This window comes from Gossypium hirsutum, chromosome A02 (genome assembly GCF_007990345.1).
Source record: "Gossypium hirsutum isolate 1008001.06 chromosome A02, Gossypium_hirsutum_v2.1, whole genome shotgun sequence".
Classification (NCBI taxonomy): domain Eukaryota; kingdom Viridiplantae; phylum Streptophyta; class Magnoliopsida; order Malvales; family Malvaceae; genus Gossypium; species Gossypium hirsutum.
In genome coordinates this window covers 89,898,243-89,970,331 of record NC_053425.1, presented here as the reverse complement: position 1 = coordinate 89,970,331, position 72,089 = coordinate 89,898,243, and the positions used below count along the sequence as shown (strand labels likewise).

The following is a 72,089-nucleotide window of genomic DNA, read 5'->3' as shown; positions in this document are numbered from 1 at the left end:
GTACAGACCGGTAATGCCCTATAATCCTGTTCCGGGGACGGATATGGGTTAGAGGGTGTTACATGGATAAACATAGGATATGATACAATTGACATGCTAATAGGTTATTTTGCGCACTGTATGAGATTGATATCTGATGAGGTGACAGTACTTGACTTGATATTATACGTTGAATATATCGGAATCCAACATTTGTTGTAGATTATCGAGTTATATTACAGTGATTTTGACATGTTTCTGGAGGCGGATGTAAGCTTGCATACTTGGCACTTGGTGTCAAGGTGTGTTTCGGGAGGGATGTTAGTCTACAGGCCATGCATCTAATGCCCAGACATGTTCTTGGTTGGATTAGCTTGGTTGAACGTTTTGGCATGTTTTGGCTAGATAGCCGCGTATCTGTATCAGTTTATTTAGTTCATCAAGCCAAAATCTAATAGTTAAATGACATGATGATGGTGATATGTACTTGGTAGTCGATTCTAATGACTTGATAATGATTAATATAAATGTTTACATGATTTCAGATATTATGTCGTGACTTGGTATTGAATGACCTTGTATAGTTGAATTGATTACGCAACTCGTGTATATAGAACTAATATGTGTACTTTTTTTATTCCACATATAATCTAAAAAAATTATCATGTACATATTTTTAAATATTTTTTATACTATTATATAATACTTATCAACCTTGTAATCTACTTTGTGTAACAAATATTTTTCCATCGCTAATAGATAGTGGATGACGTAATTTTATTGTGATCACGATTGGATGAACAGAGTAAGAAATTTATACAAAAATTTCATTGCTTAATTTCGTAATTTGGGTTATGATATGGTGGGTAAGTTTGAATGGAGGTGGGAGGATATATAAAAATTACACAAACACGGCAGCCCTTCTTTGCAAATACTAACAAAATGCCAAAACCTCACACTATTATATAAACCCCTCTTTCCCATGTTCTTCCTTGCTCTCAAAGCCCTTATATATTATATATTTTTCTTTTCTTTTTTTTTTTGAAAAATATTCTTATCAATAAAAAATTGTGTTGATTTTCATATCCAAACACTTCTTATTATCTACCAATTTATAAATTTCCAGCGTAATAAAGAAATCAAACCCTACACTTAGGGTTTCCTCTCTATACCCTTCTCTTAGAAAAAAAGAAAAGGAAAAGCATTTCTTTTTAAGTATCATAATTTTTGACAATTTCAGTTATGTAATATTGACCCACTTTGTTAAGATTAAGAAAAAAAAATCATCTTTTTTGCTGTTAAACGAGATTGATCGAAAAGGATTAAGTATTTGTTTTATTGGTTTTTTTTTACTATTTTTGTTGTTAAATTGGAGAAATGGAGAAGAAAAAGGTGACTGTGCCATTAGTGTGCCATGGGCATTCAAGGCCGGTGGTTGATTTGTTCTATAGTCCTATAACTCCTGATGGATTTTTTCTTATTAGTGCCAGTAAAGGTATGGGTTTCAGTTTTCATTATTGATTCACGCCAATTTAAAATCTGGGCTTCTTTTGAATTTTATTTTAGTGATCATTTAGGTATAATCAGCTATGTATCTCTGTCCAGTTACTCTAATGTTGAATTGAATTTGGGTTTTTCTTTTGAGTTAGTCTGTTCTGCTCTTCCCGATCATATTGATTTTCTGTTTTGAATTTTATTTATATATTTACTGTTTTAAGCTGGCTTTTTAACTGCCAGTTTTTTTTTTCCTTTTATTAGTTATATAGTAATGATTTTAGTCTCATTAGATTGAATTGCAGACTCTTAAGTAGACTTGTAGTTATGTGAATTCGATTCCAATGTTGATGTAGATTGCGTTGAGCAGGACTTTAGCTATTGTTTTGTTGTAAAAAACTGTTAAATTATTGTTGTTCTGTAACTTGAAATGGAATAGTAGTTTTGGAGCAGGAAATCTGATTTGTGGTTGATCGGATTGTCAATGGGATTTGTTTTAATGTTAAATCAACTCTATTTCTAATGATGCGTTGGAAATTCAGACTCCAGTCCAATGTTAAGAAATGGGGAAACTGGAGATTGGATTGGTACATTTGAAGGGCATAAAGGTGCAATATGGAGCTCCTGCCTGGATACCAAAGCATTACGTGCAGCATCTGCCTCGGCTGACTTTTCTGCGTATGTAATTTTATTCAGCTATGAAATCAATTTTTGGGGGAATGATTTTTTCTGTGCGTTCTTGTACATACCCAATTATTCCTCTGCATCCGTTTTTGTTCTCCATTTGGATTTATTTTCTATCAAACACTCCCCTGGAAAAAATGGACCGCATCCTTGTGGGCTGCTGGCTCTTTGTTCCTCATTAGCTCGTTCTGAGAAGAAGTATTGTTGATGAGTCTGCAAAACTATGCTCTAGAGGGCAAGCTTTAGGATGGTTTATGATCATGAATCTTAGCTTGGGAAGTAGTCTTTTTCTCCACTATGTTGATTTTGTAAAGAGCACTGCACGATAACATGGGTTGGATGCTGTTTATTTTATTTTATTTGTTGTATTATTGATCTTTCCCAAGATGCAACAATAATATACATTCATGCAGCATGTGAAATACATGCTTTATGTGAATGGTTATTCTGGTGTTAGAATTTTTGTTACTTGATAAATTCAGCTGATACTTGTTCTAATCATATTAATGATTGAAAGATATCTTCTATGGGCTTTCTTTGAAGACCTTGCATAATTACCAATGTTCCACCTTTCTTTTTCTTTCGAGAGTCAAATGTGTCCACCTTTCTTAGTATTTAGGTTCGGGAATCACCTGTGTGTTAACTAATAGAAACTGCTTTTCTTCTTATTGTTTCTCTTGCCCCCCTGTCTCTCTGTATACATTTATATATATGATATATATATCATAGTGTTATTGACTCATTGTTAATGATGATGGTCAATTGATAAGTGGATTTATCATTTTCGTCTGATATTTACAGGAAACTGTGGGATGCATTGACCGGAGATGAATTGCACTCTTTTGAGCACAAGCATATTGTTCGAGCATGTGCGTTTTCAGATGTAGGGCTTAATTGCCTTTCTATTGGAATTCTTCTTTTGAATATATCTTATAATTTGAACCATAGACCTGCATCTAATGCTTGTGTAATGCACATTGAAAAGTTTTTCTTGATGGTGCTACCTGGATAACAAGTATTTTTTCTTCTTTTTTTTATTCTGAGCAAGTTATTCTGATAATAGCCAGGCACTACTGCTTTCTATGTAGATTTTATTGCAAGAACTTTATATCTTGAAATGCCAGTATAGTTCTTTTTTCAGAGTAGCATGTGTTTTGACCCAGTTAATAAAGTCCTGTGCAAATATCAGTGAAAAAAAACTGCGTTAAATTAATGGCTTGGATATTCTTTTTTGAACCTTGTGTTTACATTTTCTTATTACCGTTGAGAGGAGTTTTAGCATATCTTTTTCATTGATTAATCTTTCAGTTTCTCTATTTGTATTCTGCGTTCTTTTATTCAGCATTTGAATGGTTTGCTAGATAATAATCACATATCCTCTTTGATGGACTGAAGTTGGGTCAGTTTAAGTGGCCTCTGGTGCAATTTTTTTCTTTCTGAAACCTTCAGATATTAAAAATGTATTTTTATTTAATATATGGGAGTTTATCTATCTATGCGTTGCCCACTTGTTATCTGTTTGCAGCAGCATCTGAGTAAATTGTTTTATTTACAGGACACACACTTTCTACTCACTGGTGGAGTTGAGAAAATTCTCCGAATATTTGATTTGAATCGTCTAGATGCGCAGCCAAGACAAGTGGATAATTCTCCTGGTTCAATTAGAACTGTTGCATGGCTCCATAGTGACCAGATGATCTTAAGTTCTTGCACTGAGACTAATGGTGTTAGGTACAACTTTATTCAAATGATAGCACCTTTACTTTCCTTTTTCTCCCATTGTTTGCCACAAGATATTTTAGTTGTAACAAAGTATCATATATGACTTGAATTGATATTGTGTCACTCCAGGACTTTTGAGACAAGGGTGACTAATAGGTAGACTACTCTCTTCTTCTGTATTGGATGCATATTGTTTGTCAAGGTTAAAAGTTAAGCATGGAAGTTTTAGGGCATTTTGCAGGTTATGCAAAATGTTCCTTTGGGTTCACTTTACTTAACTGAATAAAATGCTGGTGCCAGTATTGCTGGTTGACTTCATAAATTGATTCTTAGTATCGGGCCAAATGGGAAGTTGTAAAATCTCAATCTCTTGGATGCCTGATGGAATTTATGAAAATAAAAACAAAGAGAGAGATTTCAGTTTAAATTATTGGTGAAGTATTATATATTGGAAATTGTCTTCCATTTCTTGGTGCATTCTCAAACCCTTTGTGTGTTCACATGATTATATGTTTGAGTATGTGACTTCCTAAACTGTTGTTATGTTGTCTACTTGTAGGTTGTGGGATCTGAGAAGTGGCAAAATTGTTCAAACACTTGAGACCAAATCACCCGTCACCAGCTCGGAAGTGAGTCAGGATGGTCGCTATATAACTACTGCTGATGGATCTACTGTTAAGTTTTGGGATGCAAATCAGTAAGTTCATGTCTTGATTATTTGTGCAAGATCTATTCTTTGCCACCATGGCTGCTGACATTTGTATTCGCTCTTTTTAGTTTTGGATTGGTGAAAAGCTATGTCATGCCATGCAATGTAGAATCAGCTTCATTGGAACCAAAGCATGGTAATAAGTTCATTGCTGGAGGGGAAGACATGTGGGTCCATGTCTTTGATTTTCATACTGGAGAAGAGCTTGGTATGTGCCTCGAGATTGTCAGATAAACACTGAATATTTATGAAGACTATTCTTTTGAATTTCATATTCCTTAATGCCTAAAGTGGATCCATTTTTGCATTGTCTTGGAATGGCCGCATAAACACCTCCATTATTACATGGCAATATTTTAAAAGAATATCTAGGTCTCATGTTCTTGTATTGTGCAAATGCTGCAAGTAATATAAAACAATCTGAGAAATATAATGCCGGATCCTCACTGCGTTGGATGAGCTGCGTTATCGTGTGAGACTGATTGGATGATGTCTATATGGGTTTTTGTCAATGTTTGAGAGTTCTAACTAATCTTGTGCTTAATCTTTGTAGGTTGCAACAAGGGTCACCATGGTCCTGTCCACTGTGTTCGTTTCTCACCAGGAGGGGGGTCCTTTGCATCAGGATCTGAAGATGGTACCATTAGAATATGGCAGACAAGTCCAGTGACTCACGATGAGAGTGATCTACTTGGAAGCGAACCAAGTGGGAAAGTGAAGGCTGTCGCTGATGAGGTTGCCCGTAAGATTGAGAGTGGCCTCCATATTGGCGGGGAAGGTAAAACTGGAGATACGGATAAGGCAACCGATGCCTGACATGGTATTAAAATTGTTTAGTGCATTCAACGAGTGTTTGTTTCAGCTTGCGTGCCAGGTTTGTAGGATTATGGTGTCTTTCCGCACCTTTCCTGTTCGTCTTTTCTATCGAAATAAAATGAACTGCCAAACTTCCTTTAATTTTCAAGTAAAGTTGGAAGTTTTGATCTTAAAATCAATGAACGTTTTGGCTTTGTTTAAGGTTGGTAGATGCTGTTAAAATTCTGGGAAAGTCGAGGCCATGTCTCATATCAATATCTAATAGATTTACGTCATTGATTCGGAATCCAAATGCGGTACGTAGCAATTAGTTATCGCAGCAGGCTTGGGAAGTGACTACTGAAACGGATGAAGATACGAGCTCCAAATAATACTCGTGTAAAAGCAATTTGGTAACAGAGAAATAAAAGAAACTTCGCAATAAGCTTCAAATATAATGCTTTTATCTTGTTACCAATTGAATCAAAAAGTAGATACGTAATTGCTGAACAGAAGCATGGCTTTCCACATAAATCACGGTCGAGAAAAGTTGCAGAGCACCTGTGATACGCAGGGTTTCCCCTGTTTCATTCCCCAGATTGAACCAAGCTGGCTGACAACCTCCGCATCATCAAGCAATATTCTATTCCAACAGCAGTGGTGTGTAATATACTGGTCAGCCATTGATCTCGAGACAGATAAAGTAACTCCGTCCATGACTCTTTCACTCCATATTGTTTCATCACCCATCGATTTATATGATCCTCCACTGGACAAGTTGAGTGGTCTCGAGAATCACAAACATTCCCCCAGTACAGCATTCATATACTCAAAATGTGAACGGTTGCTCCCACATTTTTTCACTTTGAAGCTCGTGTCACCTTCTGGGACTTCATAGTATTCCTCGGTGCCAAGGTCCAGAGCAAAAATTACTTGGTGATATCATACCCAAATCCAAGTATTGGATTGCTATCATGATCCATGGTTATATCATTATCCAACGGTTTCTTCACGGTGATAAACGGCAAGTAAACCATTGCAAGAACCAAATATTCTTGGTTTCAGCTGTTAAAGGGCGAGGAAATTGAACGAGGTTGTTGAGAGAGTCGAAATCCACGGAGTAGGCCTTATCATCGTGTTCAAGACAATTATCAAGGAAGAGTTTGAGATTGGTGTTGGTTGTCAAGGAATGGTCGAGATGGAGTTTGGCAAAATCTGGGTCATCTACGAGGCAATCCCATGACTTGGCTACGCTTTGGAGCGTACAACTGTCTTCATTGGAAGCCGACACAGGATGAGGGATGAAGGTAAAATTACAGTATGAAAAACTGATAATATAGGGACTAAAATTTACAAAAGGGAGAAGAAGGATTTCTTCTTTGTTTAAGAAAAACTGAGAAATATCTTGAATGCCTTCATTGGGGTCTTCCACCTCATTTTATAGGATCATAACTCAATTTAAAAAATTAGAATTCCGCACAATTTCTTGATAAAGATGACATATTTTCTTTGGATAAGGCTGACATCTTTTGTTTAGTTGTGGTTACTTCCACGTTGCTTCCTTTTTTGTCATTTCTTCTCGTGGTTGTGTTCACGTTGCTCTTTTTTTTCTTGTTTCTTAGTCGTGATTTTTTTGCACGTTGCTTCCTTTATCTTTTATGTCAACTTTCTTGGATATTGTTCAAATTCATTTCTTCAATTTCATCTAAATTTAATGAATCTATTCACAATTCTGGTGAGTTTCAATTTTCTCATGTGTTTTTGATGTCTTCAATTGTATGGGATGAAAAATCATCCATCTCTATTTTAGTTATCTTTTTTAGTAGTTGAATAGATTCTTCATTTATATCATCTTGGTGATTTCTAGTATTATATGCCAGTAATCTTCGATCATCAGTCCAAAATCTATATGTTTTTTTGTTGAAGTAGGTTCTAGGATTTGACGATCAGACCTATTCCTGCTTGGATTTGATAATAAACATGATTATTATAACACTTGTCAACATATTTTGTCAAGTGCTCTTTTTTTTCTAAAGCTGCAGATATGTTTCTTCCTGTAATCATTTTTGAGATAGTCTAAATTTGGTATGGCTGATAAAATTTTTCACGTTCAACTATATCAATAAGACTATAGATTTCAAGATGAAAATAGTAAAAGAAGTCATCTTCATTTACCATATGCAATAACGAAGTTTTAATAAATGTTGGAAAATATTTTAATAAATGAAAAGAAAAATTTTGAACTGTTATTTTTTTAACAAAATCCCATTCAATCTAACTAATATCAAAAGGTTCATGATCAAGTCTAAATTTTATAGTAGAAAATTTTTCATCTAAAATAATTAATAAAAACATAAACTTGTAAAAAATGTTTAGAAAAAACTTTTTGAAATTAAGCTTGCTGATTGCAAATAGCTTCATTTATTTTAAAAAATATTTCTATAGGTAAAATAATTCTAGCCTTATTATATAAACATAATCTAAATTTTTTATTTATAACTAGATTAATTGTTCCCTTGTTAATAAAATACTGGGATATATCAAGAAGATTGTTTATCTCCTTAATATCTAAAAAACTAATTTTTAGTTCTTCCCAATCACGATATAAAATAAATTTTAACAATAAATCATGAGCTTATTGTTCTTTAGTTATTTTTTCAACTAAGAATTGTGAAAGCTTAGTAAGAGCACTTCTAAAGCTTGCTCTTTGTCCAATAATATAGGTTTTCCATATTTCATTTATAAAACTACATAATTTTAAGGGTAAACCTAAATTATAAAAATATTTTATTTCTTGTACTTGTTGTGGTTTCAACAAATTTTCTGCCTCACAAAATTTTTCCGCCCCTCGAATGATTTCAGCATAACTAGCTTGGTATATTGAATTTGGATCTTGAGACCATGATAATTGACTTACTAGCTATGATGTAATTTAGCATTGAGTTGAAATTCCAACTGGTGTTCTTATCATTGGATATGAAACATGTTATCCTTGATTAGGATAAAATGATACCTGGGAAAGTATTAACACAAATCCTTGATTAGGATATTTTGATTTGAATGTGTTCCATCTGTTGGGCCTTTTATTAATGATAGTCCATTCACCAACTTTTTCTAGAGGTTGTTTACCTCTATCCATAAGGCCTGCTAAGATAATCAGCAATAATAGTGTTAGTGCCTTTGATATATAAAACTTCAAAATTAAAAGTACATAATTCATTATACCATCTAATTCTTCTTCGTACAATTTTTAAACTTTAATTAGTAAGAAAATGTTTAACCGATTGATTATCAATTTTTATCATAAATTATACATCCCAAAAACCGGGTTAGAAGAAATTGGGTTAGTGAAACCAAGAATGGTCACGTCTTGATTTTGAGTTAAGATTGTGAAAATTTTGTCGAGTGAGTTAATCTGGTTCAGTGGATAGGTGTTGGGGTGATGTGTGTGAGATGCTGGGTTCGAATTCTTCCATTAGAATTTTGTTAATTTTGGCTTAAATATAATTTTTGTTCAATTTGTGTCAGAATGAGCTTACTGGTTTAGTGGTAAGGTGTTAGTTTATCTTTTAATCTTGCGCTCAAGTCATTACGTGAGCAAAATGGTAATATTTGCTTCTCCATGTGTGTACCGTTTATGTAGTAGTGGTTGGACGGATTAGGGTACCTAATTTAGTGGGCAATAATTGGTTGTTTTTAAAATATATATTTTTTATTTAGAAAATCTCAAAATTTTCTCTTCTTTTTCCCTTACCCCTTTCTTCATCTTTTGTTTCATTTATGTATTTATTTTTCATTCTTTGGCTACTTTAATTCTTTTTTCTTTTTTTGTGTTCCTTCCTTTTTGCTTTTGTTTCCTTTCTGTTTGATTCCCTTTCTTTACATAGTCGACGTGTGCTCCTATCAGGAGAGGAACAATTAACATTCGACGATCTTCCAACGATTTGAATTCGTGCATTGCTATTTATGTACAAGGGTTCTGGAAGTCTCATGGATGTTTTGCATAAAAAACAGTCAATGTGTGTAATGAAAAACCTGAAAAATAGTGATTGATGCAAAGTAAAAAAGTAGACTGTCGATGCTACACGGCCGTGTGCCAGGCTATATGCGCCATATAGTTGTGTGACAAGCCGTGTGCCAGACTATGTAAACCACACGGCCTAGGTCAATTGGGCCATGTGGGCCACATGGGCGTGTGTGAGGCCATGTGGGTCACACGGGTTGGTTAATTGGGCTATGTGGGCCCAGTTTTTGAAAATTTTCACTTAGGCCTGATTTGATCCATTAATCGTAATTAGACTCTCCGTAGGGTCCATACTGCTTAAATAAGACTTGAAAACAATGTATTTGTTAATATTCTTTCGTATGGGATGTGTTTAAGGTGTGTGATTTATACATATATTATCCATGTTCTGTTAATTTTGACAGTATGTTTCTGTGTTACTATGTTTGGATGTGAGCATGTGATGTCAGAATATGTTAATTTGTATATCTCTAAATCAGTTATATAACCATGCATGTGACTTCATGGCAAAACTGATGTGTTTCAATAAGGTTTGGTAAATCTGTTCTACAAAGTGTGAACTCCCGTGCCTTTTTTTTGTTATTGTACGTTAGCATGTCTTACATGCTTGTCATTCTAGTTCTATATATACATGCCATGATACGTTGCATGAGGTTTGGGATGATGTTGAAAGGAGGAAGATTCTGGTAGTTTAATGATCTGCGTATTCTGGAAGTTTATCCACATTTCTGTTTGGTAGCTTGTTTGCTATTATGGTGGCTCGATCACATATGTTTGTTTTGGCAATTGGGCTGCAATATAGTGGCTTGACTATATATATCCGTATATATATATATAGAACCAGAACTATTCAGTTGGTGTGATTTGGTTGGATGAGTTCTGAGAAACTCTATTTCAGTGTGTAGCGGAGTTGGGTAGGATATTTTCTGAAAAATTCACATTATGATTTTCTAAATTATACCGTATTTGCATAATCATGCATTCTCAATTATGTTTAATTAATTGTTATGAAATTTTCTGTGGTTCTCTTATTTGCATATTGTATTGTGTGTCATCTCAGTTTGAGTTTTAGTTATACACTGATCTTTATAGTTCACCCCTTTCTTTTATCTTTGACTTTTCATGTAAACTGTGAGTTTAGGATCGAACAGTGTACAGGAGCTCGGATTGTTTCTCGGTTAATAAAATAAGATATTTACCTTTTTTTAGTTATTTTGGACTGTAAATTTGTTTGGACTTCGTTTTTTGTTTTTGTTTTGTTTGTTTGTTTTTGAGTAATCTAACATGAAATTGCAAATTACACGGGTTAATAATTTAAAATTCAGTTTTCAAAATTAAAACTCCAAAAATTTTCTACTGTAAAATTAAGTAACCTCTTAAGTGTTTTTCTGAAAATAAACAAATAGTTCTAACGTATGTTTGCCTTAAAGCTGGAAAAGATTTGCCAAAATTATGACTTTCAAAATATGGTTTTGGATACAAATTCTGGGTTTGAAATAAGTGACTCCAGACTTAAGTATTTCTAAACATTTGTGAGAGTTTTGTCAAATTTTATGTTTACGAAACACAATCTGAATTTGATTAAAACAAAAGTTTTTAAACAAATTGATGTAATTCCTCAAAATCCGGTCATAACGACTAGGCCGGGTTTGAGGTGTTCTATAAAATTTTCAGGTGCTAAATATATAAGAAAATTTTTTATTCCTTTTTTATAGCTAATAATTTTTTTTCAAATATGACATAATTAATTTCATTGGTTTAAATTTTTCTGCACTATATCCACATATTAATTCTTTGTTATTTTTGTTCTAGCTTTTAAAACACATCTCCAATAATTTTGTGAGGCATCTATTTCAAAAATTAATTTGTCGCCTTGTTTAGGTAAATAAACTTTTGGAATCTGAACTTTTTCAGATTTTAAATTTTTTAGTCTTTTTTAGACCAGCAAAAGGATTTATCATTTTTTAATTTTTCATATAACATACTTTTTTTTCTTGATAGGTTTGGAAAGAAATTTCTTCCATAATTTATAATTCTTAAAAATTGCTGAAGCTGCTTCTTATCTTCAATCTTTTCAGGAAATTCTTTTATTTTTATTATAATATGATATTGTAGTTTAAGACCATCTGTAGATAATTTTAATCTTAAAAATTTTATTTCTATTTTTTTCTAGCTCTATTTTCTCTGGGCTTAATATTATCCCATGTTTTATGAATTTTTAGGAAATAATATTTAAATGTTTTCTATGTAACTCTAGAGTATTTGAAAATATCAAATGTCATCTATATAAACTACACAAAATATCTTATATTTATTAAAAATAGAATCCACCCATCTTTGAAATATTTGTGATGCATTACATATTTCAAATGGCATCACTTTCTATTGGTAATGTTTGTTGGGTAAACAGAAGGTTGTTAAAGGTTTAGATTCTTTTGTTAGCATGATTTGCTAGAATCTTGATTTACAGTCAAATTTACTAAAGTATTTTGCTTGTTTAGCCTGATTAATTAATACATCTTTTCTTGGAATGGAATAAACATAAATAATAATATTTTGATTTAATCTTTTATAATTAATGAACATTCTAGCTTTACCTCTTTTTATTTTTGCATGATTTCTAACCGTAAAGGCTAGACTAGAATGTAGACTATTAATTTTTTTTTATCAATCATTTATCTAATAACTCCTTAATTTGTATATCAAATTCTTCTATATCTTGTTTATTATAAATCATTGGTTTAACTCTAATAATTTTACTGGGATTTTCTAATTTTATACTACAATATCTAGGGCTATTTTGCCATAACTTGAATGGTTCATCACTAAAATTATTATCTACTATATTAAACAACCGATGACATATTTTTAGTTATTTAATTTGTTCCTTTCTTGGTGGTCTAAATTTTTTGTCACATATAAATTTATGGTTTTCTACTAATGGTATTTCTATAGAAGTTTTTTTCTACAAATAACATAATTAAAATTTTATCAATAGAAAATGACAAATGTTGATATATAAAATTATTACCTAATAATAAGTCTCCATGCATTTCTGAGAAGCATAATAATTTGGGTATTACAAATATTACATTATTTATATAAATTGGTATGTTTCTAGCTCTATATTGAATAATGGTTTTATTACCACCTATTCTTATATCTCTTATTAGATGCTTCAAAGGTCCCACTTTTCTAGAGGAATAACATTTTTTCTTCAACTACTAGTCGTAGTTCCAGTATCTAGTAAAGCATGTAAATAATATGTTTTATATTTTCTCAATTGAAATGTTATTTTAATATATGTATAATATTTTCTGGATTAGAAATTTGAGAATGTAATTACATCTCTCGTTCCAAGTTTCATTTGTTGGAGTATAATTAAAGTTTGTATTTTCTTCATTCTAGCGCTTCTAGAAGTTATAGAACTTCTACTTAGTTCTATAAAAAAAATAGAAATATAAACCTTTTTCATTCCTATTGGTGTTGAAGAATTTGGAGTTTCCTCATCTTCATCTATTTGTGTATATGAGGGTAAAATCAAATTATTGTTAGTATTTGCCACTATTGTATTTTTAAAATATAATTTATCTCTAGACACTACATATTCTATTGTAGTAATTGGTTTAGACGTAGTTGGATTATTAATTCTTTCCATCGTCCAATCTCTTGAAATTGATAGATCACTTAGATATAATAATTTTGGTTGTATTTCAATAGTAATTTTATTAAGTTCAAAGAGTTCAATAATTTTGTTATTGATTTATTTGATTTCTACTTTTGCTGTATTAGTATATTCATTAATAGAAGTCCAATTGATTGCTAGATCTTCAGCTAATTAAATCATTAATTTCATAATTTTTTGTTTGAATTTTGAGACATAAACATTCTTCTATCAACGGATCTGTAATAAAGTGATTAGGTTTAACTTTAAATTCTATTAGTCCCGAATGTAAATTTGATTGAATTCTTCCAATAAGTACTTTTACTGGATTTTCAAATCTTTTATCTAATAATACTGCTATTATTGATATATCATGTCATCTTCTAAATAAAGCTCTTATACTTATCATTATAATGCCTAAATGTATGTATCTAACTTGGGGATATTTCTTTTTAATCCTCTTAATTTTCTCTTTAGTGAATAATGAAATTTCTTTTAATCCATTTTTAGTATCTTTGGCAACTGTATTACCACTTATTTTTTCTATATGTCTTTGACACCAAATTTTGTATTTAGATATTTTATAAATTTCCTCTTTAGAAATATGATTTTATTAATCTTTTCTATCATTTCATCAGAAAAATCTTTTTCTTCTCCGATTATATTTTTTAATTTTATATCTTATTGTTCATTATTAGGAATTTCTTCTAATTGATTATTTGAACTACTTCATATATTAAATATAAGGCTTAATGATAAATTTGGCCACTAACGTTTGCATGTTTTATCAAAATGACCCTAATTATATTTTAAGCCTTTTTTGGTGATCAACCTTTGTTTTTTTTTATATGTTTTTTCTAACAGATTTAATGAATAAATTTAGGGTTTCAAATTTTCTTTTCTTTCAAAAAGTTTCAATTTTTCTTATGTTTATTTACTAAGAAGTTTTTCTACTGAGTTAATTTTTTTAGATAATTACTTTTATTTTCTTTAAATTAAGCGTTGTTTTTTTAATTTAATGTATTATTTATTTATTTTATTATTTTCCACATGTAATTATCTTATTAGGTTATCTAAGTAATAAATTGCATCTCATTAAAAATATTTCACATATGAAATTTCACATCATCCCCGTTAATTTTTTTAACAGTATTTTCATTAAATCTATTAGAAAAAGCAGATTGAAAAAAAAAAGAACAAAGGTTGATGAAAAAAAAAGGCTCAAAAATACAATTAGGGCCATTTTGACAAAACATGCAAATGTTAGTGGCCAAATTTATTATTAAGACTAAATATAAATATATATTCTTCATTATCTGTATCATAATTTGTTTATGATATTCATTTGTATAATATTTCCTTAGGATTATTTCCTCTCCGGAGCAAATTTCTAATTTTTTTTCTTCAAGTGTTTTAATAATTTTTCTTGCACTTTTTCCTTTATTAGGACAATTTGATTCTATATAGTCTTCTTCATCACATATAAAACATTTATATTTTTGCTTTTTAAGATTTTTAAAAGCTTTTCTTCTAAGAAATCTTTTATTATTATTATTTGGATTTTTTATTTGTTTCCAAGGTTTCCTTCTAACTAGCTTATATCTTCTATTTTTCTTTTTATGTTTTTTTATAAATATTAGGACCTACTGATTTACATCCAAATTCCCATTCATTATCTAAAATTTTGTACAATGTTTGTTATGTTATTTATGCTTAACTTGTTTAGAAGCTTTACGAAATAATTGATTATTCTTTCTTTTGCAAAATTAATTCTATTTCCCATATAATCTATAGTATTTATATGTGCACAAGATATTTTGCTATGTTTTTCTAAATAAGAATCATATTTTTTTTATACAAATCTCATTCAATGGTGGTGATAATTTATGAAAATATTTTTTTTTCAAAATTCTATATTTTTATTTTTTTAATTTTTGATATTCATGAAGAATTCTTTTAGAAAAATCTTCTAAATATCTAATATCACATAATTTAATTTTTGGCAACATATAACTAGATAGACTATCTTGATCTTTTTTATCAGTATAACTACAAAATTCTATTTTTAGAATATAGGTTATTCCTTTTAATACATCTTTGGGAGTTTGAATATGATTGATTAACTATCTTTTTTGTTAACTTCCTTTTTCTACTTCTTCTCATCTTCTTAAAATTGTAAAACATTTCCTTGAAATGTTCCAATAAAATAATTAAAATTTTTTGTCCAATTATTGTTGTTTACAACTAGAGTCATAGACTATGCCCAATCATCTATGATTTTTTTATAATCTGCTATAGGAATATTTGTAAGAGTTAAATGTATTCTTCATTGAGCAATATTTCTTTTGTTTAGATAGTTTATCCTATGTGAGATAGGTTGGGTAGACAACTTTCCTAAATTTTCATATTTTATTTCATTAGTAGCAATATTTTTAGTTTGATTACCAAACATTCTAGTTATATTTTTCAACTTGTTCACAATTTCTATTAAAGGATCTTAAATAATCATATTTTAAAATATCCAAATCTAATTATTTTTTTCATTAGGACTTTGATCTGTTTGATCAGTTTCTATTAGTTCGGGTATATATATAATTTCATCATCTGTTGAAGAATTTTCTCCATCAGATTTATAACTTGTAACTTTTATATCTTCTAGGTTTATAAAATTATTAGAACTACTACTACTTTATGTAGAATCATAATTTAAGTTATAATAATAATTAAATAACATAAATAACTCTTTATGTTTTTCATAAAGTTGTTCAATAAGTTTTAAATATTCTATTTTTTTCATTTTTATCAAATGTTTGAGTAAATTTATTTTTTCAATGTTCTATAAGTTCTTTATAAGATTGAAAGTCATATTTTTGTTGATATGTAAAATTTCTTTTTTGTTTTTTAGAATTTTTATGCTTTTCATCTTTTGTAGATGATTCTTCAGAGGAAATGTCTTCTTTTTCTGACAAAGCTAATATTATATTGCTATTACCATAATACAAATGTCCTAAATCTATTTCTTGTTTTATATTTTTATTAATAAGAACTTGTTCTAATTTATCAACTTCAGATAAGATATTTTTAGACTCGTCATTCAAATCTAATTCAGTTACTTCTCCTAAATTATTTATTTGTTGTTCTATTTTATTAATTTTATTATATAACTTATAAAAATATATAGAAGTAATATCTATTAAACCATTAAAATCTTTACTAATTGATGAAATATTATTTTAGTCAATATACATAGTATGATTGCAACTTTTATCCCTATATAGACAATTTATTTTTTCCATGAAATTTATTTTAGGTACCTAAAACCGTCTATTATCTATTAAATTTCTCTTATTATAAAAAGCCAGTTGTCTCAACCAGGACAAAAACAGACAACAGTAAGACAAAATAATATATATATATAGGTTTTAAGATAAATAACAATGAAATAAATAGAAGTGAGAATAAATGATAGAACTTATAATAAATACTAAGATATTATTTTTTCTAGAAACCATTACACTAAGCTCTAATACCAATTTACAGGATGAATACTAAGATATTGTGGGATTCTTCAAGAGAAAAATAAAAAAGTTTGGTTGAATTTGAGAAATAATAAATTGTTCAAATCCAATAAACAAACAAGGTGAATGGAAAAAGTGGATTTAGCTTAATTGTAAACTACTATTGGTAAATTCATTATTAGAATGCTAAGTCAAACATGTGCCTTTTTCAAAAAAATCATTCAACTATGTTGTGTCTAAACTTTTAATAATTTTTAAAGCTATCTATAACTACAAACATCCAATTATATAAGGCCACTGAAGATGATAAAGATAAACATGCGAAGTTGAGAAGTTTGAAAAAAAAAAAGAAAAAAGAAGGGTAAATCACAAGAATAGTCTACCAATTATGCCTTTGATTCTATTTTGGTCACTTAATTAATAATTTTTTTTGATTTAGTCACTCTCCTCGTTAGTTGTTGTTAGGTGAGTGATGAAAAGTTGATGTGGGCTTTTTTATTAACCTGATAACAAATTTAGCCTTTCAATATTTACACATTCTATCAATTTAATTCTAAATCTAAAAATTTAACAAATTTAACCCTTAATATTTACAAAACTTGACATTTTGGTTTTAATCTAAAAAAAAAAATCAATAAGCTTAGACCTCAACATTTAAAAATTTTGTCAATTTAATTTTAATTCTAAAAGTTTCAAAAACAAAGAAAAAATATTAAACAAATCATTTTTTCGATAAAAAAATAAAAAAAAATTTAAAAATATAAAAACTCACAAAAATGAAAAATATATCAAATGATTCAAAAAGAAGTAAACAAGAAATGAATTGATGGTTAGAGAGAGATGAAGTTGGTCATTTGCATGTAATTGACAAAATTATCTCTCTTGATTCAATTTAGTTTGTATTTTCAATTATTGGACTAAATTATCTAGGACTTTGGATGTTTGATTGATGTACTTGGACTACCTAAATTTAAAAGTTACTCTTTAAAATATATTTATGTAATTAGTATATATTAATATATAAATCTTTGTATGTTAGCGTGAAATATGTAAATCAATTACTTTCTTTTAAAAATTACATATAATTTATTTAAATTAATTTTTAAAAATATTATATACTTACCAAAATTTATGATTTCACCTTAAATAAATATTTATATTTTTAAATTCCTTGAGATGCGTTTACCTAAAGAATATTAAAATTTTGAAAAATCTGATAATGCTAACGTTAGGGTAATATTTGTGATTATTTCATTTGGATAAATAATTTTTTTTAAGAAAAATCAATTCAGTGAAGTTTAGTAAATTAAAAAATAATTAAAAAAGAAAACTAATGATATTAAAATTAAATAATATAAAACTATGTAATATGAATATTATTACATAAATATTTTTAATAACATAAAATATAAAAATATATATTGAGATTCAATAAAAAATTAAAATTTAAAGTTATTATTATTATTATTATTATTGTGAGACTACATGTATTAAATGAAAAGTGATTTTGAAAAATTAAAAAACTAACTATTTAGGTGGAATTTGAGTTACTTAAAACTCATTTTGAATTTTTTTTTAAAAAAAAATTAATTATGAGGTGCTACATGATGGTCGCTCGCCTTATCTCTTGGTCATATGGTAGGGGATTCGATTATCACTCATGAGAAAGTAACATATTTTATGGTCAATTTTTTATTTCTTCGAAGAGCATTTGCGACGAGAAAATTAACCACTACTATAGGTGATGGATACCCTATTTTTGACCAAAATAAATTTATTAAAAAATTTAAAAATTTCTATTATGTTTATCCAAATAAATAATTTTTTTAAAATTTTAAAAATTCTACTAAAAGTAAAAGTTCTCCAAATCCCTCATCCAAACTTTGAATATATTTATTTCAAAAAAAAAAAAAAAACTTTGGAAGTTTTATATTTTGTTAGAGTTAAGAATAAAATTAAGTTGATAGGACAGTTGATAACTTTCAATTTTGAAATTTGATAATATAGGTGAAGTAGGATAGACTGTTTTATATTTTTAAATTAACTTTTAACTCATTAATGATATAATTTTTATAAAATTAACTCTTGACTACTATTATTATATTATAATATTATGCTTACAAATTCTTTTTAAGAAATAAATTTGATCATTGTAAATTTCTTTCTTGAAAAAATTTAACTCAATAAAAATTTGCCGTTTTATAAAAGTATCTGTTATATATTGAATTGTAAAACTAATTTCCAATTTCCAATTTGTAATATGTAATTTTAAAATAAAATTAATGGATAAAACTTTTAACCTACTAATAATATATGTTGCAATATTTAAAAAAATTGTAATCTATTATTGAGGATTTATTTTAAAAATTTGTAATATGAAAATTTAAGCTAAAATTGATTTTAAAAAAAATATTTTACTTAAAATTTTTATAAAATTTATGATTTTATTATAAAATAAAAATACAAAAAGTAAAGAACAAAAAGAACGAGAGAGCAAAGAGAAGGCGTATTTTATTGATCAATTAGAATATTTACTGTAACAGCCCAAAATTGAGTCTAGTCGGAACAGTGGTTTCGGGACCACAAACCCGACGAGAAAAATTTTATTTTTATTATATTTTTATAGTCTATAAATTTGTGAAAATATTTTGTAAAAAATTTCGTTCGAAAATTTTGACGTTTGGGCACTCAATTTAGTCAAAAGAACTAAATTGTAAAAAGTGCAAAAGTTGAGTTCTTTATAAATGAGGTGCCTAATTGTTATGAGTTTTAAATTGAAAGTCCTTATGTGATAATTATTCCTTTAATAAGTTAGTGAATGGATATTTGTTTGGTATTTTTGAAATTTGGTTGAAATAAAAAGGGTAATTTTGTAAATTAATTAAAATAACCTAATAAGACAAAAATGATAAAAGCTATCATTTTTTTCCATTCTTTCTTCTTCAACCGTGGGAAAGAACCGAAAATGGCAGCCATGGATGAGCTCCATTCGGTCAAGCTTCTATGGCTTATATAGGTACGGTTTTTGTCCCGTTTTTAATGATTTTCGTATTTTTGAGATCCCTGAAGCTTAAATTTTCTATTTCTACCAATTGATTGAAGAGAAATTAGAGTTTAAAAAATTACCCATTCATGATATGGTTGTGTTTTGATGATTTATAGTAGATAATGAATGCTTGATGTGTTAAATATGAGTTTTATTCAATGAATTTCGGTAAAAATGTCAAAAAGGGGTTAAATTGTAAAAGTTATAAATTGGTCATAAGTGTGTGAATTAGTGAAAATTTGGAGTTTCCATAGAAGAGAAAAATGTTCAGCATGTCTTAAACCTTATAGAAATTGAATAAAAAAATTATTTTACGAGCCTAGGGTAAAAGTGTAATTTTTGAAAAGTTAGGGGGCATAATTGTAAATTTTCCAAATTTTGGTATATGAATTGAATTGGTTAGTGTGTTGATAAAATGTGTTAAATAAGTGTTATTTGACATGTTAGATCAAGAAAACATGAAATTTTGGATTAAGATCAAGGAAGAACAAAGTTGTGTGCTAAGTCAGAAAAGTTAGCCGTTTCAGCATTTGAGGTAAGTTGGTATGATAATAATACTGCAATAATGTTATTGCCTTGATATTAAATGAGATGTAAGTTTATATGTAAGTAAGACATCAATTTTACTTGTATTATGATATTTTATAATAATATTGGAAATATGTTTGTTGATAATTACTTGATTGGTGAAATTATTGAAAAAAGAGAGAGAAATCCCGGTTGAACCTTCGAAAAGATTGAATGATACAGATGGTATGTATCTAGGTCACATATATGGTGCTGAGTGCACATCATGTGTACAAGAGAGCTACGAGACATTATAATGTAGCTAGGTCACATGGGTGATACTATTTGTACACCATGTAGACAAGAGAGCTACGAGATAAACTGGCTAGATCACATGGGTGGTACTAAGTGTTCACCATGTGTACAAGAGAGCCGAACTATATAATGGGTGGAGCTATGTGCTGAAACCACCAAGTATCGAGTATTGATCCGAAGTGTTCAACAGGAGACTTACTACGTACTGCTTTGTGAGTTTTGTGAGGAATAAGTGCAGGAACTTGGTTATGTGAATGATGTGTTCATTAAGTGACTGGGATGTGGTAAGGTTATAAACAAGTAAGTTCGTACGTATTAAGTATTATTATATTGAGCATTTAATGCGTTGAAATCATATAAATGGAATATTTATGAGTATTTTAATGATTAATGATTTATCGACCAAACGAACGGCACTTAGTGTGCGAAGTATTGAGGATGACACTTAGTGTGCAAGACATTCGAAATGGCACTTAGTGTGCGAAGTATCGAGGATGACACTTAGTGTGCGAAACATCCGGTATAGCACTTAGCGTGCAAGACATCGATTGTGCAGCGACATTTCGTGTAAGTATGATTTTGTTATGGATCGGTACAGGTATGTACATGTATGTATGAGCTTGTTAATAGCATTATTATAATTGAGATTTAATCCTGTATAATTGAATTGTTGATGATTATGATTGTATGGAAGTATTTTATGAAAATTTGGCATTGGAAATTCCTGTTGAACTTTAGGAATAAATTAGGATACAAAGGGCATGTCATTGAAGTTACATTGATTTGGCTTCGAACCATGATACTGGCACTTAGGTGTGCGAGATTCCCGAGTATCCAATTTTTATTCCAAATAGTTCAACGGGTATATCGAAAATATGAATGAGTAATTTAGCCTTGATAGATTTGAGTTACTGCAGTAGTGTAACTTTGAAAATACACTACAAATAGTGGAAAATGAGTTAGAGGTAGAATAAAATATGAGATTAAAGCTTAATGAGTTTATTTTCACATGAAAGAAACAGGGGAAGAAAAAGAATTTCATATTGTGTGATATTTGAATTCTTGTGAAACAGGGTCTGAATGAATTCGAGATCCCCTGTTCTGACTTTAGAAATTCACCAACAATTGTAGAAAAATTATTAAGAGTCATAACTTACATGCATGGATTCATTATTGAGTCTATTTTTAGGGGAAATAAATAGTATGGTCGTTGGAATTCTGTACAGGGAGAAATTCTGTTTGTAGTGCATAGGGGTCAGAGTGGTCATACCCTAAAACAGGGGAGACTTTAACTAATAAACTGTACTAATTGGCCCAACCAAAAATTATAGAAAAAAATTAGTAAGTAGACATATGAGTCTAGTTTCAAGAGAAATAGACAAGAACATTATTCGAGTCTTGTACTATGATATAATTGAACTTTAGTACAGAAGGGTCGGAATTGTCAGATAGTGAATTAGGGGTAACTTTGAGGAATAAACTGTACTATTTGGCTTAACCAAAAATTCTGGAAATTTTATGGAAGAAAGGAAAATAAGTCTAGTTTCATGGAAAATTAACAAAACTTAATTCGGAGTTTCGTAGCTCCAGATATAAATAATTTAGTGACTATGATTCAGGAAAACAGCCTTAGCTGATCTTGTGTAAAAAGATGAAATCATGTGATTAATGATTCTATTTTCTTGAGCATAATCATTGAGGAATGGGATAATATTGTTAATTAAATTGCTTATTATTATTAATATTCCAACTTACTAAGCTTTTAAGCTTACACCATTTTCCCATTTCTCTTAGTGTTGTCAGGTTGGCTCGGGGTTGGAGATCGTCGGAAGTATCATCACACTATTAGTTTATCAAATTAGAATAATGGTAATTCTTATTTATTGTCAAATAAGTGGCATGTATAGATAATAAGTTATTGATATTAGGTAATATCATGATTTAGCCAAATGTATAGGCTCATTTTGCTTCATTGTATATAGCCATAAGATTTGGCTCATAATGGTTAAAGTTATGTAAACCTATTTTATGTATGCATAGATAAATATCTTGGTGTGGCTAAGTTAAGAACACAAAAAGGGCTTGGAAAATAGCATATGATACACATGGGCTTGAGACACGACCGTGTGTCTCAGCCGTGTGAAGAACACGGCCACCACACGGGTGTGTGGTCTAGCCGTGTGAGCAAGTCAGTAGCTAGCTAATTTTTACACGGGGTCTAGACATGGGCGTGTGACCCTGCTTTGGTAAAAAAAAAATTACTAAGTGTCTAAAAGATTTTGGTTTATTTCCAAACCAATTTCAATGATTGTTTTGGGCCTCGTAGGTCCTTTTAAGAGACAAATTATATATGTTTGAAAAGTTTAAAATTTGATGAAATTTTATGTCTTATTTTTAAATGATTACAAGTACTTAAGTCCGGTAATACCTCGTACCCTGTTCCGGCGTCAGATACGGGTAAGGGGTGTTACATTTACAATGCTTCTCCAAAGTCTATATTTATAGACATAAGAAGTATAAATGAAATAGAACTATACTTCTAATGACTATTAGAATTTAAAATATATCAAAACTTATCTTGATTTTAATGAACATCCACTTAATAAGATAGTCATAACACTCCCCTTAGATGTCCATTGGAAGATATTGTGTCTCGTTAAAACCTTACTAATATAAAAACTATCACATCCTAAAAATCAGGTTGGAAGAAATTGGATTGGTGAAACCTAGAAGGGTCACATTGTGATTTTTGAGTTAAGATTCCGAAATTATACTAAGTAAATTGTTCTGGCTAAGTGGTTAGGAGTTGTGCTTGTGTGAGAAAGGTTTTGGGTTCAAATCTTTTCAGTTGTATTTTTGCCATTTTTTTCTAAATCCCTAGTTTTTGGTATTTGGTTTAAGAAATATTTGAGTGCATTTATTGATAAGAATGAGCCTGTTTGATTCGGTGGTAAGGTGATTGTTAGCTTACCTTTTGATTTTGTGTTTGAGTCATTGTGTGACAAGTGGAAATTGTTTTTGTTTTGAACTATAAGGGAATCTGGTGGGTGGTTAATTGTGGGATTTAGTGGGGTGTGGGTGGTTAATTATGAGACTTAGTAGGATGTGGGTGGTTAAGAAATTATCCCAATTGTCTCTCCTACTTTCACGTTCCTCTCACCCATTTTCTCTTTTCTCAATATTTTATTTCTCTTTCTTTGGGGTTCCTTATCCTTTTCTTCTTTTGAATCTTTTGAGACTTCTTTTTCTTTTTCCATTGGACATTCCTTGCTGCTGTTGTCTCTAGTGGGATTTTGGTGTTTCTCTAGATTCAATTATATCCAAGGTTAGTGTAAGTTTCAGTTATTTTGGTTGTGTTTTTTGGTTTTATGTTGTTCGTCATAAAAGGATGATTTCGTTTTTATTATCCTCATAGGTTGGTTGATGAACAATTATTGGTTTTCTTTTTATGCGAGGGGGTTTTGAATCGAGAATCTTCAACAGTGTAATCATCGTAAGTTCGCTATTATGGAGTAGGTAAGTATTTGAATGTTGTTTGGGATACTGTTTGTAAGAAAAGAAAGTGTCTTCGAGAAGGTTTTTCGGGATTTAATTGTGTTATAATCAATTTATTTAAACGTTATATGTAAGATTCGGAGTGCATTTTTTGTGTACTGGATCAATTCTACTATCAGGTGTGTGATTTTAACCCGAGTCATCGCTCAAAATTTGAGAAATTCACGAAACAAGAGTTGTTTTCGAAATTGCCTAGCGACTACACGATCGTGTGGTAGACCTTGTGTACCACACAGTGGTGTGGTAGACCGTGTGGGGCACACAACCATGTGAAATCATGCGGCCCGTGTGGCTTAGCTATGAGAGGCACACGGTCGTGTGAGATTTTGCAGACCGTGTAGGTAGACCGTGTAGACACACGGGCTAGATTTTTGGGTCGTATAGGCCTTTGGTTATAGGACTTGGAAATTAGGTTCGTAGGCATTATGTAGACCCAGAAAAGCATAAATCTCAGTAAACAAACATGGATAAGTGTTAGAGGTATTCTAAATAAGTTCCGATAAGTATAATAATGTGTTAGGATTTGCTATAAGTAGGTATGTAAGTTAAGCTTGTGTGTTATACGTATTCTATTATCTGTTCTAATAAGCTATCCGATTCGACTATGTAATATGTTATGCTATGATCTGTGTAATACTCCAAACTTGTCTCTATCTTTGTCACCGGATTAAGGTTACGGAGTATTACTAATTAATTAGAAAACATTTATCATCATAATAACTAATAAATGTGTCTCAATTAGAATCATATCAAACATATGCATTTGGTCCTTAAATCGAGCTTTCGAGGCCATAAAAATAGCTTAAAAGTAATTCAAGACTAATTTGAAACAAAACAAAAGTTTTAAGGCAAAGTTGCAAAAATTGGAAACCAGGGGTCACAAGACCGTGTAACAATGGAACAAGGGACACACGACCATGTGCCAGGCCATGTAACTATCTGACTTGCCACACATGGCTGTGTCGCAGGCCCTGTGTGTAACACCCCAAACCTGGCCTAGACGTTATGGCTGAATCTGGCGAAGTCACATGAGAATGTATTTAAAACCGTGTTTACCCAAAAACTGTTCTAGTTACCACCTTTTACTTAACTCAGAAAACATATATATTGATTAATTTGCTTGAAAAAGTTTCTTAGTTCGCGGAAGCTTAAGAACAAATAAAGTTGCAGTTCTAAAATCCATAAATGGGATTTCAAAATTCCAAACTTAATCCAAATAGTCTGAAACCAGAAATTACATAATTACCTTCAACTATAGCAAACAAAATAATAAAAGCATTAAAAACCTTTAAAACCAAAGTGTATGTAGCAGTGGTTACCGTCGAGCCCTCCGCTACACCAATCCACCTACTACTGGGGATTACCTGATAGAAAAATAAAATAAGGGGTGAGTTTTTGCGCTCAGAGCGCTTCACCTCCTCGGTTATCTTGGCCTTCTCGACCAAGATGGAGATATCTCGCTCCCTCTGAGGAGCTATCAGAACTCGGAGATTGTCTCGAAGACCATCCTCGAATCGAACACAGCGCTCATACTTAGTCGTCGCCATACCCCTCACATAGTGACTCAGTTTAAAAAATTTGGCCTCATACTCGGCCACTGAACGGTCACCCTGAGTGAAATTTAGGAACTCACGTCGCTTAGCATCAGCGTAGCTAGCTCCTACGTACTTACTCTGATTAGTGGTCTTAAACAGTTCCCAAGTCAGTTAATTGGCTGAATGCCCTCCTTAACGGTCAGCCACCACTGATATACCTTATCTCGCAATAATGACACAACCCCCTTGAGCTTCTGCTCATTAGAAAAGTCCAGATCGTCTTTGATATGCTCCGTGGCCTCCATCCAGTACTCAGCCACACTCAGAGTAACCCTAGCGATGCCTCCGAATATCTCATCCCCATTCGACCGGAGTCATTCTGTAACCGACCCACGGCCTCCAGATCCAGTATTAGCCTTAGCGACTCTCTCTAGAATTCGCAGCATGGCCTGGGACAGTGTGTCGTCCCCAGCTGTATGATCTTGAGACTCAGCACCAGCCTCAGTAACAGGTGACACCGTCATCTCACTAGTGTCCAGATTAATGATTATATCAGACGCTAAAGACTCAGCTCGAATCCCTCTACGGCCTCTACCTCAGCCTCTAGTACCCCGTCCACGAGTACCACATGCGCTCATCGTAACTATCGAATTAATCTGTAATTAGAAGTTTTATTCACATCAGTTTACAGTTTCAATAATTATTAGCAGATATTTTATGCGATATAGGAATAGAGTTTCAGACTCAGTTATCGCGAGAAGCAGTCTCACTACAGTTTCAGTCCATACTACCTAAAGTGTTTCAGTAACGTACTACCCATAGTAGCCTCATAACACATACAAAATATTTTAGACAGATACAGACAAAATTTCAGTATAATTATGCTTTCAGACAATACATATTAGAGTTTTAGAGAACTTACAGGATCAATGCTAATGGCTCGGTGTACCACATACTTGTTATCAAAAATATTTCAAATCGCTTTACAAATCATTTTCTTAAAACCAAATTTTGAAACCCAAATCCACATCCGAGTTTTTTAACTTGGCTCTGATACCACTAAATGTAACATTCTAAACCTGACTAAATGTTATGGCCGAATCTGGCGAAGTCACATGAGAATGTATTTAAAACTGTGTTTACCCAAAAACCGTTCCAGTTACCACCTTTTACTTAATTTAGAAAATATATATATTGATTAATTTGCTTGAAAACGTTTCTTAGTTTGTAGAAGCTTAAGAACAAATAAAGTTGCAGTTCTAAAATCCATAAACAGGATTTTAAAGTTTTAAACTTAAACCGAATAGTCTGAAACTAGAAATTACATAATTACCCTCAACTATAGCAAACAAAATAATAAAAGCATTAAAAACCTTTAAAACCAGAGTGTATGTAGCAGTGGTCACCGTCGAGCCTTTCACTGCACCGATCCACCTATTGCTGGGGATTACCTGACAGACAAATAAAATAAGGGGTGAGTTTTCACAAACTCAGTGTGTACATCCCCACAGTAAAGCATGCATGTAAACGAATAGCAGTCAAAAAGTCATAATCGAACCTGAGCTCTTAACAGAATCAGTGTAGGCCTTAGCCCACCCAGAACAGTATCAGATACATTCGGGCCTTAGCCCATACAGACATACATGCATATCAATTAGAACAGTCATGTTAGCCTGTACTCTATTTTAGTGTAAATGGACAGAAAGTTACACGGCTTGTTCCCATGGCCATGTCCCTAGTCCATAGGAGCATGTGCCTCTCTTCACACGGGTATGTGCCTCAGCCACACGGCTGTGTGCCCCTTTTTACATGGGCTTTTGACCTCCCACACAGCCTAGGCGTTTCCACCCGGCCAGAGCACACGGGCATGTGGTTCTAAGACACTTATATTAATTTTGTGTGCGTTTTTAATCTGATAATGTGTTCATGTGCTTCAGCCCTTAGCTAAGCCTTAGGAATTAAAACTTTGTTTTGGGATACGGCTTATATGATATTGGTAATTGTTGTGTGAGATGTCTAACTCTGAACCTGGTTAGCTGGGTATGTGTGTGCATATCTGTTTCTGTCTGACTGACTATGGATGTGCTCATTGTTTCCTGTGATAATGTAAACATACATACACTTGCATAAAGTTAAGTTTTAGGTTGGATTACGAAGAGAAGGGATTCTGGTTCTAATCTGATCTGGCAATTCTACTGCAACTTATTCATACAACAATTTATCACACTGCACCGCAAGTGCGTTAGCTTTGCTGCGCAGTATTATCTGATCTATCAGTTTAAACTACAACATGACAGTATAGTAGACTACTGCATTGCACTGTACTGCATATACATCAGACCTGCTGCGTATTAATATCTGAGTGGCTTAGTCCACAAATATGGTGCGTAAGGTTGGATGGGCCTTCGAGGTCCTATGTGGTGTGTTTTGGTTAGATGAGCTTAATCAACTCTTATGGGGTGTGATCGGGGGACGGAGAGCTGTGTTGGCTGGTTGGGTGAGTTTTATTGCTTGATTACTTTTCATACACATCTGTTTGAACATTCTGGATGCTAGATGATCTGATTGTATTTCTTCTAACTAAAAACACATATGACTGAGTGGCTGTGCGTGATTTGGTGTGTGTTTGAAATGTTACATTTCGTTGGGACGTTAATCTCGAAATCACCTTCTACTTCTATATATATATCTGTAGTTGTTTGATACTGAATTGTGTTTTGTATTTCTCTTTTTAGTCTTGATTTAGACTCACACTGAGCTCGAGTAGCTCACCCCTTCCCAGTGTTTCCCTTTCAGGTACCTTTTCTGATTTTTGATGCTAAGCTCAGTATGCGGAGGCCTCAGACAGTCTCAGTGGAAAATAAACTATCAGTTTCTGTTTTCAGTTTCTACTCTGTTATTTGGTTTTGAAAAATAAGGTTTTATAAAACTGTGGCACAAGTTCCGATAGTAAGGTTTTATAAAACTGTGGCACAAGTTCTGATTTAAGTTTATTCCACTCATATATATTAACTTAACTATAATTTTACTAACTAGATTTTAAACGATTAAATGTTACGATTTGACGTGTCAACTTGTTTTGTAAAAAATTACCTACGATCACTTCGGTGATCAATGTGACATCTAAAATTCATTCTAAACATCTAGGCCAGATTTAGGGTGTTACATTTAGTGGTATCAGAGTCAGGTTTGTAAAAACTTGGCCTGTGTTTTTACATATCCAGGTGCGCATGTGGTTGTTTTAAAAAAAAGAATTTTTGAGAAAACTTTACCACAGTAAGCTGAAACGATTTGTGTTTTGGAAAAATTTTTACAGAAAAGAACTGTCTGAAACTTTGATACTGGTCTAGGTAGAAACTCGAAACTGTTTTGTTCTCTGAAAATGTAGATATTCTAAGTTAGCGACAAGACTGATATGGATTCTGAGGGTAAGCAAGATCGGGAGGAGGCATCTACTTCTCCAGGGCGTGAGTCTGTTCAAGAGTCAGGGGTCAGTATGATTCTGCCAATTTCGGGTAGGGATAACCTGAAGCTTTTTATTGAGGTATTGGCTTAGGTAGTGAGGAAAGTACTAGAGAAGGTGTTTGAGGCTAGGGTAAGGGGGACTAGTGAAACGATTCAAGCTAGGTGTGTAGATTGTAAGAAGAAAAGAGATCGCAGTTCTCCGAGGTTGGGCCTCATTCTGTGAAGCGTGTTAAAATGCATTTAAATGGCAATAGCGGTTGTGCGGAGGGTGCCGGTAGTTGTGGGTGCTGGTAGTTGTGCTAGCACTCTGTTTTGTGAGCACTATAAGAAGTGCCATCCGGGCGATTGCTGGAAAAAGGCAGGAGCATGTTTTCAATGTGGGTCCATAGAACATCGTATCTGGGAGTGTCCTCGATGATTTTGGGACATGTATGGATGTGAATGATTCGACGTTTAGATTAGAGTATTGAAATTTATGTCTGATAGGATATTGTGTATCTGCTTCAGTAGTTAAGTGTTCTGGGTGTGTATGAGGTCTTAAGTTTGATTCGGTCCTACTCGGGCTAGAGTGCGCAGTGGGAGTGTGGTGGTATAGGTTGTGTTATACCACTATTCTGTTAGTTGGAAATTTTGGGGACGAGATTTCTTTAAGGAGGGGTAAGTTGTAACACTTCAAATTTTTGGGTTAGGTGTTTTGACTTTTATGGTTAGGGTCAGTGAGAATATTGCGCTATTGTGTTTGGTTGTATGTTTAAGTGACAGAATGGGCTTGCTGGTCTAGTGGTTGAGTGTGTGTTAGTTTGTCATAGGGTCCTTGATTCGAGTCCTTGTGTGCTTTTTGAGAGGAATACTTTTGTTTTTTAATTTAATATATAATTGTTTAATTATTTACTTATTTATTTTTATTTTTATTTTGTTTTTGGGTTTTTATTTTTCTTCTTTTGGCTGGGACGTTCTTTTTCTCTTCTATTGGTTTTATTTTATTTTATTTTACTATGGTTATGGTTTTCTCTTCGATTTTCCTTTCTTTCCTCTAGAAAGTGAGTTTTGTTGCAAGTACAATGAAGAATTTTGCTCTACCATTTTCGAATCAGGTGTGGGTTTCGTATATTTTTCTGTCTTATTTGCGAATCCTGTTTCAACTTTATGAAAAGTCATTATTGTGTGTATGAGTGTTCGCAAGCCTATTAATACTGATGTTGTTTTATTGTCTTATGCTTAGAAGTTGTATAAATTGGTTTATTTTTTATCTATCGAGGGCTGGAGAGTGCTTTGTGGCTGATAGCATGTTTTTCAAGGCTATTTTAGGGTGGTTTTGTGACCACACGGGTGTCCACACTGGCGTGTGCTGGTACACATGGCTGTGTGCTTTTGGGAATTAGGGCTTCCGGGCTGATTTAGGTGTCACATGGCCGTGTGGCTGATTTGGGGATTTTTGTCGTTTTTCACAAGGTCGTGCCTCTCGGGCACACGAGCATGTGTGTTTGGGGGTTAGAGTTTGAGTGACTTTGTGCCACACGATCGTGTGACTAATTTAGTGATTTAGGGATCCCACTCGGGCATGTAAGTCCCTCACATGGTCGTGTCAGCTTGTACTCTATTTTAGTGCAAATAGATAGAGAGTTACGCAACCTGCTCCCACAACCATGTCCTTAGTCCACACAGGCGTTTGCCTTAGTCACACGACCGTGTGCTTCTCTTCACACGGGCGTCTGCCTCAGTTACATGGTCGTGTGCCCCTTTTTACATAGGCTTTTGACCTCCCACATGACCTAGGCATTTCCACATGGCCGGAGAACATGGGCGTGTGGTTTTAAGACACTTACATTGGTTCTGTGTGCGTTTCTGATCTAATAATGTGTTTGTGTGCTTCAGCCCTTGGCTAAGCCTTAAGAAGGGTAATTAAAACTTTGTTTTGGGTTGCGACTTATGTGATATTGGTAATTGTTGTGTGAGATGTCTAACTCTGGACCTGGTTAGCTGGGTATGTGTGTGCATATCTGTTTCTATTTGATTGACTATGGATGTGCTCATTATTTCCTGTGATAATGTAAACATACATATACTTGCATAAAGTTAAGTTTTGGGTGGGATTGCGAAGAGAAGGGAGTTTGGTTCTGATCTGATCTGGTAGTTCTACTTCAATTTATTCGTACAATGATTTATCGCACTATACCGTAAGTGCGTCAGCTTTGCTGCACACTATTATCTGATCTGGCAGTTTAAACTGCAACATGACTGTACAGTGGACTACCGCATTGCACTGTACTGTATATACGTCAGCTCTACTATGTATAAATATCTGAGTGGCTTAGTCCATAAACATGGTATGTGGGGTTGGATAGGCCTTCGAGGTTCTATGTGGTGTGTTTTGGTTGGATGAGTTTAATCAGCTCTTATGGGGTGTGATCAGGGGACGCAGAGGTGTGTTGGCTGGTTGGGTGGGTTTTATTTCTTGACTACTTTTCATACGCATCTGTTTGAGCATTCTGGGTGCTAGATGATCTGACTATATTCCGTCTGACTAAAAACACATATGACTGAGTGGCTGGGCATGATTTGGTATGTTTGAAATATTACGTTCCGTTGGCACGTTGATCTCGAAATCACCTTCTATTTCTGTATATATATTTGTAGTTGTTCAATATTGAATTGTGTTCTGTATTTCTATTTTTAGTCTTGATTCGGACTCACACTAAGCTCGAGTAGCTCAACCCCTCTCAGTTTTCCCTTTCAGGTACCTTTTTTGATTTCTGACACTGGGCTCGGTATGCGTAGGTCTCAGACAGTCTCAGTGGAAAATAAGCTATCAGTTTGTGTTTTTAGTTTCTACTTTGTTATTTGGTTTTGAAAATTAAGGTTTTATAAAACTGAGGCACAAGTTTCGATTTAAGTTTATCCCGCTCATATATATTATCTTAACTGTAATTTTATTGATTGGATTTTAAACGATTAAATGTTACGATTTGACGTGTCAACATGTTTTGTAAAAATTTACGTACGATCACTTCGGTGATCAATGTGACATTCGAAATTCGGTCTAAACTTCTAGGCCGGGTTCAGGGTGTTACTGTTATGCTATGAATAAAAATTTTTAGCAAAATTTTATTTCTTTTATAAGTAATATTTCAAATATAATTTACTAATTTGAAAAAAAAATATACTAATTGAGTATAATTTTCTCAAATAATATGAATTAATTGAATGTAGCTTATAAGTATAGAAACTATTATAGTTAATTCCTAAATTTTGAAAATGGACAATAATATTTTATATTTTAAAAAATATTTTGAATTTATTTTTACTTTGAATCTATATTTAGATTAAGAAAAAAAAAGTTTTAAACCATTAATAGAAAAAAATTATTAAATTTATTACATTTTTTAAAAATTAAATCATACTTGAACTTTTTTATATTTTATAAATAATATAATAATTCAATTCCTAGAATTAATACTAATTTTGAAATCTAAGAAAAATAATTTAAGGGGGAAAACTATTTCAATATATAATTGTTTTATATATTGAATTTTTTTAATATTACTTATTCAAAATTTGTTATTTATAGGTGTATCTAATTTAACATTTATTGCTTACGCGTCAATCAAAGACATATTGTAACATTTCAAAAAATTTCAGTACAATATTAGATATTATTTTGAGAACAAATACAATGAAGTATCGAGGAAATGCAGAAATAAGTTAGTTATAGAAAAATCATAAGAAATTAATTTTATTTTGGAGATGGAAATCAATATAGAGGATTGTGAATATGAAAAAAATAAGTAAATTATAAAATTTGAAAAGTATGACGATTAAAGTACAAATTATCCTAATAGAGAAAATATGAGTTAATAATGATTATTTGGAATGATAATTGTTAAGCTAAGTAAAGAATATAATCAAGAGAATATCATCTTATTACTTGATTCATGAACAGAGTAGATATATGCTATTATATACTAGAATAAGCATGCTGACCATGCAAGTTAACTACTAACAGACTAACAGTTAACCCGTTATTAACAGTGGAACTACTAACAGACTAACTAACTTTTATTAGTTATGCTAACATTCTCCTAGTTTCTTCCATTTTTGTTTTCTATCAAAGCAACATCAGCACTAGAGAAGACTTGTAGAGCAGTTCGAAAGGAAGCAAATGCCTTGGGTGTAATGGGCTTGGTGAGAACATCAGCTATCTGTTTTTCAGATGGAACAAAGTTGAATTGCAGGGTGCCGTCAAGAACTTTTTCACGAACGAAATGATGATCAATCTCCACATGTTTGACCTTGGCATGATGTGTAGGATTTGCTGCCATTGAGACAGTAGAGGTATTGTCACACCAAATCACGGGAGGCTAACAAAGAAGCAAGACAAGCTCATTGAGCAACTGTTTGAACCACAGCAACTCAGACACACAATTAGCAAGGCTTCAATATTCAGCTTCAGAGGAGGATCTAGACACAACTGGTTGCTTCTTTGAGCACCAAACAATAGGACTGGAGCCTAAGTACACCACATATCCAGAGGTGGAACGACGATCTTCAACAGAGGACGCCCAATCAGCATCAGAATAGAAAACTAATTCAAATTGTCCCTTGGAAAGCAACAACCCATAATCTATAGTGCCAATAAGATATCGCAACACACGTTTGATAGCTTTCCAATGAGTATCACTTGGAGAATTCGTTTATTGACTAAGCTTATTAACAAAAAGGGACAGACCAGGCCGTGTAATGCAAACGTATGGGAGCATGCCAACAATGCTACGATACAGATGCTGGTCAGCGAATGGAGGGCTCCCATCGTTAATTAATAAAAGTTAGTTAGTCTGTTAGTAGTTCCACTGTTAATAACGGGTTAACTGTTAGTCTGTTAGTAGTTAACTTGCATGGTCAGCATGCTTATTCTAGTATATAATAGCATGTATCTACTCTGTTCATGAATCAAGTAATAAGATGATATTCTCTTGATTGTATTCTTTACTTAGCTTAACATGGTATCAAGAGCCAATTGATCCCAAGAATTTTTTTTCTCTTTTCTCCTTCGTTTATCCATGTCGCAGCCTACCAGTCCGTCAGCTACTCATTCTGATATTGTTGATATTCAGAAACAAGGTCATTCATGTTTCTCTCAGCCTCAGTGAATTCCATTTCATCCATTCCTTCACCAGTGTACCAGTGCTAGAAAGCCTTCCTCCTGAACATAGCAGTGAATTGCTCACTCACTCGCTTGAACATACCCTGAATGGAGGTTGAGTTGCCAACAAAGGTAATCCTCCTATTCAACTACTTCAACCATTTCCGAGCACCTTATGTTATGGGGGCGCTGGGGGATTCGATTTTTTATGTATGATTTGATTTCTCGTGCACTGCCCCTTATAATTAATTGGTTTCGAATATAAAAAAATATTTTCTTGTATTGGTCCATAACCTAACTTATGTAAATCCATGAACTCAATTCGTTTATTCTTTTCTATTTTTACTAGTCGTCTGAACCATGAATTGTCTTATGGCTCATCAATCAGATAGATGAACTTTTTGAACGAACTCTTCAATTCAAGGAAGAAGCGATCCCTTCTCTCGCTACTGGTTGATCCCCAGATCTACCCCTCCCCCTCCATCAACTAATCTTATTCTTGGATCCTGTTCGTGAAATTGATAAAAATCAATATTTTTATGTATTTTTCTAATTTCTATGTGTATTAAATTACTATAGTCTGATATATTTCCTTCATTTTATTTCTTTTATTTATTGTTATTGTTTTCTTTCTCACTCCAGAGGCTATTTTTTCATTTCACGGGTCGAGAAATCCACTTCGAATCTACAATGAGGCTTCTTGTGGAAGGTTTGTCCCATGCGCCGTGCTCATGGATCTTGAGCCCGGGACCATGGATAGTGTAAGAACCGGGCCTTATGGTTAGATCTTTAGGCCTGATAACTTTATCTTCGGCCAATCTAGAGCTGGTAATAATTGGGCTAAGGGGCATTATACTGAAGGAGCTGAGCTTACTGATTCTGTTCTTGATGTTGTCAGAAAGGAAGCTGAGAATTGTGATTGTCTCCAAGGTTTTCAAGTTTGCCACTCTCTTGGAGTGGGAACTGGTTCGGGTATGGGTACTCTGTTGACTTCCAGGATCAGAGAAGAATACCCTGATAGAATGATGCTCACGTTCTCAGTCTTCCCATCACCAAAGGTTTCAGATACTGTGGTTGAGCCATATAATGCCACCCTTTCTATTCATCAGCTTGTCGAAAATACAGATGAGTGTATGGTGTTGGACAATGAAGCTTTGTACAATATCTGTTTCAGGACTCTCAAGTTAACTACTAATAGACTAACAGTTAACCCGTTATTAACAGTGGAACTACTAACAGACTAACTAACTTTTATTAGTTATGCTAACAATAATGACATGAAATATGTATTAAAAAGATAAAAATCACTTTTAAATTATAATAAAAAAAGATTGAAATGTACATAAATCAAATTTTAATTTTTATCACAAGTAAACTAATATTAGAGTATCGTTATGATTTATGAAGTATTAAATTTGATGTAAAGAAAATGTAGTAAGTGATGAAAAGAGGCTAAAGTATAAATTTTACATATAAGGGTATTTATAAGATGAAAATATTATAAGATGAGATATTTGAATATGATTAAAGCTTGAAGATTGAATGGATCACACATTCCATAATCCTTTGACCATGATTTTTTATATTTGATTATTTTTTAGCTTTGACCACTTTTTTTTTTTAAATAAGTAAAGGAATAAAAAGAGTAAGTATTTTTGCTCATTTCTAATTAGGGGTGTTCAAACAGTTAACTGAGCGGTTAGCTAAATTAAATTAATATTAATTGAATTAATACTTTTCAATCATTTAACCATTAATTGAACCGAAATTTAAAAAAAACTAATCGAATGGAAATATTTCGGTTAATTCGGTCGATTAATCAAAATTTATATGTTTTTTTGTTAAAACAAGTATAAAATATAAAAATAAATAAATTGATAATATTCATTTGATTGAATTATCCGAATTAAAACTACATATAATTTGTGTTATTAATTATTAAGTTCGGGTTAACCGAATTAACCAATAACTGAGCTTTCAAAAAGTCATTAACCGAACTCTAGTTGAATTAGATCGATTAACTGACAGATTAACTGAACTAGATCAATTCAGTCAGTTAATTTGGTTTTAACCAAAATTTGAACATCTCTATTCCTAAACACCCCCGATTTTTTGTCCTAGCAAAGCAAGGGAGAAAAAAAATCTCTCCTAAACCCTATTTCTTTTATTTCTTCATTTAAAATCCAAATTCAAATCATCCACCTTGAATTCTCACTAAAATCACTTAGTAAATCACTTTCTAAATTCATTTCCACCACCATCTTCTTCATCTAAGCTTAAGGGTTCATGAGTTTAGAGAGGAAATACTTTGACTATGTAGAGAATGCTTCAAGAAGGTAAAAAAAATCATAGATCCATCATCTCCTCTTTAAGTTATTTGAGATTATTGGTATATATATATTATTTCTAAGAAAAAGAGAAAATGATGGAAAGTGAAATTCTAAGATAGAGAAAAAGAACATCCAAGTAATGGAAAGTTCAGTTTTGAGTTTTAGTGCTTTCTTAAGGATTTCATACTTTCCTTATAATGAGTATGATGAGGAGATTATTAATAAGTAGTTTAGTTGGATATATTTATTGCATTAAAAATTTATGACATAAAATTATTTAAATATTTAGTAAGTTAAATTTTGGTAATTATGAAGTATGCTAATTTTTTAAAAATGAAAATAAACTATAATGTGCCACAATTATGTAAAAAAATAACATTAGGGAGAGGATGAATGAAATTAGTTAGTATTTGATTTGATTAGAAAAAAGTGAATGAAAGTGTTAGTGGCTAAGGCTTAGTTGAGAATTTGACCAAAAGTAGTTAATTAAAGAATATGTAAGCAGTTTTGTAGAAACAACAATAGTGTTCCAACTTTAAAGTGTGCCAAAAATTGTAGAAATTGAATTAGATGGGGAGCTTTATCTTATTATAGAGTTGATAAGTTTGGTTTTAAATGGAACTAACCAAAAAAGGATTCAAATTTTTAGCTAGGAGAAAAATATAATTGAGTGAAAAGGACTAAAGCTACTAGATAACAACATTTGAGTTAATTTTAACAAATTTCTAGTATTAATGTACTTTGAGTTAAAATTTAAAATTTTTATGGTAAAAATTTCATCGAGTCTAGTTTTTAAAATAACAAATGGATCTTAGTTTCAAATTTTGCAGGCCAAGATACAAAATAATTTAGTGATTGGTGTACAACTAAACACCCTATTTTGAAGGGCTGGAATATTAAATTTCTTTGGCCGCATGAGTTGTAATAGAAAATGCGTCTTTTGTGAATAAATTGAATGTATAAAAAATATATTTAGTGAAGGGTATATGTGTTATTCTCTTTTATTATAAATTGATGTGGATAATGTTGACTTTAAGTGGAATGAATGGATGATGTGTTGAATGAACTTGTAAATGTTATGAGAATTGTGATTAGCCCTACTAATTTGGTGGTACTTAGTCACGATGTAATTGAAATGCCAATAGGAATAAAATAGTGTGTGATGTAAGAGATTTGGGGTTGTACCGAACATGATAAATTCGAGTTTATTATGTATATGGCACTTTTGCATGCTTATATTAGAGTGTGGGATGGAGCATTACAATGCACATTTCTATTAGAGTGTAGGTTGGAGCACTATGGTGCAAATTTATATTGGAGTGATGAATGTACATCTGATGTATGAGTCACCAAAGGTTACTAAGGGTCATATGTTTAAAATTATGTTAACAAATGATTAAATAAATGTTCTTGTAATAATGGGATAATAATAAAGTGTTTTGTTACAATTGGGAAATAAGTGAATATTTGATTATAAGTTGCAAAATATGAGGTTTGATAAGAAACCTAAGTCGAGTTATCATTTGTATAATAAGGAAATAGAGATTTTAGAATGAACTTTGAGTTTAATGTCATAAAAGATAGGCTAGGTTATTAAGATGAATCCATAAATACATAACTTGAATAAGGTGATTAAAGATAAAATATCATAAACAAATGTCCATTCTCTAAGTATGATTTTAATAAGTTTAAAGCACCTTGAGATTGAGTAGAGATTCATTAAATGAACTAAACTTAAGTGACTTAAGTTTTATGATAAACAATGAAAGGTTTGAACATATCTTTTCATATTAAATGTTATAATTGAACATATTTTTATTATTTAAAAGGCACAACCACGATAAGAGGGTAAGGAAAAGTAGGAAAATCTTTGTGTACTTACTAAGCTCTTTGAGCTTGACACGTTAGTTGTTTAAACATGTAGGTGAAAAACATTTTCCAAGGAGCTTGAAGTCGTATCTTGGAAGGATGGTATCATCGTTCAAGGTTTGAAGAGTTTTAGTGTCCTTGATTGGTATTATTTTAAGTTTAGTATTACATGGGCATAGAGAATTATATATAGGGTAGATGTATATCGAATGGTTATTTTTTTGTAAACTCGATTTTTTCATTCATAAGCTAGAATAAAACTGTTAAAATGAATTTTTTCATTGATAATGTTATTAATTTATTAGAATTTTTAATTAGATTTTAGTTGGGTTGTTGACTAAATTGAAATATTAAAGAAATTGAATGGTTAATTGGGTAGTTAAAAACTTAGGATTGATTTGTAAAATAAAATAAAAACAAGGTCTTATGTTGTCATTAACCTTTAGAGCATTTAACAGAGAGAGAGAGCTCCACGCCATTTTATTCTACAATACTTGACCCTATTAAATAAAAGAAAGAAAAAAATTGTTTCACTTTTTTTTCCTTCGTGTGCCTTTCTCTACTAAAGTAATCAATAACAAATTTTTTTCTCTTAAAACCCTTTCCAATATTAAGCCCATTCAATTCTTCAAAAATTTAAATCATTCTTTTATATTTTTTGAACTAATCAATAAAATTTTTCACACTTTAAATAGATTTTCATCTCTATTCGCACCTTTGTTGTTGACTTTTGGTGTTGGAAAGAGTGTTTGATTTTTTGAGTGGCTTTCATTAGTTGCTGGCTAAAAATATAGGGTAACGTTTAGCATTTGATTCAATTTAAAAATAATGGATTATGAATTTTAGTATTGATTGTTTTTTATTTTGAAAATTTCGAAGCAAACGAAGTAGGTGAATGAATCCAGCACTAAAGGGAAAATGATCATCAAGGATTAATCGAGCCTAGGAGCTAGTTAATTCAAACTTCAATTTTTTTCTCTAATATCCCTCATCTGTCCTGGCATTTGATATGAATGAAAGATGCTACCAGAACATGTACAAACAAAAAAAATCTTGAAATATTAAATTTTTTTATGAGATTAATAAATCGAGCTTAAGAAAATTTAGAGTCTTCAGAATAAATTTAAAATCACTAGGATAATGATAAACTTTCTAGGACGATGAGGGGTGAACCTCACTAAATGTGAGTCTAGGAAAACCCCTATCATCTAAATCACCAGGAAAGGAAAAAGCCTTTGTGGCGATCTTGGTCAAAGGAAAGCCTTTGTGGCAAGTACTGAATGTAAATAACAGCCCTTGTGGCAAATCTCTGGACAAGAAAACCTTTGTAGCGAGTATTGAAAGTAAAGGATAGCCTTTGTGGCACAACTCTGGACATGAAATCCTCTATGGCGAGTATTGGATGTAAAGGATGCCTTTGTGGCAAAACTCTAGAAATGTAAGCCTTCATGGCGAACTTCTTGAAGGACGCTCTTGTGGTGATGCTCTGAAAGGAAAGCCTTTGTGGAAAGTACTTAATTAAAAGGATGACTTTCTGACAATTTCTGGGTAAGGAAGTCTTTGTGGCTATCTTTGAAAAAGAATGCCTTTATGGTGGACTTTGAACGAAAAGAAATGAACCTATGGCAAACTCTTAAAGAAAGGGCTCCATAAGAGGTGTTGTGGCGAAACTAGTGTAGTAACATGGTAAGAAGAACGAGACTAGAATGCGCCAGCGTGAGTGGCAAACCAAAGATATTTTTTCTGTAAGGCCCTTTGTAACAAGAATGGTTATGATATTACGAAAGAACAACCTGAAGAATTTGATTAAGGTAACGATGATAGGTGATGCATGTTATGATCTCAGAATGAAATGAGACACCAACAATAAAATGGATAGGATCCAAAGGACGTATTTGCTAGAGTCAAGCTGAAGAATAAGAGTAATGAGATAGTTATTCTCGAATAGGATTTAGGTCAATTAAGGTTTACTCACTAAGTTCTATCGAACTTCCCTCTGTGTCTTCTTGTAACAGGTAAGTAGATTAAAGGCTACGCTAAGAAGGACGACGCCAAGGCTACGCTGAAGGATTGGCGAGATGGGCTGTTATGCATATAGAAAAAGAGAAGAGACGTATTCAAGTCCGATAGAAATATTGTGAATAAGTTATGAAAATTGTTTATAAGCCTTATGGCATGTATAGAATGTGTTTGTATTATAAACGCTGCCAATAGTATTGCTTAGAGGTAAAATAAGTAAAGTAATGTAAATAAGCAGGATATATATACTTGTAAGTCTTCGTCAAGTGAAAGGTCCTGTTAAATGGTTGTAAGTACACGTTGTACGCCTAGGCAATGCTATTAAAGAAGATGTGTTGTTGAAAGTTGTATGTTTTGATTAAGTATAAGTTTGTGTTAGAGTGGTAACACATAGTATTTGGATACGATGAATCGAATCAAGCTGAGGGCGTTACAATTCACATGAGTTGAGATTTCTCAACTAGGTCCTTGGATCACATAGATTAAAATAATCATTCATTCATATTTACACATTAGTTAATGTTAGAATTACATAATGATTTAGCATAACATGGTCATTCTTAACATTTTAACATTTGTTTCATATTTATATATTAATATAGCATTATATAATCACTTAGCTCATTAACTAACACATGCTATTCATGTTCATAAAGTATGAATTTAATCTTTCATTCCATTTTTAGCTTTCACACATCAAATTCATCTTGTGTCAACTTTCATTATTGTTGAGCCATACCACACACATATAAGTAAAGCACAATAGATATAAAATAAGTATAGTAAGTTCAACTAGACTTACTTATCAAGGTGATTAAAATAAATGAGAACTTATTCACTGATCATCACTTTAAACTTTCATTTTTCTTTGCTTGCCTCAACTCCTTTTTAACTTTTTTCTCTAATCAAGCATATAAATATGCAATAAGAAGTCATGAACTTAACATATAATAGCCACTCAATGGTTACCAATGTCATGAGATATATAACTCTACTTAACCTTTTGAACCTTATTGTCTGAAATCCTCGTATCTTTTAATTATCCTGATCGAATCAAAATATGATTTCATAATTATTATCTAGGAACCTCAAACTATCATTTTATACCAAAAAATCCTAAAGTTTTTTTTCCTTACAATTAGGTCTTTAAGAAATCAATAATGACTATAAAGTTCTAACTCAATTCAATACACACCAAGTTAACCCACTTCACTATCAACACGATCTCACATAAACTAAGCTTGATACTCAATCTGTTGTTTCTAGCTTTCAATTACAATGTATCCAACAATGAGAACTCACACTAACTCTCAAGATTACTAAATTATCAACTGGGTTGGTTACATTAAGTTTTCTACTTCATAAATCTAAAGAAAATTGTTGAAAATTTAACTTACTTACCCTTGAATTTTTATCGGCAAATGAAGATGAACTTAACCTTATTTTTTATAATCGATTATGGGAGGAAGATGATAAAAATATTATCTACTTTCCCACTAGCATATACATATTTATATACTTAATTTATAATTAAGTATAATAATAAATGGCTATCAGTATGATTCATAACATAGTGGGAAATGATGGCTTTCTTTAAGTCTAGCTATTAACCTATTAAATTTGGTAAAATTGTTTTATTGCATCCTTGGTTTAATTGCACATTAAATGCTTGCTAAATCTCCTGTTGGGAATCGACTCGATTAAGCAACGAACAAGTAAAAATAGCTGAAGAAATTGAGAAATTAAACACACAAATTTAACGTGGAAAATTCCCTCCAAAGAGGATAAAAAACCATGGGAAAAGATAATTTTACTATAATGAAAAAAGAACGAAGACTATAAAGTTGGAGATAAAAACTAAACCCCATAAATCAAAAAACAAATAACCCTCAAAATGTAAACACAAAAATTCTCCAAAAGTGTTATGAGTTCTAATCTCTAAGGAATGTTTTTTCTAATATTGTAAAAGAGCCTATGTAATAGCTCGTTTTTAGAGAAATCAAAACAGTGGTTTTAGGACCAAAAATATGATGAGTAAATTAATATTTAATGTCTTTGGAATATTAGAAAGGTCATATAAAAATTTCGTTAAGAAATTTTAACGTTTGCATGTTTAATTATGTAAAACGAACTAAATCGTAAAAGATGCAAAAGTAGAGTTCTATTAGTTAAAAGGGTTAAAATGCTACGGAAATGAAACCAAGTAGACTTAAATGGTAATTAGACCATTCTTGTTGTTATTGGACATTCATGGCAAGGTTTTATTGAACTTATTAAAGTTTTAAAGGTTATTTTGATAAATGGACAATTATTAAAATGTTAAGTACATTAAAAACAAAATGATGTCATCTTCTTTATTCGTAGCCTAAAAGCACTGAATTTTCATTGTTAAGAGGGGGAGAGCTTTCAGCTATGGAAAATTCTTTATGCAAGGTAGGTTTTCAAGCCTATTTTTAATTATTTTTTATGTTTTCAGGATCGTTGTAGCTTAATCTAGCTAGCCTGGGGATTAATTTGCAAAATTTTTAAAGAATTATGGTTTAGCTGCTTGAGCATCGAGTTAAGGACTGCCCGTTGATAGCTAATCAGATGCAAGCTCCGATTAATAAGACTGCACAGCCGCCGAGAGTGGTTTAGCTACCACTTAAGGGTCGAGGACAGGCCAGGGGTGGTAATGGCATGGGCCGAGGGCAGAGAGCACCGGGCAGAGGTACTGGGTCGATTGAGATGAGGCAAACTGTTTTGGTTTATACTACTCGTCGCCGTGAGGATGGAGGTGCTCTGAATGTTATCACGGGTACATTTTTAATTTTTAATGTACCTTACTTTGCATTGATAGACATAGGTTCTACACACTCTTATGTAGCTAGTACCGTGTCTGAGACCTTGGGGTTATCGTCTAAGAGCACTTCGAGTGAGATAATCGTGGTGAATGCGTTGGGGCAGTCAATTGGAGTCAGTAAATTATTTAAGGACGTTCCGTTAGAAGTCTAAGGGACGGTATTTTTGGCTGATCTGATGGAGCTTCTGTTTGGAGAGTTCAACATAATTCTGGGTATGGACTGGTTAGTTAAACATCGAGTGAGTCTGGATTGTGCAATCGAGGAGGATAACGAAGTAGTTGTAATTGGAGAATGACGAGATTATCTAACTAATGTGATTTCTGCGTGGGCAGCCGAAAAGTTAGTGAGGAAAGGATGTGAGGCATATCTGGCCTACATCAGTGTTTCTGATTCTGTGGGCTCTTCGGTTAAGGATATTAGAACTATGAGAGACTTTCCAGATGTATTTCCAGAGGAACTACAAGGATTGCCTCCGAGTTGAGAGATAGAATTTGGTATCAAGTTGACTCCTGGTACAACTCCAGTGTCTATTGCCCTTTATCTTATGGCACCGAAGGAGCTGACTGAACTTAAGGCTCAACTACAGGAGTTGCTGGATCATGGATTTATTCAGCCTAGCTTGTCTCCGTGGGGAGCACCTATTTTGTTCGTAAAGAAAAAAGACGGTACAATGAGGATGTGTATCGATTACTGTCAGTTGAATAAATTGACGATCAAGAATAAGTATCCACTTCGAATGATAGACGACTTATTCAACCAGTTCAGAGGGGCCTCAGTGTTCTCTAAGATCGATCTGTGGTCAGGTTACCATCAGTTGAAAGTAAAGAAGGCCGATGTGTATATGACGGAATTTAGGACTCGGTATGGACATTACGAGTTCCTAGTTATGCCTTTTGGGTTGACGAATGCACCAGCGGCATTCATGGACTTGATGAATTAAGTGTTCTAGCCCTACTTAGATTAGTTTGTGGTAGTTTTCATCAATGACATCTTGGTATATTCTAAGATCGAGGGTGAGCACCATATGTATCTGTGGTGGTACTGTAGATTCTTCGTGAGAAGAAGCTGTATGCGAAGTTCAGTAAGTGTGAATTCTGGCTTTGAGAAGTGATATTTTTGGGACATTTAGTTTCTGCAGAGGGGATTAGAGTGGACCCTCGTAAAGTTGAGGCTATGTTGGATTAGAAACAGCCGAAGAATGTGTCTAAGGTTCTTAGTCTTCTGGGGCTGGCAGGATATTATAGACGGTTCATAGAGAGGTTCTCCTTGATCGCAGCTCTATTGACTAAGCTTTTGCGTAAGGGAGTTCCTTTTGGTTGGACTGATGCACAGCAGGAGAGCTTTGATAAGCTCAAGACGGTGTTAACTCAAGCTCATGTTCTGATTCAGCCTAAATCTCGTAAGAATTTTGTGGTTTTCAGTGATGCGTCACATGTGGGTTTGGGTTGTGTTCTGATGCAAGACGGTAAAGTTGTTGCTTATGCATCTCGGCAGCTCAAGATTCACAATGTTAATTATTCGACACACGATTTGGAGTTGGCGGCAGTAGTATTTGCTTTTAAGATCTGGAGGCACTATCTGTACGGTGAAAAGTGTACCATCTACACTGACCACAATAGCCTCAAGTATCTCCTCAATCAAAAGGAGTTAAACTTTAGACAGCATCGATGGGTTGAACTACTTAAGGATTATGACTGTTGTATCGAGTATCATCCTGGTAAGGCCAATGTGGTGGCTGATGTGTTAAGCCGTAGGGCTATGACCGACTTGAGAGCGATGTTCGTTCGATTCAATTTATTTGATGATGGGAGTCTATTGGCCGAGCTACAAGTAAGACCGACATGGATTAATAAGATCAGGGATAAATAGAAGGGAGATAAGTCTCTTGAGTTGAGGTTTCATCAGGTGGAGAGTGGGATTACTTCAGATTTTGGGATTAATGATGATGGAGTATTGTGTTTCCGAAGACGGATCTGTGTGCCGAAAGATGAGGACTTAAGACAGTCGATTCTAAGAGAAGCACATAGTAGCCTATGCTATGCACCCCGGTGGAAACAAAATGTACCGAGACTTGCAAGAGTTGTATTGGTGGCTAGGGTTGAAACGTGAGGTTACCGACTTTGTTGCTCGCTGTTTGATGTGTTAGCAAGTTAAGGATGAACATCAGTTACCTTCAAGTTTACTACAGCCGGTTAAGATACCGATGTGGAAATGGGAGCGAGTAACGATGGACTTCATTAGTGGGTTACCTCTAACACCCATTAAGAAGGATTCTGTTTGGGTTATCATGGATCGATTGACCAAGATTGCACATTTCATTCCGGTCAGGACAGACTTCTCCCTACAGAAGTTGTCTAAGCTTTACATCTCAGAGATAGTGAGACTTCATAGGGTTCTTATTTTGATCAATTCTGATGGGATCCTCAATTTACGTTTTGATTCTGGCAGAAGCTTCATGAGGCTTTAGGTTCGAGATTAGACTTCTGTACTGCTTTCCATCTTTAGACAGATGGTCAGTCGGAGAGGGTGATCCAGATATTGGAGGACATGTTGAGGGGTTACATTATAGATTTTCGAGGTAGTTGAGAGGAGTTATTGCCGTTAGAATAGTTCGTTTACAATAACAGCTATCAATCTAGTATAGAGATGGCACCGTACGAGGCACTATATGGTCATAAGTGTCACACTCCTTTATGCTAGATTGAGTTAGGTGAGTGACGTGTTCTGAGTTCGGAAATGGTATCAGAGACAGAGGATAAAGTCTGTTTGATTCGAGATCAACTGAAAGCAGTGTCTGATAGACAGAAGTCCTATGCTGATTTGAAGAGGAAAGACATTGAATATTCTCTGGGGGACATGGTTTTTCTTAAGGTCTCGCCATGGAATAAGGTGTTGAGGTTCGGTCGTACGGGTAAGCTAAATCATCGGTTTATTGGGCCGTACTGAATTTTGAAGCAAGTAGGACCAGTCACATATCAGTTGGAGCTACCTCCAGAGTTGGATCATATACATTATGTGTTCCATGTCTCAATGTTGAGATGTTACCACTCTGATCCTTCACACATTGTGCCTGTAGAGGAAATTGAGGTTCGATCAAATCTGAATTTTGAAGAGGATCCAGTTCAGATTTTGGATTACGATGTTAAAGTTTTGTGTAGGAAATCCATCCTCTTAGTGAAGGTGCTGTGGCGGAATTATAGCACTGTGGAGGCTACTTGGGAGCCAAAGGATTCGAGGCGACAGCAGTATCCTCACCTTTTTTGATCAGGTAAATTTCGAGGACGAAATTTTCTTTTAAGGGGTAGAGTTGTAACGCCCCAAATTTTATATTTTGGCTTTTGTGATTAATTGACATAATTTTGTATCTACTTCAGTGGTTAAGTGTTCTGTATGTGTGAGGTCTTGAGTTCAAACCTGAACTTGGGAAAAATTTTGGCTTTTTATATGTATGAAGCCTTGTCTTGGGTTATAGGGCTTATAAGTAATTGGTTGGAAAAGCTTGCAAGAATGGATCTGCTGGTCTGGTGGATAATGGGAGTGTGGATGTAAGGGAGGTCTTGCGTTCGAGTCTGAATGAAGGCATTATTTTTGCTACTAATGCCGTGGGGGTGTTTGAGTTGGCTTGTGATACTGAGTGTTTGTAATAGTTGAAGTTTAGTGGGAGCAAAACAAGGGATTTGGGAGTAACCCAAATTATTTCACTCTCTTCCTGCCGTATCTTCCTACAAACTTCCCCTCCATATTTTTCTCTATTTTCTTTCTCTTTCCAGCTGAAAATCTCCTGTTGCTACTGAATTTTGCTTTATTTTAATATTAGTTTTTGGTCATTTTTTGTCATCGTTACTTATCTCTGCGTTTGGCGCGAATTTGGTAAGTGTTGGGGTGTTTTTTGTCTTGTTTTTATGTTTGTTGAGTCTTTAAGAGACTCTTTTCTATTTAGGAGACAATATAGGTGCTGTGGATTGCTAAAACGACACTTTAGACAACAAGGAACTACTGTTGATTGTCAGAGGTATGGACATCGTTAGCTTTCAGGATTTGTCGTTCTTAGAAACTTGGTTTAAATGACTAACTAAGGGACGTGTTGTTTGATATTAGGTTCTGAAGTGTTTGTGGTTGCCTTAGCTTCAAATTGATACCAGGTGTATACTCCAATTACACAAAAAAATGAGGTTCGGCGAAAGTTGAAAAGTAAACTGTCGACGCCACATGGGCGTATGGACTACCCATGTGGTAGGCCGTGTGGCGATACACAGCCGTGTGGTAGATGAATCAGGTCATGCGCATGTGACACGGGCGCACGACACGGCCTTGTGATAATGAGCTAGGCCGTGTGCCAGACACAGGCTGACCAATTGGGCCGTGTGGGCCAGAGGGTAAACCACATGGGCTTGTAGAAATTTTGGCAAGGTCAAGGCTAATTTGGGCTATGTGGGCCACACGGGTGTGTGGGCCCATACGGGCATGTCACATGGGCGTGTGAGCCTATTTTTCTGAAATGTTCTGTAAGGTTGCACGGGTCGCCCAAGTCGACTGTGACCGGTTATAGGGTCGATAAGCATTATTTAGACCTCTAATTTGTGTAGATCTGATCTGATTATGTGAGGTATGATTAATGCATGTGCTAGTTAGCATGTATATCTGTTCTATTCTGTATATGGGTATATGTATGTTAATCTGTTTATTAGCATGTCATGTTTGTATGCTGCATTGCATTAGGGTGGGTTTGATGAAGTGAAGGAAGTATCTAAAAAGATTCATCAGCCTGTTGTTTGGCAGCTAAGTTGCATATTTATGACATGTGCTACATTGTGGTGCCTTATAGTGTGTAGGGTTGGATTGGTCGATATTATCCCCATGTTTGGTGTGTAGGGATGGGTGATTCGATTTTATCCCCACATGGTGTGTTGGGTTGGACGGAGTTGGTGTGCAGGGTTGGTGGGCATATTTTTTCTATATATCTAATCTGTTGCATGTTATATCTAACTTCGTGGGCTAAGGCCCAACTTTATTTATGCATCTGATTCTGTTTCTAAATGGGCTAAAGCTCACACCGATTCTATAAATGGCTTAGGCCCGAAGTATGACTATTTTCTGATATTTGTCTGTATGTATGTTGAACTATGGGAATGTACACTCCGAGTTGCGAAACTCACCCTTTTTTGTTTTATCTGTTCAGGTAATCCCTAGCAGTAGTTAAATTGGTGTAGCGGAGGACTCATTGGTGACCCCAGTTTTCTACTTATGGGTTTTATAGTTTAAACATTTTATTTCATTCTTTCTTAATTGTTTTGGGAATTTTGGATGTAATCTTGGACTTGGACTTTTGGTTTTGATTTGGGATTTGAACTATGAATTCAGATTTTAGAACTGCAATGCTAGAGAATGGTTTTCTCGAAATAACTAAGGTTTTCGTAACACAAATTGGTTTTGAAAGCTTCTGCGATTTGAAATATGACTGTAGACTAAATTAAAGATAATAACTAAAATGGTTTTCACGTAGTGAAAAGGGTTTCCAAAAACATTCACATGTGACATCGCCAGATTCGGCCATAACGTCTAGAACGGGTTTGGGGTGTTACAGTATGTTATGTTTATGAAAATGACACACTCAAAAGTAGTATGTGCATGTACAAATTGCTTTCCTTGTGATAATTCAAATGAATTATATGTTAATGCACTGACATGTGTTGTTGATGGTGCTTAGGCGTGTTCCAAGCTTATGGTTGGATTATGTTATGCTTAATCTTAATGTTATGCATTGAAATGGTAAGTTATATTCATGTTTTTTGAACTTACTAAGCATTGTGTGCTTACGTAGTTTTCTTTCCTATGTTTTATAGATAATCGGAAGCTCGATTGGTTTGGAAGCTCGTCGGAGATCTATCACACTATCCAACAATTATATCAGTAGTTTTTACTATTTTGGCCAAGGTTATAATGGCATGTATAGGTGGACTTCAATTTGATGTTTTGTTGAATGCATAGATGTTGAATTTGGTATGTATGAATTAGTTGTTTTGGTACCATTTTGATGATGGTTGAGTTGTGTCAATTTGGTACATATGATGCATGAATGGTATGGCTCAAATGGTAAGTTTATATTGAAATGGTATATGTAGTAGCTCGTTTTTAGTGAAATCAGAACAGTAGTTTCGGGGCCACAAATTCGAGTCAAAAAGAAAATTTATTTTAATAATATTGTATGATCTACATTATGATAGGAAAGATGTATGAAAATTTCAATAAGAAAATTTTACCGATTTCATGTTTAATTATAGAAAGGACCAAATTTCATAAAATGCAAAAGTTGAATTCTAGTAGCTAGAAGGGCTAAATAGCTATGGATTCAAAATTTGAGGTCGTTATAAGGCAAATAGACCATTAAGAGAAGTTAGTAGATATTTGTGATGATTCATCCATGGAAGTTTAAGAAAATAAAATGACTAAATTGGAAAGTGGAAAAATAAAAGATGATAATTAAATTACATAACAAAATATCATCATTTTCATCATCTTTCCCCAAATTATTTTCATGGAAACCCTAGCTAAGAGAAAAGAGTTCAAGCTAGCTAAATTGGCTTAATTGGGTAACATTCATGTCCCATTTTTAGTAATTTTATATTTTCGAGATCGTAGTAACCTAATCTACCTATTTTGGGGATTAATTTGTAAAGTTATCAAAGTATTAAAAGTTTTCCATAGATGAGTATGCTGAAATTTTGAAATTTATGGTAGAAAATGAAAGGTTGTTGATAGATAAACAATTTTTATAAAGTGAATTTTGATGAAATTGTGATTTAGGAACTAAATTATAAATATGTAAAATTCATGGAAAATTTCTAAATTTTATGAACTACATGGGCTGTAAATGTTATATGAAAAATCCAGTTAGACTTGGAATAAGGATTAAATTGCGTGAATTTCATTTTCCAAGCTTATGGATGAAATCGCCATTTATTAGAAATATAGGGGCAAAATGGTAATTTTTGCCTCATATATGAATTGGATGAAATAGAATGTGAATTTTATTAAAATGAGTTAAATTTACTCATATACCTAGATCGCACTTGGATCGAGAAAAATAAAAAGTATCGGATTAGTAGCCTACGAACACGAACAATTATCGAGGTAAGTTCGTGTAACTAAATTTTGTATACTTATATGATTGAATTGAATGTTGTATTTGTGAATTTGTGTAAATCTCATATATATATGAAATTGAACATATATCTAATGATTTTTGATAAATATAAAGTCCCGTTTGAATAAATGAAATTCGATGGATACAGGATTTCTGGTATTGGATATGGTCTTGCATATGTTGCAGACACACTATAGCTCGAAAGAGTGTTCTGTTAGAAGCCCTCTCGAGCTTTTCGTTACATGGTTCCTACGAGCATCCCCAATCGGTATTGACCCTGCATGTGTTGCGATCATACTGCAGCACTTTGTGAGTGTCCTGTTATATGATCGGTATGGATCCTGCATATAATGCTGACATACCGCAGCTCTTTATGAGCATCTCGATATAGGCTCTTTATGAGCTTCCTGATATAGCTCGCTTGAACTTCCTGATATACGGCTATTTGGAGCTTCCTAATAATAGCTCTTCGGAGTTACCTGTTAAGCTCACAAGAGCTTTTTGTTTCAAACTTTTATGAGTTTCCTGTTATACTGCCCGGATAAGCTTCCTGTTACATGGTTCATATGAGCTTCTGTTATATGGCTTTAGAGAGTGCTTCCTGATTATGTGCCCTAATGGGTACCCCTGAATATGAGTTGACATATTACAGTTTAGTACACTTCGAGTGTACTACATGTTTATCCATTGATATTTCAAATAAATTCAGTAGTCTAATTTCTGACATGGTCAAACTGAGCTTAAGATGATTTGTCATGGAAATGCACATGTTAAATGGAAATATGATATGAAAACCATGTGTATATGAAAATTATTACATGATGAGCTCATCCTTGATTCTTAATGTTCACATGTAATACATGACTAACAAGTTTCTTGAGATTATATGTGTTTAGGAAAATTGCCAAATTTCTTTGGATGAATTTTGTACGCTTATTTTAAATGAAAATGAGTGGTAAGTTAATTTTTGGTTATACGAACTTACTAAGCATAATATGCTTACTCTGTTTTACTTCCTCTGTTTTATAGTACTCAGAAGCTCGTGAAGGTTGAGGCTCGAAGACACATCACACTATCCCTTGGACTTCTCGGTATATAAAGCAAACTAACTTTTGGCACAATGGCATGTATAAGCTAAGTTAAGCATAAAGAAGAAATATTTTGGTTGGAACTAGCCATTGGAATGGCTTGTAATAGTTATATTTTGAAGTAAAAGTATATATATTTATGTGTAGCTTTATCATGCTTGGTATGTGCTTGAAATGGTTAAGTGATGCAAAGCATATCGTTATATTGATGGTTAAATTGGGTTAGCACATTAAGCCCAACATGCATATAGGTGATATTGTGTCATACTTAATACATGAATTTGGCTTGATTTGAATGGTTTGAATTGGTTGGTGAACATGTTTAAGTGTTTTTGTAGGTAGAAGGCAATTTGGGTGAGAAATAAGGCTTGGAAATGACCCTATTTTTTCCACATAGGCGTATGTCTCAGTCTTGTATGCACGGCCATGCGCACGGGCGTGTGGTTTGGCCGTTTGTTCCTTGCATCTTAAAATTTGAGAAACAGAATGCTTCGAATTGCTCACACGGGTAGAGACACGGGCATGTATCTCAGTTGTGTGTGTCACACGGCCTAGCACATGGGCATGTGACTTGGCCGTGTGACCCCTGCACCTAATTTTTGAAAATTAAATTTTCCATATGGCTTGGCACACGAGCGTATGGCTGGCCGTCTCACCCAAGTTAGAGAGTTACACAGGCATGGACACGAGCTGGGACAAGGCCGTGTGCCTCACATCGAACGCCCATACGGCCTGGACACTGGCGTGTTACTTGGCCGTGTGAGCCACACGGAGGTGTGTCCCTTACATCTAAGAAAAATTTTGAGATTTTGCGAAAAATTCTTTGAGTTCCTGATTTAGTCCCAACTTGTTTATTATTGAATATGTATGATTTCTTTTATGATTAGTAAATGGTATGTGTAAACTGTTTTTAAATTTGTAAACTCTGGTAATGCTTCGTAACCTATTTCGGTGACTGATACGGGTTATAGGTGTTAAATTTATTAGTATCAGAGCTATGATTTAACCGATTCTCAGACTAATGTAGCAAGTACGAGTTTAGCTATACACGCCATTATATAATCTGTGATAGTGTGATATATTCTGACCATTTTAAACATGTTTTTCATAGAGTAATATCGTCCAACCAAGCTGAATCTGAGAAAGCTGAGAGCAATGCTCAAGCTTCTGTTGAAAGAGATGTTTCCAGTAGTAGAAGGCCCGTATTTGAGGGCCAAGGTGAGAAGGCTAAAGAAGCCTTATTTCAAATGATGAATTAATGGTTCACTGAATATTTGAGAACAAATCCTGTTATACAACAGCCTCCCATTCCTGTTCCTCAACTGGTTCTTGATATGCCATAAGGTACAGAACCTGTTAGATCTGGTAAGCCTCTGGTAGATAAAATTTGAAAATATGGGGCAGAAGAATTTAGAGCTACTACTGAAGACGATCCAAAAAGAGCTGAATTCTAGCTAGAAAATACTATCAGGGTTATGGATGAATTATCTTTCACGCCTGACGAATGTTTGAAATATGTTGTATCTTTGCTAAAAGATTCTACTTATCAGTGATAGAATACTCTAGTTTCTATTGTACCGAGGGAGAATGTTACATGAGAATTTTTTCAAATGGAATTAAAAAAGAAGTATATTGGCCAGGGATTCTTGTATCAGAAATAGAAGGAATTTTTAGAGCTCAAACAGGGGAATATGACTGTATCTGAATACGAGCGGAAATTTGTGAAATTAAGTAAATATGCCAGAGAGTGTATCCCGACTAAAGTTTCCATGTGTAAATGGTTTGAAGAGGGACTAAATGAAGACACTAAGCTATTAGTTAGGATTCTGGAATTAAAATAAAAAGCCAAAGAATTAAGTAAAGAAAAGAGACAGGCAAAGATAGAAGCCCGAACCTTAAGTAAAATATTTATGGGAAAGTCACAATAATCAGCTTCAAAGGAATCAAATAAATATCATGATTGTTCTACCATATCTGTGGGGTATTCTGGGAAAGACCGAGGCTCTCAATGCTTTAATCCAAGATCTCTGGCCCCATCAGTAGGAAGTGCTGGAAGTGTCAGGAATCGCAAACCTAAATCAAGCATTGTAATAAATTTTGTTTTGGCAAATGCCGCATGAAAAGCAGAGCCTGTTTTAGATATGGTTCTCTTGACCATTATCTCAAAGATTGCTCGAAAAGGATTGAAAAATACACTGTTCAGAATTCAAAACCAAACAACCCTGCATTGATAGGTAGACCACCTCGTAACCCCGGCAATGCCAGTGGTAGCTAAGGTACAACAAAAGATCCAACTGCTAAATCTGAAGCACGAGCACCAGTAAGGACATATGCTATTCATGCAAAGAGAGAATGCCTCTGCACCAGGCGTCATTACTGGTACTTTTTCTCTTCTTGATACTGATATTACTACTTTGATTGACTCTGGTTCAACACGTTCATATATTTGCATGAATTTAGCATTTATCAAAAATTTTATATATTGAATACACTGAATTCGTGGTCAAAGTATCAAACCCCTTAAGCCAGTATGTGATAGTGGATAAAATTTGCAAGAAATGTCCTCTAATGATAAGAGGTTTCTATTTTCCGGCTGATTTGATGTTACTACCATTTGATGAATTTGATGTAATTCTGGGTATGGATTGGTTAACTTAGCATGATGCAGTGGTAAATTGTAAACAAAAATATATTGTATTAAAATGTCAGAATGGTGAATTGCTCAATGTTGAATCTGATAAACTGGATGGGTTGTCTTATGTGATCTTAGCTATGTCAGTACAAAAATATATCAGGAAAGGGTATGATGTTTATCTTGCATGTGTGTTGGATACTAAAGAATCTGAATCAAAGATTAAGTATGTGCTAGTTGTTTGTGAATTTCTTGATGTGTTTTTGGAGGAACTAACCGGATTATCGCTGGCTAGAGAGATAGAATTTTTCATATATCTTGTTCTTGGAACAACACCTATATCTATAGCACCTTATAGAATGGCTTTTACTGAATTAAAGGAGTTGAAAGCTTAGTTGCAAGAACTAAGGGACAGAGGTCTTGCTCGACCTAGTTCTTTACCTTAGGGTACTCCAGTTCTGTTTGTTAAAAAGAAAGATGGGTCGTTGAGATTATGCATTGATTACCAGTAGCTCAACAAAGTCACTATTAAGAATAAGTATCCATTGCCTCGTATTGGTGACTTGTTCTATCAGTTGAAAGATGCTACTGTGTTTTCAAAGATTGATCCTCATTTTGGTTACTATCAGCTACGAGTGGAAGATTCAGATGTGTCAAAGATAGCCTTCAGAACTAGGTATGGCCACTATGAGTTTCTTTTGGTGCGATTTGACTTGACTAATGCACCTGTGATATTTATGAATTTAATGAATAGAATTTTTAGACCGTATTTGGATAGATTTGTGGTGGTATTTATTGATGATATTCTGGTATACACCCGAGAAGAAAATGAAGAAAATGAACATGTTGATTATTTGAGAATCGTTCTGCAAACACTGCGTAAGAAATAGTTGTATGCCAAATTTAGTAAATGTGAATTTTGGCTTTGGGAAGTTGGTTTTCTTGGGCATATAGTATCTGCTGAAGGCATTAGAGTTGACTCGAATAAAATTTCAGTAATTGTTAATTGGAAACCACTGAAAAATGTATATGAAGTCAGAAGTTTTCTGGGATTAGCTAGTTACTATCATAGATTTGTAAAATAATTTTTGATGATAGCTTCTCCAATGACACGATTGTTACAGAAAGATGTGAAGTTTGAATGGTCTGATAAATGTCAATAGATTTTTGACAGATTGAAAGCTTTGTTGACTGAAGCACCAGTTCTAGTTCAGTCTGAATCGGGTAAGGCATTTGTAATTTACAGTGATGTATCATTGAATGGTTTGGGCTATGTTTTGATGTAAGAAGGTAAAGTAATAGCCTAAGTTTTTAGATAGCTTAAACCACATGAAAAGAATTACCCGATACATGATTTAGAGTTGGTAGCCATTGTGTTTGCATTGAAAATTTGGCGACACTATCTGTTTGGTGAAAAGTGTCATATATTCACTAATCACAAGAGTTTAAAATATTTGATGTCGCAAAAGGATTTAAATTTAAGACAGCGTAGGTGGCTTGAATTATTGAAAAATTGTGATTTGGTTATCGACTATCATCCAAGAAAAGCCAATGTGGTTACAGATGCTTTGAGCAGAAAGTCTCTATTTGTTTTGAGAGCAATGAATACCCGATTTTTGTTATTTGATGATGGTTCAATCATAGCTAAGTTAAAAGTTAAACCGACATTTCTACAACAGATTTGTGAAGCTTAGAAAAATGATGATAAATTACAAGCTAAATGGGTACAATGTGAGTCAATTTCTGATTCAGAATTTCAGATTGGGTCTAATGATTGTCTATTACTCAGAGGCAGCATATGTGTACTGAAGAATTCAGAACTTGTACAGAAGATTTTGAACGAAGCTCATAATGGTATTATATTTGTTCATTAGGGAATTAACAAAATGTATTATGATTTGAAAAAGATGTATTGGTGGCCGAGAATGAAAAGGGATATTTCTGAATTTGTATCTAAATGTTTGATATGTCAGCAAGTTAAAGCTGAACATCAAGTACCTTTGGTATTATTATAGCTAGTAACAATACCGAAATGGAAATGAAAAGGAGTTACCATGGACTTTGTATCGGGATTACCCCTATCCCCGAAAAGGAAAGATGTTATTTGGGTAATAGTTGATCATTTAATGAAGTCTGCACACTTTATTCTGGTACGTATAGATTTTTCCCTGGATAGATTAGAAGAGTTATATATTTCTGAGATTGTTAGACTACATGGAGCACCGGTCTCCATTATTTCAGACAGGGATCCTCGGTTTACCTCTCGATTCTAGAACAAGTTGCAAGAAGCTTTAGGTACACAATTACATTTTAGTATCGCATTCCATCCTCAGACTGATGGTTAGTCTGAGCGTGTGGTTCAGATTTTAGAAGATAAGTTCCAGTGTTGTGTACTAGAATTTGAAGGTAATTGGGAAAAGTATCTACTTTTTGTTGAATTTTTATACAATAATAGTTATCAGTCCAGCATTAAAATGGCACCATACGAGGCTCTGTATGGTCGTAAATGTAAAACTCTGTTGTATTTGACTGAGCTCAGTGAGAAAAAAAATACATAGAGTTGATCTAGTTCGTGAGACTGAAGAAAAAAGGAAAGTGATCAGAGACAATTTGAAAGCAACTTTTGACCGTCAGAAATCCTATACAGATTAAAAACATAAAGAAATAGAGTTCCAAGTTGGTGACAAAGTATTTCTGAAAGCTTCACCTTGGAAGAAAGTTCTTCGGTTTGGTCGTAAAAGAAAACTGAGCCCACGGTTCATTGGGCCATATGGGATCATCGAAAGAATTAGACCTTTTGCATACCAATTAGCATTACCACCAGAGCTTTACAGAATTCATAATGTTTTCCATGTATCTATGTTGTGACTATATCGGTCAAATCCTTCACATGTTATTTCTCTGACAGAATTTGAGATTCAACCTGACATGACTTACAGTGAAGAACTGATCAAAATTCTTACACAGGAAACAAAAGAGTTAAGAAATAAAAAGGTAGCTTTAGTGAAAGTTCATTGGCAATGACATGGAATAGAAGAAGCTACTGGGAACCAGAGGAAACAATGAGAAAGCAATATCCGAACCTTTTTACTGGTAAAATTTTCGAGGACGAAAATTCTTTAAGGGGGAGAGTTGTAATAGCCTATTTTTAATAAAATCGGAGCAGTGGTTTTGGGACCACAAATCTGAGTCAGCAAGAAAATTTATTTTAATAATATTGCATGGTTTGCATTATGATAAGAAAGATATATGAAAATTTTGATAAGAAAATTTTACCGATTTCATGTTTAATTATAAAAAGGACCAAATTGAATAAAATGTAAAAGTTGAATTCTAGTAGCTAGAAGGAATAAATAGCAATGGAATGCAAAATTTGATGTCCTTATAAGGCAAATAGACCATTAAGAGAAGTTAGTAGATATTTGTGACGATTCATTCATAGAAATTTAAGAAAAAAAAGGACTAAATTGGAAAGTGGAAAAATAAAAGATGATAATTAAATTAAATAGCAAAATATCATATTTTTCATCATCTTTCCCAAATTATTTTCGTGGAAACCCTAGCTAGGAGAAAAGAGTTCAAGTAAGCTAAATTGGCTTAATTGGGTAAGCATTCTTATCATGTTTTTAGTAATTTTTATATTTTCGATATCGTAGTAACCTAATCTACCGATTTTGGGGATTAATTTGTAAAGTTATTAAAGTATTAAAAGTTTTACGTGGACTAGAATGTTGAAATTTTGAAATTTATGGTAGAAAATGAAAGGTTGTTGATAGATAAACAACTTTTGTAAAGTGAATTTTGATGAATTGTGATTTAGGGACTAAATTGTAAAGATGTAAAATTCATGGAAATTTTCTAAATTTTATGAATTACAAGGGCTGTAAATGTTATATGAAAAATCCAGTTAGACATGGATTAAATTGCATGAATTTCATTCTCCGAGCCTAGGGACAAAATTGTCATTTATTAAAAGTATAGGGGCATAATGGTAATTTTTCCTAGAATGTAAATTGGATGAAATTGAATGTGAATTTTACTAAAATGAGTTAAATTTACTCATTTAGATCCGGATAGACCTAGTTCCGAATTGGATCGAGGAAAATAAAAAATATTGGATTAGTAGCCTACAAACACGAACAATTATCGAGGTAAGTTCGTGTAACTAAATTTTGTATATTTATATATTTGAATTGAATGTTGTATTGGCGAATTTGTTTAAATCTCATATATATATGAAATTGATCATATATTCGATGATGTTTGATAGATATAAAGTCTCGTTTGAATAAATGAAATTCAATGGATACAGGATTTCCTGTATTAGATGTGGTATTACATATGTTGCAGACACACTATAGCTAGAAAGAGCATTTTGTTATAAGCCCTCTCGAGCTTTCCATTACACGGTTCCTACGAGCATCCCGGTCAGTATTGACCCTACATGTGTTACGGTCATACTGTAGCACTTTGTGAGCGTCCTGTTATATGGTCGATATGGATCCTGCATAAAATGTGGACATACCGTAGCTCTTTATGAGCTTTCTAATATAGCTCGCTTGAACTTCCTGATATATAGCTATCCGGAGCTTCCAGATAATAACTCTTCGGAGTTACTTGTTAAGCTCACATAAACTTTCTATTTCAAACTCTTATGAGTTTCCTGTTATACAACACGGATAAGCTTCCTGTTACATGGCTCATATGAGCTTCCTGTTATATGGCTCAAGAGAGTGCTTCCTGATTATGTGCCCTAATGAGTACTGTAACGCCCCTAGCCCGAGTCCGATCACCGGTTTAGGCTATGAGGTATTACCGAGCCAAACAATTAAAATTTTTTTTGTCCATATAATCAATCAACAAAGACAGAAATTAAGCTGAGTACATACTGATCTTTAAGTTATATAAATGCCATTTTCATATGGTTAAAATATTTACAATACAAAACATAACTGTCACCGGCCTAACCTATACATGCCATACCAAGGCCAAAATATAACTGTACCAAAAAGATTGATAGTATAATGAACTGCTGATGATCCCCGAGTCGGTGGCCAAAATTGACAATCTATAAAACAAAGAAATAAAATAAAATAGAGTAAGCTTTCGAGGCTTAGTAAGTTTTAAGTGTTTCAAACAATTAAAACGTATCATTTAAAATCTAACATTAAGTATCACAAGAACCCAAATTTAATTTGTAAATTACTTGGCCAAAAACTCACAAGTACATTAATTATAACCTATTGGCCGAGTATATATATACATGAATACACAAGAAAATTCTCAATACATATTTCACTATACTATATGGTTCATAAAATTTCTTTAAGACACATGCTTTTACAATGACATACATTGACCAAATAAGTCATTCTCTTATTCATAAATATGGTATTCATTCACATACATATACACACATTCACATATATATATACCATTCTTTGATACTATTAATTCGTTTTGAAGTCAATTCACTTATGAGTACGTAATACGTACCTTAGCAGGTATAACATATATAATACTTACTCGCACGGATATTCAATGTCGTAATCATACTTAACTTACTGACACCGGTCCTATCAAGTCTTAGGACTCGAAACACATATCTAGCACAGCCTGCTGGTTTTTAACCCGGATGTCATTCCAGCATGAAGCCTGCGGGTCTTTAAGCCCGAATACAATTCCAGCACGAAGCCTGCGGGTCTTTAAGCCCGAATACAATTCCAACACGAAGCCTACGGGTCTTTAAGCCCGGATACAATTCCAGCACGAAGCCTGCGGGTCTTTAAGCCCGGATACAATTCCACATCAAATAACATGTCTTTTTTTTAATCGTATTCTAACACATTTTATAGAACATTTCACATTATTAGTAGCCATTGGCTACATTCGGACATGAGCTTCTTATGAACAACATTATTTCATTTCAGCCTAAAATCATGCATGAATATCACACGTACCTTTCATCAATCAAGCTTAACCCTAATTTGCCATTCAACTATAGGTCATACACTTAGATTATTTACCATTCAACTTAATTTAAATAGAACCAAAAAGATCAAAATTCATGTAGTATATATATGTCAAGGCATTATAAATTTTATACTAAAGGCGATTACTCAAAACTTACCTTGTATCTTTCTGAACAAATTTCGGGTTGGCTATTTCGCTACTTTAGCTTTTCCCTTATCCGAGGTTACCCCTCTATGCTCTTGAGCTTTAATTCAATAAATTTTAAACTAATCATTAATCAATTATTCAAGTATTACTTTCAGAATATAATACATATATATTCGACTTTCACACATACAGGTTATAGTAAGCTTATAAGAAATCAATAAGCAATTCATTAGCAAAATTTTTCTTTTATCAATGTTTACTATATAATCACAATTTCACTATAAGCTGAATTCCTGAGCAACAGTCATTAAATTACTTATAAATGGAGCTACGAAACTCCAAATCAATTGCTGTAACTTTTTCTTGAAAATAGACTCATTTATCTTTTATCCATAAAATTTTCATAATTTTTAGTCTAGCCAATCAATACCAGATTTTTCCTAAAGTTTCCCTCGTTTCACTGTTTTACAAATCTGACCATTCTTCACTACGAAATAAATTTCTCATTGTACAGAAATCAAAATATGTTGTCGTTTATTTCATTTGAAACTAGACTCACTAAGGAGTCTAAGAATATAAAATTTATTCTATGACCATTTTTATACATTTTATAATGATTTTATAAAAACAGAACAGGGGATCTAGAAGTCATTTTGACTCTGTCCCACATTACTTCAAATATTTCATGATCGGTAATTCTTTTACTTTTATGGTTTCTATTATAGAAAACTAGACTCATCAAGCTTTAATTACATAATTTATTCAGCTTCTAATTCAACTCCTAAAATTTATGGTGATTTTCGAAAATCACCTTACTGCTGCTGTCCCAAGTAGATTATTACCAATTCACTCTTTCACACATTCTTTACATACATATTATTTAAGCATGTATCTGACCAATCAATTTCATTATATATATCTATAAATTTACTTATACATAATATCAATACCATATTGTGCTCAAATCATTTTTCAAGTTCAATTTCACCAAGCTTCAACCTAACTTAACCTATAATAGTTCATAACACATTTAAAGCACATACCTTACTAAATTTTATCCTAGTCCACAATCAGCCATAGTACATTCGGCCATAGCATAGACACAAATACATTTAACTTGATTTCTTCATGAAAAATTAAGGCTATAACCGAATAGTCTTTAACCATTTAAACTACAAAACACAATTTATAACTTCAATTTTACAAGCTTATATCATAAGTGTTTTTCCATTAAAATTTTCAATGTATAATCGGCTATAACACAAACACTTAATCTTTACAATTACAAATTCAAAAACTTAACATACTTTTATAATCTCAACCAAATAGAGTACTTTTATTGATTCACAACAAAACATCAACATAACATTTCTAAATGAAAAATCCTCTCATGACCGATTGCTCTTATAGCTACCAAAATGAAAATTTGCACATGGGTTATGGAGGAATTAAGAAACTATCCTAAAACACACAAGAAATTTCTATCAAAACATTTCAAACATACCTTAATCAAGGCTAGGAAGGGGTAGCCGAATGTTTGCTTTCCCCCCTTGTCTTCTTGAAATTTTCGGCCAAAGAAATCAAAGGATGAACCAACTTTGGTTTCTCCTCCCCACTAAGCCATTATTCTTTTATTTTTATTCTTTAATTCATTTAGTTTAAATTAATGTTAATATAATATACATATAATATATATGAATCAACTACACGGCCGGCCACTAAAGAAAAATGGATAATTTGACATGCAAGTCCATTTTTTTTAACATGCATTAGTAGACCATATTTAAAATTACCTATCACATTTCACAATTGTCTCACATAAGTCCTATTTAATAAATTTTACATACAATTGACAAAATTAAAGTAAGAAACTTTCACACATGCAGGTTCACATACAATAAGCATAAGATATAACGGTTAATTATTTTTGTGACTCGGTTTTGTGGTCTCGAAACCACTTTCCGACTAGGGTCAAAAATAGGGCTGTCACAACTCTCCCCCACTTAAGGAATTTTATTCCCCGAAAATCTTACCACTGACTATATTTGGGTATCATTCTTTCATAGAGTTCTCGGTTTCCCAAGTAGCTTCTTCAATCCCGTGTTTGAGCCATAACACTTTTACTAACGGAACCTTTTTGTTTCGCAACTCTTTCACCTCGCGAGCTAGGATACGAATCGGTTCTTCTTCATAACTCAAATCAGATTGAATTTCAACTTCTGATAGATTAATTATGTGCGATGGATCGGATCTATAACGTTGAAGCATCGAGACATGAAAAACGTTGTGAATCTTTTCAAGTTCAGGGGGTAGAATCAATCTATATGCGACTGGCCCAATTCGTTCGGATATCTCATTCGGCCCGATGAATCTCAGACTCAATTTGCCTTTACGGCCAAATCTGAGCACCTTTTTCCAAGGTGAAACTTTGTCTTCGACCTGATATTCAATGTCTTTTCGCTTTAAATCCGCATACGACTTCTGACGATCTGAAGCTGCTTTCAGACTTTCACGGATTACTTTTACTTTCAGCTCAGCATCTTTAATCAATTCAACCCCGAAGATTTTACTTTCACTAAGCTCGGTCCAAAACAATGGTGTACGGCATTTACGACCATACAAAGCCTCGTAAGGTGCCATCTTAATGCTTGATTGAAAACTATTGTTGTAAGCGAATTCAATCAAAGGTAAATACCATTCCCATGAACTACTAAACTCAAGGATGCAACATCTCAACATATCCTCGAGTATCTGAATTACCCGTTCGGATTGACCATCGGTCTGGGGATGAAAAGCGGTGCTAAAATGCAACTTGGTACCCAATGCTTCTTACAATTTCAACCAAAATCGCGATGTGAATCTCGAATCTCTATCCGACACAATAGAAATAGGTACTCCATGTAACCTTACAATCTGAGAAACATATATTTCAGCTAGCTTGTCAAGGGAATAATCTGTACGTACAGGAATAAAATGAGCCGATTTTGTCAGTCTATCAACAATAACCCAGATCGCATCTTTCTTGCTTGACGACAATGGCAACCCAGATACAAAATCCATCGTGACTCGATCCCATTTCCATTCGGGTATCATGATCGGCTGAAGTAACCCTGAAGGCACTTGATGTTCCGCTTTCATTTGTTGACATATCAAACACTTCGAAACAAAGTCAGAAATGTCTCGTTTCATACCAGGCCACCAAAATTGACGTTTTAGATCGTTGTACATTTTCGTACTACCCGGGTGGATTGACATGCGGCTACTATGAGCCTCGCTTAAAATCAAAGAAATAAGTTATGAATTTCTTGGATCACACAGTCGACTTCTGAACCTCAAACAATCGGCATCATCAATTTTAAACTCTGATTCCACATTTGAAACACATTCAACTCATTTAGCAACCAATTTATCGTCAACTTTCTGGGATTCACGTATTTGATGAATCAATAATGGTTTGGCCTTTAATTCTGCTACCAACACATTATCGAGTGAAACAGACAGGTGTACATTCATTGCTTGCAAAACAAACAGTAATTTGCGACTTAAGGCATCGGCAACCACGTTAGCCTTTCCCGAGTATAGTCGATGACAAGCTCATAATCTTTCAACAACTCGAGCCAACGTCTTTGCCGCAGATTCAAATCTCTTTGAGCCATCAAGTATTTAAGGCTTTTATGATCCGAATATATATGACACCTCTCTCCAAACAAGTAGTGTCACCAAATTTTCAAAGCGAAAACAATGGCAGCTAATTCAAGATCATGGGTTGGATAGTTTTTCTCATGTGGTTTCAATTGTCTCGACGCGTAAGCTACTACTCGACCTTCTTGCATCAACATGCAACCCAGCCCAAGCAAGGATGCATCACTGTAAATGACAAACTCTTTACCGGATTCAGGCTGCACAAGCACTGGAGCTTCAGTCAAATAAGTTTTCAACTGATCGAAACTTTTCTGACATTTTTCTAACCATTCAAACCTAACATCTTTTTGAAGTAGTCTCGTTATTGGTGTGGCTATCATCGAGAAACCCTTTACAAACCGTCTGTAATAACCAGCAAGCCCTAAAAAGCTTCGAACTTCAGTAACATTTCTCAGGGGTTTCCAATCAAGTATGGCTGAAATTTTGCTCGGATCAACTCGAATTCCCGATGCAGATACTACATGTCCTAAAAAGCTAACTTCTCTCAACCAGAACTCACATTTACTGAACTTAGCATACAACTGCTTATCCTGTAAAATCTGTAACACTAATCTCAGGTGCTCAGCGTGTTCAGTTTCATCATGTGAATAAATCAAGATGTCATCTATAAACACAACTACAAACCGGTCCAAATACTGCCTGAAAATTCGGTTCATCAAATCCATAAATACCGCAGGGGCATTAGTGAGCCCAAACGGCATCACTAAAAACTCGTAGTGACCGTATCTCGTCCTGAAAGCAGTTTTAGGTATATCTGAGTCTAAAACTCGCAACTGATAATAACCCGATCTCAAATCTATCTTTGAAAACACTGAGGCTCCCTTCAATTGATCAAACAAATCATCAATACGCGGTAACGGAAATTTATTCTTTATTGTCACTTTATTCAACTGACAATAGTCGATGCACAACCTCATGGTTCCGTCCTTCTTTTTCACAAACAATACTGGTGCACCCCATGGAGAAAAACTCGGTCGAGCGAAACCTCTATCTCTCAACTCTTGCAACTGAGCTTTCAATTCCTTTAATTTGGTTGGTGCCATACGGTACGGTGCTATCGAAATTGGTGTAGTCCCAGGTACAAGTTCAATACCAAACTCTACCTCCCGAACAGGTGGTAACCCTGACAATTCCTCGGGAAAAACATCTGGATACTCACAAACCACTGATACTGATTCAAGCTTCTTTTCTGATTCTTTACTATCAATTACGCACGCAAGATACGTCTCACACCCCTTTCTTACATATTTTTGAGCCGACATCGAGGATATTATCATTGTTGACAATCCGTTCAAATCAGTAGACTCAACTCGGATTACCTCATTATTTGTACATCTCAAATCAACGGTCTTACTTTTGCAATTCACTACTGCATCATGTACAGTCAACCAATCCATACCGAGGATAACATCAATTTCATCAAACGGTAAAAGCATCAAATCAGCCGGAAAACAGGAATCTCAGATTTTTAAGGGGCATTTCTTACACACCTTATCGACAAGCACATATTGACCCAAGGGATTTGACACTCTAATAACGAACTCAGTAGACTCAACAGGTAAAGTCTTACTGGATGCTAAAGTCTCACATACATAAGAATGGGTAGAACCAAGGTCAATCAAAGCAATGACATCAGTATCAAAGAGAGTGAAAGTACCAGTAATAACATCAGGTGAAGAAGCATCCTCGCGTACACGTATAGCATAAGCTCTAGCAGGAGCACGAGCCTCGGATCTGGTTGTAGCATCTTTAGACCCTCTCTGACCGCCACTAGCATTTCCCGTATTCCTAAGTGGTCTACCTCATACTGTAGTACTCGGTTTCCCATTCTGATTCATATTCTGTTCAGACAATCTTGGGCAGTCCTTAATAAAGTGGTTGGTTGATCCGCATTTATAACAGGAGCGGTCATGAAATCTACAACTCCCCGAATGCCATTTACCACAATACTTGCACTCTGTCCTGTCCCGACGATCATTTCCAACACTGGCAACTGAAGTGGCTCGTGTACTCACAGGGGGTCGATCGTGGTCTCGCCTGGAAAAACCCGAAGTATTCTTTGATCGGCCTGAATCATCTCGAAATTTCTTCGATGATTGCTGAAAAGACTTTCCTGAAGATCTTTTACGAAATTCTCCAGCTTCGACATTAGCTTTCTTTTTTTCTTTACTAAGTTCTTCGGCTTTGCAAGCTCGCTCGATAAGTACTACTCTCGTATTTCTAGAATGCCTACCAACATCTTTATATCTTCATTTAGCCCATCTTCAAAACGTTTACACATAATAGCTTCAGACGATATACATTCCCGAGCATATCTACTAAGTCTGACAAACTTCCGTTCATAATCAGTAACTGACAGGGAACCCTATTTAAGCTCAAGAAATTCTTTTCGTTTCTGATCAATGAACCTCTGACTGATATATTTTTTTCGGAATTCAGTTTGGAAGAACTCCCACGTCACCCGTTCTCTGGGTACAACAGAAACCAAGGTGTTCCACCAATAGTAAGCAGAATCACGTAGCAAGGATATAGCACATTTCAGGCATTCCTCGGGTGTGCAAGATAGTTCATCAAGTACTCGAATAGTGTTGTCCAACCAAAATTCAGCTTGCTCGGCATCATCACTATCAGTAGCTTTAAATTCAGTAGCCCCGTGTTTTCTGATTCTGTCAATCGGAGGCTTATTTAACCTCGTCTGATCACTTACCGGAGGTATTGTAGGTGCAGGGGGCGTATTATTCGGAAGTGGGGGTTATGGAACAGTCGTATTAGTTCGAATGTATTGGTTGAACCAATCATTCAATACACTATAGAAAGCCTGTCTAGCCTCATCATTCTGATTGCTTGCAACAGGTTGAGAATCCATCGGCGCTGTCCCATGCGCGGGAGCAGGCGCTACACTCTCAACATCATCAGCTACCGCTCGATTGGGATCAGGATCCATTACTATATGAAAACACATTTTTAACTGTCAGAATTCATCATACTATCACATTAATACTATATGGCATGTATAGCTAGACTCAAACACTCTATGTTAGTTCTAGAATCGACTAAACCGTAGCTCTGATACCAATAAAATGTAACGCCCCTAGCCCGAGTTCGATCGCCGGTTTAGGCTATGATGTATTACTGAGCCAAACAATTAAATTTTTTTTTGTCCATATAATCAATCAACAAAGACAGAAATTAAGCTGAGTACATACTTATCTTTAAGTTATATAAATGCCATTTTCATATGGTTAAAATATTTACAATACAAAACATAACCGTCACCGGCCTAACCTATACATGCCATACCTAGGCCAAAATATAACTGTACCAAAAAGATCGATAGTATGATGAACTACTGATGATCCCCGAGTCGGTGGCCAAAATTGACAATCTATAAAACAAAGAAATAAAATAAAACAGAGTAAGCTTTCGAGGCTTAGTAAGTTTTAAGTGTTTCAAACAATTAAAACATATCATTTAAAATCTAACATTAAGTATCACAAGAACCCAAATTTAATTTGTAAATTACTTGGCCAAAAACTCACAAGTACATTAATTATAACCTATTGGCCGAGTATATATATACATGAATACACAAGAAAATTCTCAATACATATTTCACTATACTATATGGTTCATAAAATTTCTTTAAGACACATGCTTTTACAATGACATACATTAACCAAATAAGTCATTCTCTTATTCATAAATACGGTATTCATTCACATACATATACACACATTCACATATATATATACCATTCTTTGATACTATTAATTCGTTTTGAAGTCAATTCACTTATGAGTACGTAATACGTACCTTAGCAGGTATAACATATATAATACTTACTCGCACGGATATTCAATATCGTAATCATACTTAACTTACTGACACCGGTCCTATCAAGTCTTAGGACTCGAAACACATATCTAGCACAACCTGCAGGTTTTTAACCCGGATGTCATTCCAGCATGAAGCCTGCGGGTCTTTAAGCCCGGATACAATTCCAGCACGAAGTCTGCGGGTCTTTAAGCCCGGATACAATTCCACATCAAATAACATGTCTTTTTTTTAATCGTATTCTAACACATTTTATAGAACATTTCACATTATTAGTAGCCATTGGCTACATTCGGACATGAGCTTCTTATGAACACCATTATTTCATTTCAGCTTAAAATCATGCATGAATATCACACGTACCTTTCATCAATCAAGCTTAACCCTAATTTACCATTCAACTATAGGTCATACACTTAGATTATTTACCATTCAACTTAATTTAAATAGAACCAAAAAGATCAAAATTCATGTAGTATATATATATCAAGGCATTATAAATTTTATACTAAAGGCGATTACTCAAAACTTACCTTGTATCTTTCTGAACAAATTTCGGGTTGGCTATTCCGCGACTTTAGCTTTTCCCTTATCCGAGGTTGCCCCTCTATGCTCTTGAGCTTTAATTCAATAAATTTTAAACTAATCATTAATCAATTATTCAAGTATTACTTTCAGAATATAATACATATATATTCGACTTTCACACATACAGATTATAGTAAGCTTATAAGAAATCAATAAGCAATTCATTAGCAAAATTTTTCTTTTATCAATGTTTACTATATAATCACAATTTCACTATAAGCTGAATTCCTGAGCAACAGTCATTAAATTACTTATAACTGGAGCTACGAAACTCCAAATCAATTTCCGTAAATTTTCCTTGAAAATAGACCCATTTATATTTTATCCATAAATTTTGATAATTTTTAGTCTAGCCAATCAATACCAGATTTTTCCTAAAGTTTCCTTCATTTCACTGTTTGACAAATTTGACCATTCTTCACTACGAAATAAATTTCTCATTGTACAGAAATCAAAATATGTTTTCGTTTATTTCATTTGAAACTAGACTCACTAAGGAGTCTAAGAATATAAAATTTATTCTATGACCATTTTTATACATTTTATAATGATTTTATAAAAACAGAACAGGGGATCTAGAAGTCATTTTGACTCTGTCCCACATTACTTCAAATATTTCATGATCGGTAATTCTTTTACTTTTACGGTTTCTATTATAGAAAACTAGACTCATCAAGCTTTAATTACATAATTTATTCAGCTTCTAATTCAACTCCTAAAATTTATGGTGATTTTCGAAAATCACCTTACTGCTGCTGTCCCAAGTAGATTATTACCAATTCACTCTTTCACACATTCTTTACATACATATTATTTAAGCATGTATCTCACCAATCAATTTCATTATATATATATCTATAAATTTACTTATACATAATATCAATACCACATTGTGCTCAAATCACTTTTCAAGTTCAATTTCACCAAGCTTCAACCTAACTTAACCTATAATAGTTCATAACACATTTAAAGCACATACCTTACTAAATTTTATCATAGTCCACAATCAGCCATAGTACATTCGGCCATAGCATAGACACAAATACATTTAACTTGATTTCTTCATGAAAAATTAAGGCTATAACCGAATAGTCTTTAACCATTTAAACTACAAAACAAAATTTCTAACTTCAATTTTACAAGCTTATATCATAAGAGTTTCTCCATTAAAATTTTCAATGTATAATCGGCTATAACACAAACACTTAATCTTTACAATTACAAATTCAAAAACTTAACATACTTTTATAATCTCAACCAAATAGAGTACTTTTATTGATTCACAACAAAACATCAACATAACATTTCTAAATGAAAAATCCTCTCATGACCGATTGCTCCTATAGCTACCAAAATGAAAATTTGCACATGGGTTATGGAGGAATTAAGAAACTATCCTAAAACACACAAGAAATTTCTATCAAAACACTTCAAACATACCTTAATCAAGGCTAGGAAGGGGTAGCCGAATGTTTGCTTTCCCCTCTTGTCTTCTTGAAATTTTCGGCCAAAGAAATCAAAGGATGAACCAACTTTGGTTTCTCCTCCCCACTAAGCCATTATTCTTTTATTTTTATTCTTTAATTCATTTAGTTTAAATTAATGTTAATATAATATACATATAATATATATGAATCAACTACATGGCCGGCCACTAAAGAAAAATGGATAATTTGACATGCAAGTCCATTTTTTTTTAACATGCATTAGTAGACCATATTTAAAATTACCTATCACATTTCACAATTGTCTCACATAAGTCCTATTTAATAAATTTTACATACAATTGACAAAATTAAAGCAAGAAACTTTCACACATGCAGGTTCACATACAATAAGCATAAGATATAACGGTTAATTATTTTTGTGACTCGGTTTTGTGGTCCCGAAACCACTTTCCGACTAGGGTCAAAAATAGGGCTGTCACAGGTACCCCTGAATATGAGTTGAAAGATTATAGTTTTGTACACTTCGAGTGTACTACATGTGTATCTATCGATATTTCAAATAATTTTAACGGGCAAAGTTCTAACATGGTTAAACTGAGCCTAAGATGAGCCTAAAATGATTTGTCATGGAAATGCACATGTTAAATGGAAATATGATACGAAAAGCATATGTATATGAAAGTTATTACATGATGAGCTCATCCTTGATTCTTGATATTCACATGTAATACACGACTAACAAGTTTCTTGAGATTATATGTGTTTAGGCAAATTGTCAAATTTCTTTGGATGAATTTTGTATGCTTATCTTAAATGAAAATGAGTGGTAAGTTAATTTTCTATTATAAGAACTTACTAAACATAATATACTTACTCTGTTTTACTTCTTCTGTTTTATAGCACTTGGAAGCTCGTGAAGGTTGGAACTTGGTTGGAGACACATCACACTATCCCTTGGACTTCTCGGTATATAAAGCAAACTAACTTTTGGTATAATGGCTTGTATAAGCTAAGTTAAGCATAAAAAAGAAATATTTTGGTTGGAACTAGCCATTAGAATGGCTTGTAATAGTTATATTTTGAAGTAAAAGTATATATATTTGTGTGTAGCTTTATCATACTTGGTATGTGTTTGAAATGGTTAAGTGATGCAAAGTATATCGTTATATTGATGGTTAAATTGAGTTAGTACATTAAGTCCAATATGCATATAGGTGATATTATTTCATACTTAATACATGAATTTGGCTTGCTTTGAATGGTCTGAATTGGTTGGTGAACATGTTTAAGTGTTTTTGTAGGTGGAAGGCAATTTGGGTGAGAAATAAGGCTTGGAAATGGCCTTATTTTTTCCACACGGGCAGAGACACGGGCATGTGTCTCAGTCGTGTATGACACACAGCCATTCGCATGGGCGTGTGGTTTGGCCCTGTGTCTCCTGCATCTTAAAATTTGAGAAACAAGATACTTTGAATTGATCACACGGGCAGAGACATGGGCGTGTGTCTCAGTTGTGTGTGTCACACGACTTAGCACATGGACGTGTGATTGGCCGTGCGACCCTTGCACCTAATTTTCAAAAATTGAATTGTCCATACGGCCTGCCTTATGGGTGTGTGGCTGATCGTGTGACCCATGTAATGCTCTTACCTATATATTTTTGTTTCTATAAATTCTGACACAACTGAGTATTTGCTTCAGTAGCTAAGTGTTTTGAGAGTGTGTGTGAGGTCTTAGGTTGAAGTCCCACTTCTGCCAAATTTGGTTATTTATAACCCAAGCCTTTACCATTATGAAGTGGGCTTATATTAAATTGCATGTAATTCCATATCAGAATGAGCCTGCTGGTTCGAGTGGTAAGGGAGCTGGTGTCGTAGAGGTTCTGTGTTTGCATCCTGCATGAGAGTGGGTATTGTTTTGTCTCTGTCAGCTGATAGAGTCTCGGTGGAGTGGGAGTCTATGGAGGTTGTGAGATAGTGGGATAGTGAGAAAAACAAGGAATTTGAAATCTTTTATTTTATTTTACATTATCTTTATTTTTGTTTTCTTTTTCTCTCTCACTTCCCAAAATCCCCAAAATTTTGAGGTCAAATTTTTGTTCCTCTATTTTTATGTCAAGTCCTCTTCTCTTGCTTTCCTCCTTTTCGTTTACCTATTAATCTTGTGTTTTCGGCTTTTGGTTTGCGTACATTGTGGTAAGTGGGTTAATTTTTTTCTCAAGCTAAAAGAGAGTTTCTGTTTAGTTCCGTTCTAAGTTAATGCTTTGTTTTCGATAGTCTAATTGCTGGGTTTTGGCAGCAATGAATCGTGAAGAACAGGG

The 72,089-nt window shown here is 33.5% G+C and overlaps 2 protein-coding genes, 1 long non-coding RNA gene and 1 pseudogene across 4 annotated transcripts; all 4 read left to right on the top strand.

Moving 5' to 3' along the window:
- Positions 1-821: 821 nt before the first annotated feature.
- On the top strand, positions 822-5,690 carry LOC107951869 (serine-threonine kinase receptor-associated protein). Of its 2 annotated transcripts, XR_005909142.1 has the most exons (8): positions 977-1,474; positions 2,016-2,151; positions 2,959-3,040; positions 3,713-3,888; positions 4,439-4,576; positions 4,657-4,796; positions 5,142-5,462; positions 5,607-5,690. XR_005909142.1 is itself a non-coding variant. In XM_016887035.2 (7 exons), exons 1-7 carry the CDS (start codon positions 1,357-1,359, stop codon positions 5,402-5,404), a joined length of 1,053 nt encoding a protein of 350 aa, XP_016742524.1. In that variant the 5' UTR covers positions 822-1,356; the 3' UTR covers positions 5,405-5,545. The 2 variants fall into 2 exon arrangements, 1 of the variants encoding a protein (XP_016742524.1); XM_016887035.2 differs by lacking the exon at positions 5,607-5,690 and having other exon boundaries at positions 822-1,474; positions 5,142-5,545.
- A 13,810-nt stretch (positions 5,691-19,500) lies between these two features.
- On the top strand, positions 19,501-22,519 carry LOC107951870 (uncharacterized). Its single transcript, XR_005909140.1, has 3 exons — positions 19,501-19,605; positions 20,083-20,170; positions 20,401-22,519. It is a non-coding gene; the product is annotated as an uncharacterized lncRNA (long non-coding RNA).
- Positions 22,520-34,069: 11,550 nt separating this feature from the next.
- Positions 34,070-35,396, top strand: LOC107952404 (tubulin beta-6 chain-like; annotated as a pseudogene).
- A 10,553-nt stretch (positions 35,397-45,949) lies between these two features.
- Positions 45,950-46,477, top strand: LOC107952405 (uncharacterized). Its single transcript, XM_016887663.1, has 2 exons — positions 45,950-46,124; positions 46,290-46,477. The coding sequence occupies exons 1-2, from the start codon at positions 45,950-45,952 to the stop codon at positions 46,475-46,477; spliced, it is 363 nt and encodes a 120-aa protein (XP_016743152.1).
- The last annotated feature ends 25,612 nt before the right edge of the window (positions 46,478-72,089 follow it).

Bases quoted from the DNA above. Each gene is read 5' to 3' on its own strand.
- LOC107951869 (XM_016887035.2), top strand. From the start codon at position 1,357: ATGGAGAAGAAAAAGGTGACTGTGCCATTAGTGTGCCATGGGCATTCA. The intron at 3,041-3,712 runs GTAGGGCTTAAT...TTTTATTTACAG, and splicing joins GAGCATGTGCGTTTTCAGAT to GACACACACTTTCTACTCAC. The intron at 3,889-4,438 runs GTACAACTTTAT...GTCTACTTGTAG, and splicing joins ACTGAGACTAATGGTGTTAG to GTTGTGGGATCTGAGAAGTG.
- LOC107952405 (XM_016887663.1), top strand. From the start codon at position 45,950: ATGGTATCAGAGACAGAGGATAAAGTCTGTTTGATTCGAGATCAACTG. The intron at 46,125-46,289 runs GTAAGCTAAATC...TTGTGCCTGTAG, and splicing joins GTTGAGGTTCGGTCGTACGG to AGGAAATTGAGGTTCGATCA.